This window comes from Eucalyptus grandis, chromosome 11 (genome assembly GCF_016545825.1).
Source record: "Eucalyptus grandis isolate ANBG69807.140 chromosome 11, ASM1654582v1, whole genome shotgun sequence".
Taxonomy (NCBI): domain Eukaryota; kingdom Viridiplantae; phylum Streptophyta; class Magnoliopsida; order Myrtales; family Myrtaceae; genus Eucalyptus; species Eucalyptus grandis.
Genome location: NC_052622.1, coordinates 4,921,963 through 4,983,795, shown reverse-complemented (window position 1 = coordinate 4,983,795; position 61,833 = coordinate 4,921,963). Strand labels below are relative to the sequence as shown.

General features: G+C 38.2%; 3 protein-coding genes, 1 long non-coding RNA gene and 2 pseudogenes across 14 annotated transcripts; all 6 read right to left on the bottom strand.

Moving 5' to 3' along the window:
• Positions 1-14,746: 14,746 nt before the first annotated feature.
• LOC120289421 lies at positions 14,747-18,414 on the bottom strand. Of its 11 annotated transcripts, XR_005547413.1 has the most exons (4): positions 17,632-18,414; positions 16,021-16,073; positions 15,115-15,244; positions 14,747-15,020 (listed from the first exon to the last, which is right to left on the bottom strand). XR_005547413.1 is itself a non-coding variant. In XM_039304289.1 (3 exons), exons 1-3 carry the CDS (start codon positions 17,693-17,695, stop codon positions 14,888-14,890), a joined length of 327 nt encoding a protein of 108 aa, XP_039160223.1. In that variant the 5' UTR covers positions 17,696-18,406; the 3' UTR covers positions 14,747-14,887. The 11 variants fall into 11 exon arrangements, 1 of the variants encoding a protein (XP_039160223.1); XR_005547407.1 differs by having other exon boundaries at positions 15,115-15,759; positions 15,841-18,414; XR_005547403.1 differs by having other exon boundaries at positions 15,115-17,552.
• A 7,045-nt stretch (positions 18,415-25,459) lies between these two features.
• LOC120289599 (rust resistance kinase Lr10-like) lies at positions 25,460-28,387 on the bottom strand. The gene is made up of 2 exons (XM_039304707.1): positions 27,640-28,387; positions 25,460-26,784 (listed from the first exon to the last, which is right to left on the bottom strand). The coding sequence occupies exons 1-2, from the start codon at positions 28,385-28,387 to the stop codon at positions 25,571-25,573; spliced, it is 1,962 nt and encodes a 653-aa protein (XP_039160641.1). The 3' UTR covers positions 25,460-25,570.
• A 5,463-nt stretch (positions 28,388-33,850) lies between these two features.
• Positions 33,851-34,885, bottom strand: LOC120289329. The gene is made up of 2 exons (XR_005547253.1): positions 34,433-34,885; positions 33,851-34,351 (listed from the first exon to the last, which is right to left on the bottom strand). It is a non-coding gene; the product is annotated as an uncharacterized LOC120289329 (long non-coding RNA).
• A 1,498-nt stretch (positions 34,886-36,383) lies between these two features.
• Positions 36,384-38,414, bottom strand: LOC104424557 (annotated as a pseudogene).
• Positions 38,415-52,626: 14,212 nt separating this feature from the next.
• Positions 52,627-53,830, bottom strand: LOC120289598 (annotated as a pseudogene).
• Positions 53,752-55,436, bottom strand: LOC108953864. The gene is made up of 2 exons (XM_018864735.2): positions 54,699-55,436; positions 53,752-53,763 (listed from the first exon to the last, which is right to left on the bottom strand). Exons 1-2 carry the CDS (start codon positions 55,434-55,436, stop codon positions 53,752-53,754), a joined length of 750 nt encoding a protein of 249 aa, XP_018720280.2.
• Between the last annotated feature and the right edge of the window lie 6,397 nt (positions 55,437-61,833).

Below are 61,833 nucleotides of genomic sequence, written 5' to 3'. Positions count from 1 at the left end.
CATTTCAAACTAGTGATAATCTCTTTTGATCTCCTCTTCTATTTAACTCTGGTCGATTGATACAATGAACAAAATCAGCTTTGTGGATCCGGAAGACAACATCGGTTTGACTGTTAAATAAGAATTGATTAGCGGTGGGAAGGTGAGTTATTTTATTGAACTTTGTGCAAAAAAAGGAGTTTTTTTTTTTTTTTTGTTCAAAAGTAATAAAGTGAAAGAATCGACTGACTTCCTTTTAAAAGCCCACGAGCATCATGCTTTTCTCTTTTAATTATAATTAGATAGAAAACTTTTATCTTGTCATATGTAGCCCTTACTTTTAAGCTAAAAAAAAGGGTGTAATATTTGATAGAATCACATTAGTGCGTCCCGACACTCGTTAAGAATGTTGAAAATAACGATTATACTTTATATACGAAATGCAAGCTGTAAATTGAACAGAAAATAGGAATTATATATTCCTATCAGCATGTAACCAAACTTTTACCTTAATCAAATCAATTGTTTTCTAATTCTTGATAGGTAATCAGTAAATCTGAATCAATCTATTTTGAGAAACTTTTTAACAACATTGTTACATGAGACTATACTAATATACTGACTATTTGCCGAAATGGTATATTTTTACCCAAAAGAACGAATCAGTGGGTTTATTCGACAAGTAAATCCTTGCTTCATTCAATTTTTCACCTTCGATAACTAGCGATTAGCAAAGAAACATGCGATTCCATGAAAGCACAATGATGATGCAAATAATGGTAGACATCCTTTGATTCGACAAGACCACAACACGGAGAAGAGTGGGCGTCAGCTGTACACGAATTGTTTTATAGCGAATGGATTTTTGTCATGTCCAGGGATCTCATGTTCTATTACCATGAGAGTGGTACCTGTTCTTTTCCGGAGCCAATGCGAGACTGACAAGATGATGGAGTTGACGTGAATCTTTACCACCCCAGTCACACCCTCTTAAGAGAACACTTAAATAGAATTAGTCTATCACTGGAATTGCTTTAAAACAGAGGTATTGCGTATAGATGTCATCATCAAAGCCTAAATTAAGTCGCAAACTTTATACGTAATTCCAATTTCTTATATGATTGAATCATTTCATGAAATAAATAATTGCTTTAAGAAATGTATCTCATATGACTGATATATCGCACGGGGTCATCGTCGACCTAGTCATGAATGACTACGTGTTTTGTCGAGCGAATCATTATATTTATGTACAAAGAAGTTACATAAGAGATCCTCTCCTATGCTCTGTTGAAAGGTAAAATCATGTACTATAATTGTATTCTTGCAATGCACTTGGCAACAATAACTATAGTGCTTTAGAATAAATTTAAGCTAGTACAGCTATATAAAGATGGGATTTATGTAGGGACAAGTTGAAGCAACAGTGGGTCCTAATGACTTTATTAAAAATTTCATCTCCCTGATTGACGGGGCATGATACTTTCAGTTGCAACCCAAGTCAAGCACGTAACAAATGCATGCAAGTCAAGCAATTAAAGGTGGTGGAAGCAAAACTGAAATTCCATTCCATTATTAGTGGAGTCATGTCCAACCCTTCTCAATTGATGACCCCCTTTATTGACCTATACGTATAGCACGAAGTTTCCACCCATTGAAAATTCAAAAGATTTTGCTTCACATAAGATCTTTCTTTCTCCACGTTTCTTCCACTCTCTCCACGTGAACGTTATTTCCACGTTCCGTCAACGAACAAATCCACCCCTCTCCCCATCAATTCCTTCTGATACCCTATCTTTCTTCTTGTTCTCTTCTTCATGTTTTTTTTTCCTCCTCCCTTCTTCATCTCCGTCTTCTTTCTTCACCCCATGAGTCACGATCATAGGAAAATTGATTTATATTTTCAAGGAACAATATCATGAATAAAATCTAGCTATCCTCAAAACTACTCTTTCTCCATGTCACCACACAAGACATAAATTTTGACGCAGTAGCATGAAACCATGTTATACAGGTCCACTGATCTCCTTTTGGATTGAACAATATTTCCATTGATTGTTTAATAAGTCCAAGGATTTATTCTTGTGTGCAATGATTTCTTATATTTTTTGGACACTCATGATACAATAATTGCAAAACTATACTATCATAGAATGAAATAAAACCAGAATTCATATACAGTTAGAGCAGAAAATAGGCTAGCATAAGGACTCACTAAGGGCGTGTTTGGTAATGATTCTATTCCTCGGAATAATTTTTTATTAGAAATGATTTTCTCTGTTTCTATTCCCAATAATAATTTCTGAGTAAAAGAACACGCTTGAAATTGCACAAAAATTTCTATTCCGGGATAGAAATGTGTTTGGTAAAATTGTATAATTTTGTTGTTTCTTTTAAATTTTTAATTTTTTTATTTTTCTTTTCTTTTCTCTCCTCCTTCCACAACCAGTTGGGCGAGGTTTGGCAAGCTCGCCAAAGCCTCACTCGAGCCAGGGCGAGGGTCAACATGCTCACCAAAGGCTCACCGGTGGCCAAGCGAGCCTCGCCAAGCTACTCCTGGCCACCAGCAAGGCTCTACCTCGCTTAAGTGGCGCAAGGTCAACCTCACCTTGACATGGTGAGGCCAAGCTCACGCCGACCGGCCAGCTCGGCCTCGCCCGCCCACGGCAAGGCTCGGGCCGGCGACCGGCCAAAAGGAAGAATAAGGAAAGGAAAGGGAAGAAGAGAAAAGAGAAGAAAAGAGGAGAAAAGAAGAGAAAAGAAAAAATTGTTCCCGAAAATAAGAAGTTACTTTTTTATACTTCTTGTTTCTGTTCCAAATCTATTCGTGGGAACAAAAATTGTTATCAAAAATAAAAATTTTACCAAAGATGTTTTTATTCTTTTTTTCGTTTCCTAGAACAAAAGAACAGAAATAGTTATTACCGGGAACAGAAATTGTTTCTACCAAACAGGCCTTAAATGGGCATAAAAGGTTTCGCAACCTAGCTGCTATTTGAAAAAATATCAAGAACATTATACGGTTAATTAAGAACTTCTACACATGAGCGGGGCATGATCTTTCGATACTATTTCAAGCTTTGTTTGGGAGAGGGAGGAAAGAGGAAAAAAAAGACGGGGTGAAGAAAAATTTTCCTTTTTCCTCCAACTCACTCTCGCGGAAAATTTAGACATTTCAAAATTAATTATTCTTCATGTCACTACATAGTACATCAGACTTGACATGATACCATAAAAACATGTCAGCATGCATCCAAATAGTTTGTTCTAATTTCTTCTCCAACGACATTTATTTATAGAATGTGAAAATTCCATGTAGGATTACCGAATATATACATAGTGGAAAGATGTTTAATAAATCCTAATCAATACATTCTCATAAACTTCTTAATATTTACTATATGAAACTGTATCTTGCTATTGGCCTAGAAAATAATTATAGGTTATATTATCCTTATATGTCTTGAGCATCTCTTTGATGCTTTCAGGCATGGCACTCCAAGTGGTAAATCCATCTCAAATGTGATAAGGCTGTTATTGTTGTTAGTTTATATTGATTTGCCAACAATAAAAAGATCGATTTTTGGGTATTTATCACTAGAAGAACTATGCCCAGCACACGATAGGTAACCCGTTGAAACTTGAACATTCGACTCAAATACCAGGAACATAATTGATGTTCGATGGGCAATAAAAAGTCAATCCCAAGTCAACCATTTCAATGCATACAATGAAGCAAGCTCTAACTTGACAAAGCCATATTGGACCCAACAAATCCTTAGGTTTAGAACTTGAAAAGAATATTCCAGATTGGGAAGCAGAGACGTTTGAAATTAGCGGAGCTTCCCTATTTTGTTCGAACTTTTACTTTTTTTGAGTTTACTGAGCCCCTTAATCAACAAAAGCTGGCTGACCCCCAATTACATTGTTAATGATCTCTTCCCTTCACCTTTTTGTTTTTGTGTCTTCTTGCTCTCTCTTTCGTCCATTAGATTTTGCTTTGGCACCAAATAAAGGGTCTCCTACATTTGATTGCAACAGGGGAAGGAACACAAAAAAAACTTTTTAGTTGGATTGGATTTTTAAAAGATGACTTTCTGGTGAGTGGCGATGAGGATGTGAACACCATGTTGATGTGGCTCATTGCTATGGTTGGACTCCTAAATCTGTAGCCTATGGGCAGTGCATAACCAAGAAAAATCCCATCCAGCAAGTTTTCAATCTTGAGATTGAAAAAAATATAATGCAAATTCATGCATTACATCGCTTGCAAATAGAACAAGAAAGACTAGCAACACTAGAGGGATATTCATGGAGCTAAGAGTATTAATTACGTCTCCGAATGTCTTTGGGAAAAGAGAAATTGGTAAAGAATTGGTTGGTGTGTGTGGGGGACAAAGGAGGCACAACATTAAATGATTGAAAAGGATTGACGAACCTCGTTAGATTGGAGACTTTGAGTCGCCTCGACTGATAGAAATGCCGAAGTCAGTCAACGTGACAAAAGCATGCAAGTCAAAAAATGAAAAGGGGGGACCCAAACTAAAGTAACATTATTAGTGTAGTCACGTCCAACCCTTGGAAATTTTACACCCATTGAAAATTCAAAAGTTTCTTCCAAACTCTCTTCACGTGATTGTTGGCTCCACATTCCGTCAACAAACAAATCCATCTCTCTCCCCCATCACTTCCTTCTTATACACAATCTTTATTTCTTATAGCGTGTTCCCTCACCATCTTTGAAGAGAATCTTATAGCGTGTTCAACAATTTGGCATAATTAGAAGCCTTCTATTTTATTGAAGTGACACTATATAGAGTGCACATCAATCATCAATAAGTTCGAGAAAATACGAGTTCCAATTCAATAATGTGTTGGAAGATTACAACCCCTCAATACATGGATTGGTGGCGATGTAGAATGGAGAACTAATTGGCTTCAAGGTGTTCACAATGACCAATGGACCATCATGGTCCATTTTGTATGGGTTGTTTAGGTCAATATGGTGCTTGAAGTTATACACCACCCATGAATGACAAGGATGAGAGAAGCAGTAATCCTTTCGCAACCCACCATCGACTAATCTGATTTGGTGGGTGGAGTAATTGATAGACTGCACGAAGTATTGGCCATCACACAGGTATAGAACTGTACGATTATCTTTACAAGCCAGCTCATTCTCTTGTTCACTACACCCCTTCGATTCATTCTTCAATCGAAATCAATAACTTATATTGCAAATGTCACCACAATATAAAGTGATGTACTACGAATTACTTGAAGCGGCATTGCTAGGCATAGCATGCAAAGAATAAGGAGGAGCGGCAACACTACATAGACATCGGTGGAGCTAGGAGCATTAATTAGATCTCTGTTTGTCTTTGGGCAAAGCGAAATTATTAAAGAATTGCTTGGGGTATGTGGAGATGGCATCATATGAAAAGATTGAAAAGAGATTGGATGAACCTTGTTTGATTGGAGACTTTGGAATCACCTTGTCCTATAGAAAAGACTAAGTTAGTCAACAAATCAGGTCAAGAAATTAAAGCCGAAGTTAACATTATTAGTGGAGTAACGGGAACGACCCGGAGGCCAACCCTGATTGCAACCCCCCTAATTACTTTCTAAGCAATAATCTTTACATTTTCTATAAAAAAAAATTAATTAACCTAATGATTGACAGGCACCATACGGAATATTTCTTAGCTAGAATCAAAAGGAACCCATACTTCTAGAATTGTTGACAACAAAAGCAACCACAATCGTGCTTGATGTGGATTGGAGATTTGTGTGTGCAATTGGTGCAATCACTTCAAACTATTGCTATCTCTTTTGATCTCCACTTCTATTTAACTATGACGGATTGATACAAAGAAACAAATTTGTAAAATTTGTAAGCTATATAGGTGCAGAATAAAAAACCCCGATTTGGCTCTTAAGTAAGATTTGATAGGGTTGATTTACTTTGCGCAAAAAAGGGAGTTCAAAATTAAGAAAACAAGAAGAATTGACAGACTTGCTTCTTGGAAGCTCACATGGATCATGCTTTGATGCAAGCCAAGGGTAGGCTTTCTCAAACAGTAGGATCGGGAGAGTGACTCACACACGGGAAACAAGATGAACAGAATTTTCAGCACTGCACAAACTCAGGAGAACAGTCGTATCTTTGTCGATACAGATCGGATCGACCTGATTCCAAAGCCAAATGAACAAAGACTTCTGGATCTACAATTTCTCTGTTTTGGGTTTTCTAAAATAAGCACTGTAGAACGGTCGAATTTGGGTTGGAAATAACGAACAGAACAGGAAAAGATAGAAACTTCGTTGGTTGCTCTTCTAGGCCTTCAAGAAAGTTGAGAGGGAATCGATTCTTCTAGATGGATGACTGCAACCTTTCAAGGATGCAGATTTCGAAAAGCTCCGACTCTTCAACGACGGAGTGAAAACTCTTCTAGGTTTTCAAGGGTATGAACTCTGCAAAGTTCACGATACTTGCTTGAAAGCAAAGTTTTCATTCATCAAAAGTCTTCTGTCTTGTACAAGGAATTGGATGGCTTATATCATCAAAGAAATAAAGACAGAGCATTGAAAGTAGGAAAACCGAGAAACTTGAAAGCATTAAAGAACTCTTGAAACTAGAAAAAAAAATAGTAAAGAGCATAGAAACTAGAAACTAGTAAAAGCATAACGTCTTCGTGGCTCCCATGGTGTCTTCTTTCAAGCTTCCGGGATGGACTCAAGATATCGATATGGCTTCTCGGTTGAATCAACAACTTCATCGAACTTCATCAACAATCGACAACTTCATCAATAAGAGGTTTCGTTGAGCTTGAATGCGGGCCGATCTTCTTGGTCGAGAGAGCTGGTCTTCAATGCGGGCTGCATCATCCTCCCCATCTTTAATAGAATTCGTCCTCAAATTCTCGCCATCATCATCAGAAGAATCTCCCACATAAGGTGTTAAATGCCGAACGTTGAAGACGTCGTGAATCTTCATATGAGAAGGAAGATTTAATCGATACGCATTAGGATTGATGCGCTCAAGAACTTCGAGAGGTCCAAGCTTTCGATCACTAAGCTTGTTATAACTTCCGATGGGATGCTGTTTCGGTGGCAAATAAGCCCAAACAAAATCTCCAGGTTCAAAGATAACTTCACGTCGCTGCTTGTCGATGTTTGTTTTATAGGATTCAGTTTTGTTCTCTAGTCTTTGGCGCACATCTTCATGAATTGTCCTCATTTGAGAAACAATATTGTCGACTTTGCTGCTCGACTTCTCAGCAAAAGGAATTGGTGCAAGATCAAGAGCAGTGTTCGGTTGTCGACCATATACAATCATAAATGGACTCTATCCAGTGCTACGGTTCTCAGCACAATTATATGCAAATTCTACAAGTGACAATCGCGTCTACCAAGAACGAGGATTATTATCGATCAAAGTCCTTAATAGATTTCCCAATGTTCAATTGACAACCTCAGTTTGTCCATCCGTTTGGGGATGAAACACAGTACTATATTGTAGTTTAGTACCGACATTCTTCCACAGTTGTCGCCAAAAATGACTAAGAAATTTTGTATCCCGATCCAAAGTAATGGTCTTCGGAATGCCATGCAACTTATAGACTTCCTTGAAAAATAAGTCGGCAATACGTGAAGCATCCATAGTTTTTTGACATGGAATAAAATGTGCCATTTTTTAAAATCAATCAACAAGAATAAAGATCGAATCCATGCCTTTGTTTGTGCGTGGTAGTCCAAGGACAAAGTCCATAGAGATATCCTCCCATGGGGCATGTGGAATCGGCAAGGGCAAATAAAGGCCAGCATGAATAGCTTGTCCCTTTCCAATTTGGCAACATCGACACCTCATCACATGTCGATGTACATCACGTTTCAAATGAGGCCAAAAGTATTTGGTTGAGACAAGTTGTACAATTTTGTCGCACCAAAAATGTCCTTCACAGTGAACTTCATCGATCACCCTTTGCTGAAGAGAATAGTCTAGCACATATAAACGGTTTCTTTTGAAAAGAAAACCATCACATACAGTAAAATCAGCAAGCTTCTTTTCATGTGCATCAAGAATGATCTTGGAAAAGTAGGGGTCTTCTTGATATAACTCCTGAAAAGAATCGAATCCAAGAACAATAGAATGCATTGTAGAGAGCAAGCTCTTCTTTCGACTAAGGGCATCAGCAAATTGATTCTAAGCTCCAGCCTTATGCTTAATAATGAAAGTGAACTCCTGGATGTATTCAGTCCATTTTGCTCGCTTGGAGTTAAGTTTTTGCTATCCAGAAATATACTTGAGAGCTTCATGATTGGTATATAAAATAAACTCTTGATGAATAAGATATGGCCGCCAATACTCAAGTGTGCGAAATAACGCGTAGAATTCCAAATCATAGGTGTTGTAACAAAGTTTGGCACCATTCAATTTTTCACTAAAGAAGGTGATGGGTCGACCTCCTTGACTTAGAAGTCCTCCTATGACAGTACCTGATGCATCACAATGCACTTCAAAAACAAGATCAAAATTAGGCAATGCAAGTATCGAGGCTATGCTCAATTTTTCTTTGAGTTGTTCAAAACTTTTCTCAGCTGCATTCGTCCATTCGAAAACTCCCTTCTTCATACAAGAAGTGAGTGGGGGCCGCATTGGTGCTAAAATGCGCAATAAACCGTCAATAGAATGAAGCGAGGCCATGAAAACTTCGCACGTCATGCACATTTGTTGGAGTTGGCCATTCTTGAATCATCTTGATCTTAGAATCATCCACTGAAATGTCATTCTTTGAAATATGAAACCCCAAGAAAAGGATTTGTGGTACCATAAAATAGCACTTGTCGAGAGTTGCATACAATTGTTCCTGCCTCAACACACATAATACTTCTTGAAGATGCTGCAAGTGCTCATCAGTAGACTTGCTAAAAATCAAGATATCATCGAAATAAACAACAACAAACTTTCCCAGAAAAGGCTTCAACACATGAGTCATAAACCTCATGAATTTCGATGGTGCATTCGACAATCCGAATGGCATGACTAGCCACTTATATAGCCCATCTTTCGTTTTGAATGTTGTCTTCCATTCATCTCTAGGTTTGATTCTAATTTGATGATATCCACTCTTCAAATCCAGCTTCGAGAATATAATTGCAATAGAAAGTTGATCAAAGAGATCATCAAGACGAGGAATAGGAAATCAATACTTGATGGTGATCTTGTTGATCGCTCTACTGTCGACACACATCCTCCAAGTACCATTTTTCTTAGGCACTAAAAGAGCTGGAACGGCACATGGACTGAGGCTCTCCCTTATAAAACCCTTATTCAATAGCTCCATAACTTGTTGATGCTATTCCTCATGTTCAGTCGGACTCATTCGGTAATGAGCAAGAGTCGGCAAAGAGGTTCCAAGCATCAAGTCGATTTGATGCTAAATATCTCTCATAGGAGGGAGACCATTGGGTAAGTCCATCAGGAAGACATCCTTGAACTCTTCCAAAAGAGATTGAACTCGATGAGGTACGACAAAGGCAACTTCATTCTTCTCACCTGTTTTATTAAGCAAAATATACAATATACGAACTCCTTTCAAAGCATCCTTCATATCCTTCATTGTAAGCAACGTAGGGGAGAAGGAATTCTCACCTACAGGAGTTTTCAAAGGTTCCCTACTAGGTGCCAACGTAATCTTCTTGCCTCCAAATTCAAAGAATATGTATTTCGATAACCATCATGCGTAGTCCTCCTATCGAATTGCCATGGTCGACCAAGAATAATGTGACTAGCATCCATCAGCAGAACATCACACCATATCTTGTCATAATAAACATAACCAATGGACAGATTAACAAGGCATTGTTTTGAAACAGTTACCTCAGCGCATTTCTTCAACCACAACATTTTATAAGGTGTTGGGTGCATTTTTAATTCCAACTTCAACTTGTTTGCCGCTACTTCAGAAATTATATTCTCACAACAACCAGAGTCAATAATTAATTAACACACCTTTCCCATGATTGTGCAAGCAAAATGAAAAATATTGGTACATGACCACCTATCTCCAATTTCATCTTGAGGAGTAAAAAAAAATTTCCTCACCATAAGAAGTTCGCCAGTGTCAACATGCACTATTTGTTCATCATCCACAGCTTCTTCATCATTGTTCAACTCCTCTTCAAGTGGATCCTCAGCATTCTCATCAGAATCATTATCCACCAAGAAGACTTTATCGGCTAGCCGATTCTTATTGATTCGACAATTGCTAGCACCATGACCCAACTCCCCACAAGAATAGCAACGTATATCGAACATAGCAGGTTGCTTTGAAACATGGGGTTGAGTAGAAGGCTTACTAGTAGATTGCGTTGTAGCCTCAGCAACTTTAGCAGTGCTAGTGGTACTCTTGGTGGCCCGACTTGTTATGGTAGTTGATTGCTGTCTCTGAGAACGAGAGCGCTCCATTTTGAGTGCCCGTTGGTGTGCATCTCCTAAGTCCCAAATGTCGAGGACTTCCAAGGCATCTTGAATGTAAAATTGAAGACCGTTCAAGTATTTGTTCACAAGCGCCTCCTTCGGGTCCTGGATATTGTTACGAATCACCAACTCATTGAATTCATTGGTGTATTGGTCCACCGTTCGCGTACCTTGTTTTAGATTTTGGTACCGTTGGTAGAGCTCTCTTATATCCTTTGGGAAGAAAATATTTTTGAATCTTGCCCTCCATCTTTTCCACAAAGTGATTGGTGCTTTGCCAACGGCTTGGCGAGTTTGTTTTTCACGTCTCCACCAAGCAATCGCCTTGCCTTGGAATCTCATAGCAATGATCCCAACTCGACAATTCTCTGGAACATTTCGATGCTCAAACACCTCATTCACAAGTGTCAACCAATCAACAATTTCATTAGGAGACTCAGTACCTGTAAATTCTAGAACATCTTTCTTGACTTCCTTTTCCCAATCTGGCTCACGAATATGTTGTAAACAATGTCGAACATGCCTTCAACCGTGAATAGATTGAACACTCTCCGAAGAGGAAGAGTCACCATGGGAATCTTCAATCCTGGAACGGGGTGGAGAATTATTTGCTTCAGCCCTCAAATGCTGAACTTCTCACGTCAATTTGTCAATTTGTCGTTGCATACGTTGCTGCAAATTCTCAGCGAGTGTGTGCACTTCATCGAGGGGAATGGTTCTACCGCCACGACGTCTAGCTTGTCTTGGAGGCATTGTCCTCTCCTCCAAAGCTCTGATACCAAATGATGCAAGCCAAGTGTAGGCTTTCTCAAACCGTAGGATCGGGAGAGTGACTCGCACACGGGAAACAGGATGAACAGAATTTTCAGCACTGCGCAAGCTCAGGAGAACAGTTGTATCTTTGTCAATACAGATCGGATTGACCTGATTCCAAAGCCAAATGAACAAAGACTTCTTGATCTACAATTTCTCTGTTTCAGGTTTTCTGAAATAAGCACTGTAGGATGGTCAAATTTTGCTTGGAAATAACGAACAGAACAGGAAAAGACAGAAACTCCGTTGATTGCTCTTCTAGGCCTCCAAGGAAGTTGAGAGGGCACCGATTCTTCTAGATCGATGACTGCAACCTTTCAAGGATGCAAATTTCAAAAAAATCTTGACTCTTCAAGGACGGAGTAAAAACTCTTCTAGGTTTTCAAGGGTATGAACTCTGCAAAGTTCACGATACTTGCTTGAAAGCAAAGTTTTCATTCATCAAAAGTCGTCTCTCTTGTACAAGGAATTGGATGGCTTATATCGTCAAAGAAATAAAGACAGGGCACTGAAACTAGAAAAACATTGAAACTAGGAAAACCGAGAAACTTGAAAGCATTAAAGAACTCTTGAAACTAGAAAAAAAAAATAGTAAAGAGCATAGAAACTAGTAAAAGCATAACGTCTTCATGGCTCCCAAGGTGTCTTCTTTCAAGCTTCCATGATGGGCTCAAGATATCGATATGGCTTCTCAGTTGAATCGACGACTTCATTGAACTTCATTGACAATCGACAACTTCATCGATAAGAGGTTTCGTCGAGCTTGAATGCGGGCCGATCTTCTTGGTCGAGAGAGCTAGTCTTCAATGCGGGCTACATCATGCTTTCTCGCTTTTAGATTTAATTAGTCACAACACTTTTGTCGTGTCTTATTTTGTGTTACCTTTGCGCTAAGAAAAAGGTGACATTGAAAGAATCATATAAGTGCGTCCTTCTTAACGCTAGCTGGAAATGTTGAAATAGCAACTATACGTTATGTACAAAGCACATGTTGTAAATTGATCAAAAAATGGGACGTATATATGTTCCTATTGGTTACATAGACCAATCATTTCATGAAATAATTAATTGCTATTAAAATAGTATCTCATATGACAATGATATATTACACGGCCTCATATCCAACCTAGACATGAATGAATACTTAAAAAAATCTTTATCTAGAACTTAAAATGTATAAATTTGCTATACTCTACAGGCATAATAGCTACATAAAATGCACTTTCCTACGGTCCGCTTAAAAGCAAAATCACATATGTCCATACTATAATTGTATTCTTGCAAGGCACGTGCCAAGAATTAGTGGTGTCAAAAACCGAACTGAAAACCAAACCGAACCAAACCGAAAAATTTAGTTTTTTTTTTTTTTTTCGATTTGGTTCTTATTCGTCGGTTCTCATCAAAAACTGAAACTTTTTAACCGGTTCAGTTTTTATCGGTTCGGTTAACCGAACCAAACCGATAAAATCTAATTTTTTTCCTTTTTTATTTTTTATTTTATTTTTAAATTATTTTTTTTTTTTCTTTTCTTTTTTTTTTTTTTTTTCTTCTTCTTCTTCATTGACCGGTCGCTAGCAGTGGCGGCGGCGACCGGCCGATGAAGAAGAAGAAGAAAAATAAATAAAAATAAAAATATTAAAAAATCAAATTTTAAAAAAATGAAAAAAATTTATAGAAAGGGGTGTATGTAGGGAAAAAAACACAAAAAGTAAAAACTAAACCAAACTGAACCAAAAAAATCAGAATTTCGGTTCTGTTGGGTTTGGTTTGGTTCAATAAATTTCTTTATCGGTTCATTCGATTCGGTTCAATTCAATTTTTCAAAAAACCTAACCGAACCGAACCATTTACACTCCTACCAAGAATGACTATAGTTGCTTGAGTATAAATTTTAGCCATGTAGTACGGCTACAAAAAGATGGTATAATACATGTAGGGACAAGTTGAAGCTATACAGGATCTTAATGACTTTCTAAGCAATAGTCCTTACATTTTCTATACGAGCATAATACAGAATATATCTTTCTTAGCTAGAATCAGAAGGGACCCATACTTTTAGAATTATTGACGACAAAAGCAACCACAATCGTGTTTGATGTAGATTGGAGATTTGTGCGTGCAATTGGCGCAATCACTTCAAACTATTGATATCTCTTTTGGTCTCCCCTTCTTTTTAACTATGGTGGATTGATACAATGAAGCAACTTTGTTTCAAAAAGCTATATAGATGCAAAATAAAAAAACCCTAGTTTGGCTATTAAATAAGATTTGATAGGATTGATTTACTTTGCTCAAAAAGGGGGCTTCAAAAGAAAGAAAACAAGAAGAATCGACAGACTTGCTTTTTGGAAGCTCGCGCAAATCATGCTTTCTCGCTTTTAGATTTAAGTAGTCACAAGACTTTTGCCGTGTCTAATGTTGCATTATCTTTGCCCTAGGGAAAAGATGACATTGAAAGAATCATATAAGTGCGTCCTCGACACTCATTAGAAATGTTGAAATAGCAACTATACTTTATGTACAAAGTACATGTTATAAATTGATCAAAAAAAAAGGGGACGTATACATGCTCCTATTAGAACATAACCGAACTATTACCTTATTCAAACGGGCTCATATAATTAATAAATCCTAATCGAAACATTCTGAGAAATTTACCATATGAAATTATACTGATCTATTGGCTATTCACTAAAACAGTAGTTGGAGACTCTTTTGAGTTTTGCGCATCTTTTTTGTTGTTATTTAGGAAAATTAGGATAGTTTTTATATCTCTCAAGATTATGTGAATGTCCTCTATAATTTTACGTATCTTAATTGATATGTTATCTTATTTAATCTTTCATAAAGCCTATAAAAAGGCTGATAATCCTCATTATGAATATATCAAAATATATAGAAAATTCCTTATTTCTCTCTTCCGCATTCTTCTTAACTTTTTTTTATGCTTTGAGGCACGGTGGCCTGGGTGGCAAATCTGTTTCAAGTGTGATAAGTGTATTCTTGTTGGCATTATATTGATTTGCTGAATTTCATCACGAATTATGGGTGTTTATACGATAGACCATTTGCATCTCTAATTACAGTGGCTAAAGCGCTTTGGCAAAATATGGCGAAGGAGCTGCAGACTGAAACAACAGCTTGCGTCGACGCTGATAAGATGGCAAAAAGCGCTGCTATTTACGATAATTACGATAGACCATATGGTTGCAATTGGGGGTGAGCGGTTCCCGGTTCTCTACAGTTCTGTCTAGAACTTGGAACTTACCATCGGGTACAGGATCCTCATTTTTTGGATCCTGGAACCTACCTGTTAGAACCAAGAACTTAGAGCCTACCTTGTCAAAGGTTCTGGGGTCGGTTCCAGATTCCTACAGGTTCTTTTTTTATTTTTTTTTTAGGTCTCATTTTTTTTGTTTCATTTTCAGGGTAAACAATGCAACAATTGCTCAGTCCCATCATTGGGTAAGATCTTAAGGAAAAGCTGTGATGTTATAAGCCAGCATTGTGATATTCCAAACCACTCTTAAGTTTACAAGCAAACTTAGTTTTGCTATATCAAATTAAAAAAAAAAAATACCAACAGCATACCTAAAAAATTCGGATGTCAACTCACATCCATCTCCTCCGGTGAATCCAGTTGCAAGCATTTGGGGACTTCACAGCAGTCCCCACTTCTATTTCGCGATGCCAAGTCCTCCCTTCGCACAACATTGAGCACGAATCCATCAGGAACCCTTTCTGCCTGTAAAAGATCAACAGTGTTCCATCAAGTATGTCATTGGATTCTTCTGCTTCATGGTGCAAAAATTAGAGTAGGGAAAAAGAACACAGCATACCTAAAAAAATTCCAAATCCCACGGTGGATGATTTCCAAGCTAGTAATGATTGCAATCAAGGCCTTTCTTTGTAGGAAAGGAAGCCTAAAATGTTCTGCATCCATGCAAGTCTCAGTGTGACATTCAGTACCTGCAGTTGCACATAAGTCAAGCAGGGTTAATCCATGAGAATGCCCGCCAACAGCAAAACAAGAAAGTCGAGAAGCTTCTAGCATTCAGCCTTCAACTCCTCTAAGTAGACATTACGAAAGTTGCAAAGCACAATGTGCGCATTTGCTTACCATGGCTAGGTCCGGTACTACTAAAAATTGTTACTATTTCTAAGTATTCTTCAAAGAAGACACACCTTATTCAGGTAAAAACCATCAGACAGTACACAAGTGAGTCAAACATCATCATTACTAGACAGACCAGAAAATTCGCTCCAGATGACGCCTTCATGATCCATCATCATGAACGATTAACATCAGTAATATTAAACAGTACATAATATCAAGACTCCAGAACACAAAGTTACCAGCCAAACGTTGCTCCACCGAAGCCCAACATGAGCACGTTCATAATCAGTAAGTTAATAGACCCCAAAGCAAAGGGCGTTGGTGAAAGCAGAGGCGCAATGACTTTGAGAATCCTATATGCATAAATCTGTTGCATGAGTAATGTGGTACTGTGAATTTAATCACAAATAGGATATCCTGAATGAAATATTTTAGCATAGTTACTTACATAGGTACACCTTCATCATTCACCGTGTAATAAGGAAAGAAGGCCCCAAGGAAAGAAAGGGTACCAACTGCAACAGCCGTTTTCGCTCTTGTGAAAAATGCACAAATCATAAATGACAGCATGATTGCACTCAGTCCAAATGAGAAAAAGTACACAAAAACCAAGGATTTGTTACTGTACTTGAAAAGGTTGTCCATTGTACAAACAGTGATAATTCCAGAGGAAATTGCAAACTGCAGAAAATATCAAACTAAGAAAGTGAGGAGCCTGTCAAAATATTTTCCCATAGTAAGTAAGAAGCTAGATAGAATAAATGGGTTCGTGAGTAGTAACACTGAAAGAATACATGAAAATACAAATCAGTAATTGTATGATCCAATTTGAACCGAACAAATGATCAAACAATTAAGAGGCCAGACAGAATACTACCAACTTCTAGAAGAACCTAACAGCCATTTCAAACCCAGCTCTACTGGTACTTCTTGCAGAAATATTCCACTCTTGGTTTATATCACTTCACATGTAAGTGACAATCTGGATTGGTAAAAAAGCATTGTCTCATTCTATACATACTAAGGACAAAGAGTGACAAAATAAATAAGATAAGCTACATTCACCTACAAAGAATATACAATAAACCAAGACAGGTGAAATATCCCATCTTTCAAACCCATCATGTAGAGACCTTCTTTTATCTTCTATTCCTGGAATGGCATCTTACAAATTAAACATTCATCTCAAGCCATGAACCATAACCCACATTGAAGTGAATAGTTCAGTGCCTCAACTAAAAAGAACTCTACATAGCTTTGAGATGGAAATAATAAATTGTGACAGCCTTGCTATAGTCTTCCAGTTTAAGATTTCATATCCACATGGCCAACTAATAACAGACAAAAAGGTAGTGATCCAAAGATCTTCAAAAGAAGGAAAAAGATGACCTTAATATTAAATCATATAAACTCAGAGATCTCTCATAAAATTCCAAACTGATTTCTACTATTACGTCTACGAACATGCAAACTGCCACCAGTCATGGACAGGAACGCTTTGTGATGACCACCCAGAAAGCAAGATAAAACAAGCAATAAAGAGGGAAAAAAGAGATCTTTTCTACCACATGCGATCTGACTGGCACAACAAAAACAGAACCAAATCAGATGGAAACATCACCGCTAGATTGATCTCTCGTCCAAGTAATGCACCAATACAGAGCAGATCAAGATGAAGAGTGCAATAGAGTCAAATTTATCGAGCGAGCAATAGCACTCAATTCAGCATTAAATTTATCAAACATATCTTAGAGACATAAATCTTTCTTGGTCGTTAACCCCACAGAGTGGGCAAAAAAATCATCTTTCTTCAGAATTCTCAGAAAACAGGGAAAGAGAGAGAAGCAAAAGCAAATGATCATTGGATTGCCCAAGCACACGTAGTAAAAAAGGCTCTCACAGAAGCATCTCAAGAACAAACACACACCCAAAATCCTACACAGACAAAATGATCAGCTACCAACCCCACAACTCGACCAACCACAAAGAAATGTTAAAAAGCAGGGAACTTTCATCAAGACTCACAGCTATAAGCTGAAACCAAGCCGTTCCACAAGCTCCACCGAGTTGGGGAATTCCTGAATTCCTTCCTTTCGCAAAGAGAACCCAGAATTCCACCCGAAAATTCAAAAGAAACGGAAAAGCAAAACGGATTGATCGCTAGCGAATTCAAAACAATATTGGGTCACGATGCGATGCATCAAAACTAAGAGACGACAGAGAGTTTCAGCAGAAAGACCTCGCAAGAACGGATTTTGCCGCGGATTGAAGCCGGCCCCCCTACAATATGGGTTGTGGTTCATCGCAGTGAAATATTCACTTTGTAAGGCAACTGGTCTAGGATTGAAGGATCGGCCATGACATAAATCCCTTAGATCGGGGAACCTTTCAAAGGGGAGGCTGGGCGAGCAGCTTCAAGGGAGGCTGGGCGAGCGGCGTCGAGGGCGACTGGGCGAGCGGCTTCGGGGGCGACTGCGCGAGCCACGTCGGGGGCGGCTGGGCAAGCGGCGTCGGGGGCAGCGGGCGGAGAAGCGAGCGGCGTCGGGGGCGGCTGGGCGAGCGGCGAGCGGTGTCGGGGCGGCTGGACGAGCGGCGAGCAGCCTTCACCGGGGGGACGAGTGGCGTCCAGCGGCGGCATCGACGACGAGCGGCTAAGCGGCGAGGCGAGCGAGGGGTGACGGCGTCGAGGAGGCAAGGGCGGGGCGAGCGCGGGCTGACTGGCGTCCAGCGGCGGGACGAGCGGCGTCCGGCGGCGGCGTTGAAGGTGAGGGCGTGTCCGGTGGCAGCGTCGAGGGCAAGCAATGTCCGACGGTGGCGTCGAGGGTGAGTAGCGTCGGCGACGGGTTAAAGGCAGAGAACAGGAGAGGACTCAGAGGAGAATTGAACTGAGGGAGGGTAAACAATTAAAATTGATTTGGGACCTTTTTTTTTTTTTTTAACCCTAACCGGTTCCAATTCTAGTTATGGAACTGCAACCGAAATCAGGAACCGGGAACCAGAGGGTCGGGTTCCTACCCAAGAATCGCTCACCCCTAATTGCAATGAATGTGACAATGTGCTTTGTTATCTTCTTTTTTTTGTTTTTTTCTTTTCTTTTTAAAATACATCATATGTATTACCCTTTATTCTTTTTTTTTCAAATTGGATGTTATGGATGGCTGATATTTTGGAAATTAGAATACTTCCTTATAAAGTGCTGGAGTTGAGCCAGCGCAGAATTTCATAGATACATAAAGAGAAAAAAATTACTAGATTGAAGAGAGTTATCCTTTGAGTGAAACAAACTTGGGGTCCTCGGGTGGTTCGTGAAATTTAATGGTTAACTCTATTTTATGAAAAGTAGCTTTGAAAGGATAAAAAAAGCGACAAAATTGTGCTTGTTTTTACATATATAAGTTGATATTTTATAAATTCTTGGTTCGGATCAATATAGCATTATTGCCCCCATCCGATGCTCTCCCCGGTCGTTTGTAGTAGGGGCGCAATCCCAACAATTTACGAAGAGAACCCATCCGAAAAAGACGATTTCCATCGGAGCTGATTCTAACGCAAATTCTATCCCCCTCGGTTTCCTGCTCTCCTTAGGCAGCAATAGAAAAGGGGAATTATTACGAGACTCGTTTCAGAAAATCCTTAACAAGTTCCAAGAACATGAATATCATCTCAAGATTGTGTTTCCACAAAACGGCACTAAAACTTTGATGCACAACTTAAGAATCACTGAATCAACCAAAACTCTTATGCATGAATCAATCTACATCACGAAATTCAGGGTAAGGCCGGATCAGCCCACTGGTACTCAAATTAGTTCCCATGAGAGGGAATTGAGGATCTCAATTGCACAAGAAGAGTAATATTAGATAGTGAGGGAGGTTTCATCTTATATAGGCGCTCCCCTTAGTGAGTTGTCAAGTCGTGGTTGATGGATTGCAGCTTTGGGTAACGAATGGCAATGTAAATGCACAAACGTCCATTAGTAAAGACACATGGTACTCCGACAATCTATAGTGTTCTCCGGTGGTAAAATTGATTTAAGGATTGATGCACGCTAGACTTTTAGTAAGTGGAGGCACAACTGTGTCTGTTGACTTGACGAGATTTAAGTATGTCTAATCTAAAGATACTTGGTATTTTGAGAATATAGTACCAAGACATTCCATTTTGTAAAAAAAAAATTCTTTTCTCTCTCCTTCTTTTTTCTTTTTTCCTTCCCTTCTTCCTTTAGCTAGTGGCCGAGCCTCAACGACCAGGGTGAGGGCCGATGAGGTCAACTAGCGAGGCCAACTAGCAAGGCCGACCTCACCTAGCCAAATATGGTGAGGTTAACCTCGCCTAGCAACAACGAGGTGGAGCCATGCCAAAGTAGGCAAGGCTCACCTTCACCAATGGCCAACAAAGGCAAGCTTCAAACGGAAAGGTTGATCTCACCAGTCCTTGCCTTTGATCAATTGCCAAGACCCAACGACTGACTAGAGGAAGAAGGAAAGACAAAGAACCAAAAACAAAACGAAAAAAAAATCAAAAAAATATTTAAATATTATTAAAATTATCCACGTTAGCACCGACAAGGACCACCGTGTATATATAATGTTAACTAAAAGTTAGGATTTATTACATGAATAATGATATAAAGAAAGAGATAACTCAATACAACTATCTATTAGGGGTGATCGAGTCCAGAGTTTAGACCTGGACCCTATACCCGACTCTATTATGACCGGTTCTTATTTTTTGGACCCTGTACCCGACCCTATTTGTATTGAACTATGTACCCGACCCATCCTGTTTTTCCGGTCTAGTTTCAAAGTCAACCATATTTCCATTGAAACCTGTTTTGCAATCTCCCGATATCCTATACAATTTCGAATTTTATATTAATACGCGAGAAAATAATGTAATCCTTCTAATTTGTATTGAAACATTAAACACTTGTAATAAATAAACACATGAACTTTTTGACTAAATAAAAAAATTAAGGATCCACAAGGCTAATCATAATAAATAAAATCATAAGGCAAAAAATTAGCAACAAATATGGATCTAATATTAGTCTTATTCCCACAACTACTGCATGAAGTTACTCATTTATGCAAGCATAACTCCTCCTACAAAAGAGAATTAGGCGAGCCAATCCACGTGGTACACAAGAATTTGGCTGCGACGAACACCGTCCGTTCGTCGGACGGTGCGAGAGGGAGCCAATGAGGGAGGGAAGCAAGTGAGGAAGAGGAAAGACAAAAGAGGAGTGCCGTGTGTGTTTGAGAGAGCCAAGAGGAAAAACGCCATGTGATTGCAGGAGTAAGAATAGAAATAAGGGGAAAAAATAGGATTTTGACCTATAATTACAAAACCGTTTCTCAAACAGATTCCAAAGCCGGTCCGGGAACTGATTCCAAAGCTGGTTCGGAAACCGGTTCCTGGGTGGGTAATCAATCGGACCCGGTTCCCGGACCTGTTTAAACCGGTTCCGAATTTTGGGAACCGGTTCTTAAACGGGTTTCAACGGAACCGGTTACTGATCCTGTTTTCCAGGTGGGCCGGTCTGGTTCCCTAGTATACCCGGTCCGGTTGCACACCCCTATTGTCTATACATTTAAGGTAAAGATGAGATTATGCCCTTATTTACATCTTTGCAATTGACATCTTTCCCATTGAATGCATTATATTGGAATTTACCTTAAGCAAACTAACATGGATTTTGATATGCTTTTTTTAAAAGAAAGAGTTGGAGCATGAAACTAAATATGAGATTAAATTCTATAGCAGATATTTGTAATTTATGTTTTTGGAAAATTTCAAATATAGATCTAAAGTGTAAATATTTTCCTTTAAAAGAAAAAAAAGATCTAGATTGAACCTTATTTTAAATAAAGTCATGAAGTAACCAATTTAATCTCAAAAAATTATTTGAACTCCCTGTCTTGTTAAATGTTGGCATGGCAATTGTTTCCAAACACTAAAACAGGGGCAATTTTATATTAAAGAAAATTGATTTTACTCTAGATCGTCATCTTGAAGAACAATTGCTAAACAAATTTTGTCCAAAATTTTCCTGCTCTCAGGTCTGTCCCGCCCATAACGAATCGCTCCTCACCCATTTCAAGTTCTTCCTTGGAAGCTCCATCCTCCTCAGCTGGATGAAGGAGCGTTCGATTACATCTAAGGAACTTAAACAGGCTAGGATTCTTCGACTCTACTTCTGATTCTTCGGGTATGCTCGATTCACTCGATTGGAAATGGGGGGTTGACAGTGTGGGTGGGGAAGTAGCGCAATTTGTTGGCGAGGTACATGTCCAAAAACCGGCGCAAGTGTTTTGATTTGTTAGAATTTCGTGCGCCTTCTTTCTTTGTTGATTGTGGATCCCTTGTGGGAATGATGGCTTCTCTCAAAGAAGTCACGCTTAATGATACTGGAACAGAGGACCTACCTGATTCGGTGCGGTCATTGAGGAAACTTGAATTGTTGAGTCCTATGAAGTGCGTCTCCCTGACTGAACTTCCTGAATTTGTTGGTGACTTAGAATTTCGAGGTGCGTCTCACTACCACGGTCCATTATGATGTCACAGAGCTTCCAGAATTGATAGGAAAATTGGAAAACATCATCTTCATGAGGCTTAACAAATTTAAGGAGCTCGAGTCTCTTCCGCCTCTTCCATTGAGTTTGGTAGAGGTTAATATTGCAGACTGCATGGCAACGGAGACGGTCTCTGATCTGTCTGAATTGGAGAACTTGGAGGAGCTGAACATGGTGAATTGCGAGAAAGCAGGGGATGTTCCAGGACCCCAGTGCTTGAAATCCTTGAGAAGGCTATACCTGACTGGATGCCACTAGCGTTCTTTGGTAGTTAAGATGATAATTTCTAAGGTTATCTCTCTCTCAAACAGAGAACAAAAGAATGCATCCACAGGTCCGAAAACTCTGGAAAAGGAAATTTTTTTGTGTCAAAACCTCATTGCATGAAAAAGTGGCGAATCATGCCATGCGGGTATAGTATAGCAGTCAATTGTAATGCTCGTTTATATAGCAGTCATGACAGTTTGATATTTTGCAGGTTTCTTTGAGGAATTTATGCGTTCCCAGTATGCGAGGGAATGAAATTCGAGATTCACTAAATGAAGAGGAAGTGAGCTATGCAGTCCACGAAAACCCTCTTCACACAGGTGTAGTCTTCTTCATCACCAGCGACTTTCCCAGAATATTTGAGAGATCATATTCTCACAATTGTGGATAATCCAGGCAAAGATACTTAAAATAAACACTCCTATCTCCAGCACTGCTTTGCCCTAGAAGGGAGTTTCGAAAATGGATGAAGATCAGGTTCATTCTTGCCAGTTCTCGGGTTTCTACCCGTTGCTTTCCAAGTTGAAAGAGAAGGGCACAAAATTCAGGTGGCAAAGCAGAACCCACCGTTTATTGCTGGAATTCAGCTGAAGTAACATGGGGCACATTCGATTTTCCAGAGAAACAATGACTTTGATGGAGATAAGCAGCAACGAGATGATGGCTAACGGTCTTTATTAAAAAAGCTTGCCCAGTTTTTAATTCTGTATAGTTGTCGCTTCAATTTGGTTTATAGTAAGCCCCTCGAAATAGAAGCAGAAAACGTTGAAGAGAAGGAACAGGCTTGTGCCTATCAATTGAAATTTGATTCCTGGAAACGAAATCTGAATATACCAGAAGCTCCCTTGTAAACTTGTAATGAGATGAACTAGAGGATCCTGAGCTCTTGTTCAGTTGTTTCCAACTCTGTTATTACCCAGAGAGCTCCATTATATACATATCCACCTTTATTATATTGCAAAGTGTGAGCAGTTATTTCTCAAATGGCTTTTCGTGCTGATGGATGTGTAGAACTCGCTCTTTCTCAATGGTACTATCGAATATTCCCCTTAATACAAGCACAAAGACAGAACTTCGGGAAAGGAGAAATCAAAACCAGGCATAATTTGTTAACTGAACATGTGAGAGCTTGAAAATGCTAACAACAGCATAACTAATGGCTTTCCAACAATTCTAACAGCAAGCATTTGGCCAACAAGAGTATATGAAACATCTATGATCACAGCAAGCATTTGGCCAAGTGATTGTTGATAATCATCATTACCAACTCATCATAAACAGCAAGTAATTGGCCAAGCAAACCATCATCAACTTATCGTTAAACACTTGAATTTCATTAAACTTGAATATTTGCATTAAAAAAAAAAGGAAATGAGTTTACAAAAAAATTAAACCGCCCACTGATTACATCCATTAGTCACTGCTGCAGTTTTTGAATGAGCAGTTACCGAAAGTAGGATTACCAACCATGACTTCCACTACTGCAGTTTTATGCCAAACACCACAAGCAGCTTGAACAGTGCGAAGCCCTTTCAAGGGCTCCACTTCCTTGGGTATTGATACGCTTTTCCGATCTCCATGGCCCAGAACACCGAAGGCGCCATCACTGGAAGCAAGTAACTGGCCAGCAGAAGTGACAACTACAGCGTGCCAAATTCAACAGGAGAGGGATGAGACATATGCACCTTCCAAGGGTCCACTCACTCTTTTTGATACCCAGTGGCTCACTTCATTCCCAAGCCCAAGAAGACCAAAACTATGAGCTCCATCACCCCCGAGTGTATAAATCACCAGAACATGTATGATTCTCGCTTCATATATGTATTGCTGAGAACATCTATTAGCTTTCGATGCAAGACATAAGAGTCCAGCCATGCCCCAGTCTCTCACCTCATCTCTCCCCTAGGAAAAGCTATCTCCTTGCTTGGACTTTAAAGCAGCATGTCATCCACCGCAAGCAATATTCTGGACATCAAGTCCAACTGCAGACTCCAAGTCCTTAGAAAGCGAGGAACCCATTCCTACTCCAACACCAAGAACACCATCACCTGTGCCTCCTCCCCAAACCAAATAGAAACTTCCGCCATAGCAATACCTTCATCCTGACCAGAACAAACACCGGAAACTAAACTCATTCACGATCCCGCACCATCTCACGCCTACACTGTCCACCCTCCAATCCAATCGAGTGAATCGAACAAACCAGAAGAAGCAGAAGTAGAATCGAAAAATCCTAGCCTCTTTAAACTCCTTAGATTTAATCGACGCTCCTGCTCCTCCAGCTGGGGATGGAGCTCGCGGGTTAGAACTTGAAAGGTGTAAGAAACGATTTGTTTTCGGCGGACAGCCTTGTGGTAACGGGGAAATTTTGGACGAAAATTGTTCAGCGATTGTTCTTCAAGGTAACGATCCTCTAGTTCATACACCTGTTCAGCATAAATCTAGAGGTAAAATCATAGAATTTTGGATGAAATTATCCGCCGATTGAAAATTTGGCTGGACATCAGTTCACCCATTTGAAATTACGATGGTTACTCATAGTTCTTATTTAAAACAAACTTCATTCCCCTCATTTTTTTATTAAAAAAAAAAAATGCCCACTTCATATTCGTAATTGAAAATTTTGTTAACTTTTTTGGCGGGTAGAGGGTTGCCTCTCCTTCTCCCCCTTCCCTCCATGGCCAATGTCGGGTATAGATGAATTTTCATTTATTGAAATCACCATAACTGAGTGATCTAAGAGAAAATTGTAATCTTTAGATATTATTACTCATTAATATTCATGTCAACTTTAAAACGGATTATGAGTTCTTTCAAATATAAACTTCATTGAGTTTGTTTCATTTAAGATCAATTTTTTTTTTCCATTTTGATAAAAATTGTTTCTAGCATATATAGATGGTATCCACTTTGCAAAATGTATACATATATGTTTTTTATTTTTATTTTTTATAATGAATTCATAAGTCGAAATTAGTTATTTTCTATATTGAGGAATCATACGGTGGCAATTGAGCATATAGGAGTAAGATCGCGGGTTATTGTTAGTTTTTTCATTGGCATTATCCAAAATCACGTAACGAGGGAAGACAATTCACAATGGCCATCACCTTCCTCCTCTATTTTTGTCTTGGCTTTTTGACAAATTTTTTGTCCTTATGAAGGTGCAAGAGAGTAAAACTATATGTACAATAACACAACATTACTATTAAGAGCCACAAGAAGACAATCTCAAAGTAATTAGGGTCGAGATAAACTAGCTCAACTCCCTCCCAACATAATATTAGATTGTGGGCAAACGTATAAAGCTTTTCCAATGAAACAGCACAAGCTTCTCTAAACAACATTGTTATCTCTAAAAGGAGAACTAGTTGAAATTACTGAAGCACTTGGTGAAGTAGAGAGTGTTTCTAGTTCCATCTCAAATTTGTCATCGTTAACTACCACATCTGGTGGGTAGATAAGCGGTTTTGGAGGCATATGAAGTTTACCAATATCTCCTTCTAGCATTTCTATGACTTTGTTCATTGGAGGGCGGTGATCAGGGTTTAATTGTATGCACCAAAGTGCAACTATTATCATTTTTTTTATCACCTTCCTTTCCTCTTCTGCAACTTCTTCCATTTCAACACTTGTACCTTCACTAACTTGGTCATACACCCACAATGGATAATAAATTTGGCTTGAGCGTTCTGCATTTGCATTTATATTCTTCCTTCTACTTGCCATTTCCATGAGCAACATCCCAAAGCTGTAGACATCCGCTTTATAAGATACGCCACCAATGTTTTTGTAAAACAATTCAGGCGCCATATATCCTAAGGTTCCTCTTGCAGCAGTTAATGAAACTATGCTATGATCCGTGGGATAAAGTTTCGCGAGCCCAAAATCAGAAACTTTCGGGATGAAATTCTTGTCTAAAAGAATGTTATGAGGCTTGATATCAAAGTGTAGTATTTGTATGTCACACCCCCGATGTAAGTATCCAATCCCCCTCGCCACCCCAAGAGTGATCTCAAATATTTTCATGTAGTCAAGAAACTTATTAGCTTCCTCCGCAAAAATGTGCTTATCCAAAGACCCATTTGTCATGAGATCATACACGAGAGCTTGTTTCGAGCCTTCAAAGCAAAAACCGATGAGTTGCACTACATTAACATGGTGAATTCTTCCAATAGTAGCCACTTCACTGATAAAATCTTGGCCATGGGCCTTGGACTGCTTCAAAATCTTGATGGCCACTTCGTTGCCGCTTCTAAGCATTCCTTTGTACACAAAACCATACCCCCCTTCACCTAGTTTGTGCTTAAAGTTTTTGGTGATCTTCTTAATATTAGAGTAAGAGTACCTTATGGGCAAAAAGTTGTTCTGAGCTTGCAAAAATTCTTCAATATTCTTGTCCATTGCTAGGTGCCTTCTTCTATACTTGCAGATCAGAAATATTGTGACAAATGGCATTCCAATTACGAATTTCGCTACACAAAAAAGCACTGAAGAGATTTTTATTGGGTTAGAATATGTTATTTTTATAATTATTGAAAGAACAAATCATTGCGGCTTACCTAGTAGTACTATAAAATTTCCAGTAGTCCAAATTGCAATATTTTCTAGCACACCTGTGGAAGGAATGATTGGTGTGAAAAGGAATTGAAGGAAAAGAAGTTTGGAAAACAAAACTTACAAGGAAATAGAGTAGTAGCCCGTCACTTTGTATAAGTTGACTTTTGTCCAAAAGAATATGAGTAGTGGCACGCGTGAATTGACAAATAAATGAAAAAAAAAAATGAGCTTCATACATAGATGGTAGGCAATACAAAAAACTCATTTCACTTTGTTAGATGTTAACAAGTCTAGAGAAACAGTGATTTCCATGTTTAATTAATAATTTTGTTCCTCCTAGTGGTGCATGACTACAATTTTTTTTAAGGAATGTTAAGGAGCGTCTCCCGGATTATTACTTAAGTGACTAATTAAAGAACTAATTAAGAAATTAAGAAAATGTGTATTCTATGCCAACAAAAGCTAGTCATGTGGTTGCTCGCACAAGCATCTTCTTTCTTTTTTACAGTGGGAGTTCTAGCCCTTCTCTGGAAAGGAATTATAATCTAGACACTTGTACATGTGCAGCTAATCTGAGTCTGTTTGGGGGTGGCTTCTACCGTCACTTTTTCATTTTGTTTCGCGAATCTTGCAACTCCTTCAACCTAGAATTTATAAGTAATACGATCCTCCCAAAAACTTTCAAATACACATAGTTGACGTACACTATCTTGTATATTTATCGTAAGTTTCATGGATATTACATGTTTCTTTCATTTTCCAGTTTTGAAGAGAAAGTGGGAAGTGAAACATTGTACAGAATCATGCAAAATTTTGGTAAAATTCATTGCTGACCAAATACTTACCGCCCTCGTAGTGCTTGGATCCGCAAACTTGACTCCTGTAGGCGATATACATGTCCAATTTACCAGAATAAATGGAGATATAGAGAAGAAAGTAGCTGTACAGATCAAAGTAGCAAAAGAAATTTTTTGCCATCCTGGATGGACCAAAGTAGAGAGTAAATCCATCAGCCATGATGTTATGGATTAGCTCATAGTTGTAGAAGCTACTATTGATCTGCTCATAACTCAAATCTGGTAATATTGTCCAGCTGCTAATGGTGCAAAAGTCCCTAACATCCGATGCCGATGGATTGAGCAAAGCATACAAGTTCCAATTCGATGATGTGTTGAAAGAGTACGAACCCTTAATGCATGGACTCGTAGCAATGTAGATAGGAAAGTTAACTGCTTTCGAGCAATTCACAATGACCAGTATGCCTCCATACATGTAGTATGAATTATTTGGATCGGAATAGTTCTTGAAGTTATAGAATGCCCGTGAATGACGAGGGAGAGATGAGCAGTTATCCTTTTTCAACCCATCATCAACCAATCTGATTTTGAAGCTGGAATAGTTGATAGACTGTACATAAAATCGGCCATCATGGAAATAGAGAACAGTACGATTATCTTCACAGACCAGCTCCTTTTTTGGATCACCACATTCCTTTGGGTCACTCTTCAGTCGAAACGGGTGACTTATATTGCGAATATCACCACAGGATGAAGCAACGCATCGTGGATTACTCGGCCCGGCTTTGCTAGTCATGGCTTGCGATAGAACAAGAATGAGCAGCAACACTAGAGAGATATTCATGGAGCTGAGAGCATGAAACATGTCTCTATTTGTCTTTGGGCAAAGAGAAATTGGTAAGGAATGGCTTGGTCTGCGTGGGGGGAGAGGCGCAATATGAAAAGATTCAGAAGAGATTGGGTGATCCTAATCTGAATGGAGGCTTGCGGTCGCCTGGCCTATAGAGAAGCCCCGGTCAGTTAACGGAAAAAATGCAAGCAAGTCAAGAAGTTAGAGGAGGTGGACCCAAGCTGAAGCTCCATAATTAGTGGATTCATGTCTAACTTTTTCACATCTCTCTCTCCCCGTCACTTCCTTCTGACACATTCTTCGTTTTTTATAATTTATTTTTTCCTCCTCCCTTCTCCTCCACCTTTGATTTTTTTTTTTTTCCCGTTCCTTTACTCTTAGGGTGCACATTATAAAATTTATGTTTTACTACTTCTTTATTTTTCTGTTCCTCGAAACAATTTGAAATATAAATCCGTTTGATAACGCAATTTCATTTTTCTATTTCTGAAAAAAAAAAATTATTCCAAAAAATAAATTTGGTGCATAAATTAGAAGTTAAAATTTTTAACTTTTCTATTTCTGAGCAGAGATAAGAAATCAAAATTTTTCTCATCGTTCACTCTCATCACCGCCCATCGCCCACTTGCCGCCCGTGGTATGCCTGACGCTCGCCACCGACCGCCCGTCGCCAATTGCCGATCGCCGGATGCGAGACGCCACCAATCATTGGCCACTCATCGCCAATCATTGAATACCAAAGGCTCACCACCAACCACCGGGTGTTCGTCGCCGACTATCCGTTGCTCGCCACCAGCCGCCGGATATCGGTTGCCTACCACCCACCGCCGGACTCCGGTCACTAGCCACTCGCCGCCGACCTCCTGTCGTTAGACTTCGAATGTCAAATGTCAAAATTCTGGATGTTGGACGCCAGTTGTCGGTCGTCGGACTCCAGTGTCAGACTCCGGACTTTGGCCGCCTGCCACCGATGCCAAATGCCAAACGTTGGACTTTGGACTTCGGCCACTTGCCGCCGGTCACCGAATGCCGAACACCGGTCACCGAACATCGACTCGGCCACCGAACGCTGGTTGTTGTCACTCCTAGAAATATAAATTTTATTTTGTTATAAAACGAATTTTTATTTCAGAAATAGAAATTTTAAATTGTTATCAAACGCGTTTCTTTACTCAAAAACTCGTCCATGGAATAGAAATTGAAAAATCAATTTCTGGCCAGAAATTTTATCATACACGCCTTAATCACTTGATATTTATTCCATTTTTGCTAAATTAAGTCTCAAAGATTAGTCATCATTCAATTTGTTACATAGTTGATCATTCTTCTTTTAAAAAAGTTATCTTATATGATAATGCGATATTGCACATCGTTGACCCAGCTATGAACGATTACATATTTTATCAAGTAAATTTGAGAAAATCCTTATCTAAAGTTAAAATGTATAAATTTGCAATAGCTTATGTGTGTAGCGTTACATAAAATACCCTCTCCTCCTATATTTCGCCTGAAACCAAAATCATATATCCACCCTATTATTTTCTTATTGCTATGCACGTAGCTAGAATTACTATAGTTGCTTAAGTAAAAATTTAGCTAGCACAGCTGTATAAATAAGGGATCCATGTGGGGACAACTCGAGTCCATAGTGGGTCCTCATGAATTTCTCTATCATATGGTCTTCACATTTTTTTATAGAAAATTTTGTCCCCCTAATAATTGACGGGGCGCGATATAGGGAATATTATTCTTGGCAAGAATCATAAGGGAGACATCTTTCAAGAATTATTGAAGACAAAAGCAAACTCAATAGCCTTTCACGTGGATTGGAGATTGGTCTATATCAATGGGGCAATCACTTCAAACTAGTGACATCTCTCTTTTCACCTCCACTTCTGATTTACTCTGGTCGATTGATACAGCAAACAAATTTTGTTCAAAAAGCCGTATAGATATGGAAGAAGACTTTGGTTTGGCTATTAAAATAAGATTTGATTAGGGGTGTGAGGTTGATGAAGTTACGACGTAAGGAGATTTGTTGTCATGTAGCAAGAGAGTGCAGAAGTAAGAAAACATGAGGAATCTACAGACTTGCTTTTTGAAGCCCACGAGAAACATCCTTTGTCGCGTTCAAATTTAATTAGTTACACTATTTTTGTTGTGTCTTATGTAGCCATTACTTTTAAGCTAAGAAAGGGGCATAACATCGATAGAATCACATTAGTGCGTCCTTCGTGATAGTCGTGAAGAATGCTAATAAATGATAACTACACTTTAGCAAGATATATATAGTTGAAAGATATGTAATAAATCCTAATCAATACATTCTTATAAACTTATTAATATTTACTTATGAGACTGTATAGATAAATTGGATATTCGCCTAAACGATAATTAGAGGTTATATTACCCTTTTGAGTCTTGAGCATCTCTTTGATGCTTTGAGGCATGGCGCTTCAAGTGATAAATCCATTTTAAATGTGATAAGGCTGTTATTATTGTTAGCTTTATATTGATTTTCCAGCAATAAAAAGATCAATTTTTGGGTATTTATCACTAGAAGCACTCACGACAGGTAGCCTGTCAAAACTTGGCCATTCGACCCGAATACCAAGAACATAATTGATGCGGCTTGATGGGCAATACAAGTTCAACGCATACAATGAAGCAAGCTCTGGCCTGACAAAGCCATATTGGACCCAACGGATCTTTAGGTTTAGGAACTTGAAAAAGAATATTACAGATTGGGAAGCAAAGACATTTGAAATTAGGAGAGCTTCCCTCTTTGTTCTAACTTTTACTGGTTGAGTTTATTGAGCCCCTTAATCAACAAAAGCTGGCTGACGCCCATTTACTTTGTTAATGATCAACAAAACTTAAGGGGTCTCCTATGTTTGATTGCAACAAGAGAAGAAATAACAACAACAACAACAACAAAAACAAACTTTTAAGTTGGATTGGATTTTCAGGAGATAACTTTGTGGTGAGTGACGATGAGGATATGAACACCATGTTGATGTGGCTCATTGCTATGGTTGGACCCCTAAATTTTTAGCCTATGGGAGTGCATAACCAAGAAAACATTCCCATCCTGCAAGTTTTGAATCTTCAGATTGAAAAAAAATAATGCAAATTCATGCATTACATCGCTTGCAAATAGAACAAGAAAGACCAGCACTACTAGAGAGATATTCATGGAGCTGAGAGTATTAATTATGTCTCTGATTGTCTTTGGGAAAAAAGAAATTGGTAAAGAATTGGATGGTGTGTGTGGACAAAAGGACGCCCAACATTAAATGAGTGAAAAAGGATTGGACGAACCTCATTAGATTGGAGACTTAGGAGTTGCTTTGACCGATAGAGATGCCCAAGCCAGTCAACATAACAAAAGCATGCAAGTCAAGAAATTAAAAAGAGGGACCCAAACTAAAGTTCCATTATTAGTGGAGTCACATCCAACCCTTGGTAATTTTACACCCATTGAAAATTCAAAAGTTTCCTCCAGAACTCTCTTCACATGATTGTTGGCTCCACATTCCGTCAACAAACAAATCCATCTCTCTCCCCCATCACTTTCTTCTAATACACAATCTTTATTTTCTTATAGCATGTTCCCCCACCATCTTTGAAGAGAATCTTATAGCGTGTTCAACAGTTTGGCATAATTATAAGACCTCTATTTTATTAAAGTGATGCTATATAGTGTGTACATAAGTCATTAATAAGTTCGAAAAAATACAAGTTCCAATTCGATAATGTGTTGGAAGATTACACCCACTCAATACATGGACCGGTGGTGATGTAGAATGGAGAGCTAATTGGCTTCAAGCAGTTCACAATGACCAATAGACCATCACAAGGTTGTTTGGTCAATACAGTGCTTGAAGTTATACACCGCCCATGAATGACAAGGCAAAGACAAGTAGTCGACTAATCTAACTTGGTGGATGGAATAATTGATAGACTGCACGTAGTATCGGTCATCACATAAGTATAAAATTGTGCAATTATCTTCACAAGCCAGCTCATTCTCCTGCTCACTACACCTCTTCGATTCAATCTCCAATTAAAATGAGAACCTTATATTGGGAATCTCACCACAAAATGAAGCGACGTACTACGAATTACTCGGAGCCGCATTGCTAGTCATCGCATGCAACAGAACAAGGAGGAGCGACAACACTGCAAAGACATCGGCAAAGCTGAAAGCATTAATCAGGTCTTTGTTTGTCTTTGGGCAAAGTGAAATTGTTAAAGAACTACTTGGGGTATGTGGAGATGGCACCATATGAAAAGATTGAAAAAAGATTGGATGAACCTTGTTCGATTGGAGACTTTGGAGTCGCCTTGTCCTATAGGAAAGACTAAGTTAGTCAACGGATCAGGTCAAGAAATAAAGCTAAAATTAACATTATTAGTGGAGTAATGGGCACGGCGAGACGACCAACCCTGATTAAAACCCCTCGTAATCACCTACATAAAAATTTCAGAACATCATTTAATACATTTGATTGATTTGTCTTTCTCCAAGTAATTATTGGGTCCACATCCCATCAACAAACAAATCTCTCTCTCTCTCTCTCTCTCTCTCTAGACTCCATCACTCCCATCTTTTTTCTTATTTTCTTCTTCGTTTGTTTCCTTCTCCCTTCTTCTCCAACTTCCCCCTTCACCGCCCAAGTCACAATCATAGGAAAATTGACATATAGTTTCGAGAGACAACATTTGATTGATTTTTCTTCTCCACAAAATTGTTGGGTCCACATCCCATCAACAAACAAATCTCTCTCTCACTACCATCTTTTTCTTATTTTCTTCTTCATTTGTTTCCTTCTCCCTTCTTCTCCGACTCCCTCCTTCACCGCTCGAGTCACAATGATAAGAAAATTGACATATAGTTTCGAGGAACAAGATCAAAAACAAAAACTAGCCTACCTCAAAACAACTTCTTCTCCATGTCATGACATAGCACATCAATTTTGATACAATACCACGAAACCGTGTTACATAGGTCCACTCGTGTGTTCTTTCGAGTGCAACAATAACTCCATTGCTTGTTATATAAGTTCAATGATCTGTTTTTGTCTGCAGTGATTTCTTATGTTTTTTCGACACTTGCAATACAATCATCTGCAAAAATATAACTAGGACAGAGTAAAATAAAATGAGAATTTGTATACAGTTAAAGTAGAAAATAGGTTAGCATAAGGACTCACTGAATGGGCATAAAAGGATTCACACCCCATATGTTATCTGGAAATTTCAAGAAAGTTATCTGGTTAATTTGGCACTTCTACACTTTAGCGGGGCATGATCTTTTGATACTATTTTAATGCTTCGTTTGGGAGAGGCAGGAAAGAGGAAAAGGAGGTGGGTGAAGAAATTTTTCTTTTTTCCTCCAATTCACTCTGGGAGAACATTCAAACTTTTCAAAATTAATTTTTCTTCATGTCAATACATAGTATATCAGTTTTGACGCAACACCACGAGACCATGTCAGCATGTATCAGAATATATTTTTTTTCTTATTTCTTCTCCCAGGACATCCAATTCAGGATTACCAAATATAGGATAATTCTTAACAAATGCAGTAGACTGAGGTCACGCACTAAGAATATCAATGTGCAGAACTGCATATGATGAGTTTGCATAACTCAGTTATCGTTGCAATCTCACTGATACCGGATTTCTTACCTTGCATGGTTATATTCCACCACCAAGCAGTATGGCTACTTCAACTTAAGGCGTCTTTCAATTCGTTAATCCAAAGACTAACCTGTGTTGAAGTCGCATAGGAGAAAGAATGGACTTGCCAATGGTATCTATTATGTATAAATGCCACGCCTTTGAAGATATCTTGAGGATAATTGATTCTCAGTGTTGTTGATGATGATATGTCCAGAGGTAATCCTGAAATCACAGTTGTAACGTTTATGGAAATAATGTAATTTAATCAAATAACAGATCAGAGAGAACTGTATTAACACTTACATATTGTAATTTCTATTGGTAAAATGACTCTCTTGATCATAGATTTCTTTCAATCAAGTTAACTCACTGATTCTGGCCATCCCTGTTCAATAAGTAGGAAGTCTATCCTGAATTGCATAACAAAGGCAACCATGTCTTGACGCCTCATGCACATTGACAAGATTCTCTTCCATTTCGAGTCACATTTTTCAAGATTTCAGGACTAAGAACAGAAAAATGTGAGAACAACCAAAGAAATATTGCCATCAATTAAAAGGTGGATTCCATTAGAATCGACAATTACACAAATACAAAGATGAGCCACTTTTCTTGTTGCTTAACATTCAAATTGAGAATACTCAGTCATTTCTAACAACTGGGTATCAACCATGATGGCTTTGCAAGTTTAGGGATGAAATAATGACTTTCTATCTTCACCTAAGGAAGTCCCAGCCAGAATTTTACCCTGGGAAAATAAAACAGCAAAACCTTGAAATTGTAAAGCTTTGAGAAAATTCAGTACAATTTCCATCACTTTGGCCATGAACTTCTGCGGATGAATCTTACAAAAAAAAAAAAAAAAAAAAAAACTTCTGCGGATGAAACTTAGCAACCTTTTACTTTTTAGGCTTTGTGCGCCAGCTCTTCAAGCTTCTCTGCAAATCTCTCAGACGAAACACGTAGCAGCTTGTTGAGTGACATTCCTTCACCTCACCTATAATCTTCTTCTTCCCCTGGTACCTGTGCTTAATTCCACTGTCGAGTTTGTGATCAAGGAATGCAGGGAAATCTAATTGCTCGTCAAGGCCGTGTCCAATCCACCCTACCAAGTACTGCACTTACTCCTCCAGAGAATCAGGAATGTATTGAAGTATCTGAGGATGCTTCTTACTCATGAGAAACACGTCTTCATAGGAAAACTCATAACTCTAGAAGAGCTCAATCACCTTCTGCATATTCTCACAACTTGTCCTAGTCACAGTGCCATGAGCATAAAAGGATTCACACCCCATCTATTATCCGGAAATTTCAAGTAAGTTATCTGATCAATTTGACACTTTTACACATGAGTGGCTCATGATCTTTTGATACTATTTTAATGCTTTGTTTGGGAGAGGGAGGAAAGAGGAAAAAGGAGGTGGGTGAAGAAAATTTTTCCTTTTTCCTCCAATTCACTCTCACAGACAATTCAAACTTTTCAAAATTAGTTTTTGTTCATATCAGGAAATAATGTATTAGTTTTGACGTGATACCATGAAACCTTGTCAGCATCTATGGGAATAGTTTGTTCATATTTCTTCTCCATTGACATTTATTTATAGAATGTGGAAATTCAATGCAGGATTACCAAACATAGGATAAAACTTAAGAAACGCCATAGAATGAGGCCACATACTAAGAATACCAATGTTCAGACCTGAATATGATGAATTTGCATAACTCAATGATTACTACAATCTCGCAGATATAGGAATTCTTACCTTGCCATGGTTATATTCCACCATCGAAGCAGTATGGCTATTCATCTTAAGGTGTCTTGGAATTCACCATTCCAAAGTGTAACCTCATGTTGCATGGGAGAAAGAATGAAGTTGCCAATGGCACCTATTATGCATAAATGCCACAACTTTGCAGATCTCTTGAGGATAATAGATCCTCGGTTTTGTTGATGATCATAAAGTCCTGTGAGATAATCCTGAACTAACAGTCGTAATAATTTACAGAATGTAATTTAATCAAAGCACGAACAGAGACAACAGAATTAACACTCAATTATTTGTTGCAATTTCTACAGGTCAAATGACTGTCCTCATCAAAGATGCCTTGCAATCAAGTTAACTTATTGATTTTGACAATCCCGATTGGAAATCTATTGCATAACAAGGGCAACCATGTCTTGATGGCTCATGCACATTGACAAGATTATTTTCAATGTCAAATCACGTTGTTAAAGATTTCAAGACTAAGGATAGAAAAAAGTGGGAGCAACCAAAGAAACATTGCTATCAAAAGGGGGATTACTTCGTAAATGACAGTTACACAAATACAAAGATCAGCCACTTTTCTTCTTGCTTTAACCTTAAAATGGAGCATACTCAGTCATTTCATTCAACTGGGTATCGACCATTTTCTTCGAACTTAATAATGGCTTTGCAGGTTTAGGGATGAAATATATGACTTTCTATCTTCACCTAAGGAAGTCAAGCTAGAATTTCGCCTGAAAAAACCAAAAGCCTTCAACTGATGAAGCTTTGAGAATACTCGGTAACTATGCAATTTCCATCAATTTTGCCATGAACTTCTGCTGATGAAATTGAGCAACCCCTAATTTTTAGGCTTTGTGCACCAACTTTTCTACCTTCTTCTTTGCAAATCTCTCAGACGAAACATTAAGTAGCTTGTTGATTGACATCCCTTCACCTATAATCTTCTTCTTCACCTCATACCTATGCTTGATTCTACTGTCGAGTTTGTAACCAAGAAATGCAGGGAAATCCAATAGCTCATCAAGGTCACGTCCCATCTCCCCCACCAAATATTCCACTTTTTCCTCCAGAGAATCAGGATTGTATTGAAGTATCTGAGGATGCTTCTTACTCATGAGAAGCACGTCTTCACAAGAAAACCCATAACTCAAGAAGAGCTCAATCACCTTCTGCATATTCTCACAACTTGTCCTAGTCACAGCGCCTATTGCAACCGCGAATTCCTTCGTTCTGTACTTGTAACCAATCTTCACCAAAAAACCCAGCTTATAAGCAATGTTCCCCTCAAAAGATAGACCCAAAAACAAAGGGGCTTTGGTCAAGAACTTGAAAATCTCATTGGAGTTGAGTCCACATTCTTTGAGAAAACTAATTCTGGGACGCAATTTCCTCTCCCTACTCGCGCTCACAATGTTAGGAAACACAAGAATGATCCTGAATATTTCTTGATCATCTAATCCCGCAAATGACTTCAAGAACTCTACATGGCTTTCCAAGTGTTCCACACGGTATTTCAAAAAGGTAGGCAGTTTGCGCAACACTGCCCCCGTTGCATCCTCATCTCCTCCGCTAAGTTCTAGAAGAAACTCCACTCTCGGAATCAATTGGGTATCCATATCGAAGTTAAGAATGGGGGGATGCCTCACAATCAAATCAACCCCACCATAGCGGCTCAAGAAATTAAGGAGCCTTTCAATCTCTTCAAACGGCTTAAGAGACAAAGCCTTCGTTAAATTCACATTGTCAAGAACATGAACAATCTTTTCTCTAGGAATCCCACTGTCAATCAGCAAATTAACTTTTTCCTCAAATCCAGCCAGGAATAGCGGCTCAGTTGACATAAAGAGACGCTTAAGCTGCATCGGGTCAACCTTTCCATCTCATTGGTCGCGCACGAAGAGTATAAAGGGATCGATTTCACCTGCTGCCAACACAGAAGGGCATTTCGCAACCAAATGGCAGAGCTCAAGGCCACTGATTCCGACCGATTTCAAAGAGGCGACGCGAGCCCGCAACGAACGGATAGACTTCAGCCTCAAATCCGGGTCCCTGGTCAAGAGAGATTCGGTCTCTCTCTCGTTGAGCCCGAGTTCTTGAAATAACACATCCAACGCCCCTGAAAAGTCAAAACTTTTAACGAGGAGTCCGATCAAATATTTCAAATTGCGTTCAAGGATATCAACCGTTTGATGAATTGTCTCCGAGAGCCACTCACCCGGTTCGAACTCGACATTAGGTGACGAGATGACGCGGCGGCATTGCACGTGAAGCGATGGCGCCCTCAATCCGATTCCGGACGGTTCACTCGAAGCCAGCAAAGGGGACGACTTGGGGGAAGAGAACGTGGCGGAGCGCTGCGAGTGGAGAAAGAAAGCGGGAGGCCGAGGGCTCGTCAACATCAGCTCGAGCGAGAGAGAGAGAGAGAGAGAGAGAGAGAGAGAGCAGTCGATTACAGCTCTCTGCACAATGCGATTCCCGGTAGCAGAATGAAGGATGGATGGAGATGATGAGAGGCGTAGAGCTAAATAAAATGACGAAAATAATTATATCCCTTGAAAAGAAAATTTAATAAAAATATTCATTTTTTATAATAATGTATATCTATACATTTTGCAAGGATATAAACAATCATTTTTCAAGAAGATATTTTACAATCATTCATTTTTCACGAAACAAACGAAATCTTAATTTAATTTAATGTATTTTACATGATCAATAACTTATCCATATGAATACTACTTTTGTTTATATAAATGACTAGCTTTATTCATAATTACGATAATGATTTTATTTTTATAATAAATAGTATTTTGCCATCAGAGTAATTGACATAATGATAACAAAGACACTTATCTTTTACGAGGTTATAATCGCAATTCTGGCTGTAGGCAAACCTCTAAACGAGTGAAATTTTTTAACTACTAGCATCTTAGTGAGACTGCAGTGACAGGTTTGTCAACCGTACACTTTCAGGCCAAGTGGTGCAAAATAACCATGCCTCTAAATCGAACACTCCATAGTGGACATGGAAACTGTTATAGTAATGTTTAGAGGGAGTCACTACATTGATCACTCATTTTCTCTTGACTGTTTAAGCATAGGAGTGAGGCGCTAATACTTCCTAAACTTTTACATAATGTCAACCAGATGTTGCATTTGCATGTACTTGGTAATTACAAATGTTAAAAAATACGTATCACAAGATAAATATTTTTAAGATATCAATAAAAGCAAATGTTATGAAACCACATAAACAAAGAGAGAGTGGCGAGAAAAAGATGCTTACTAATCCTACTTTGTCGAGACTCAGCACATGATGACCATTTGCAAAAGCAACGTAAGAAAGTATGAACATTGGTGAACACAGAGGCTAAAATCCCAACACATTACCTCACCCAATTCACTAACCTCAGAACCCGAAACCTTGAGTTTCTTCTCCCCACCCACAATCCTCCTCAATTCCACCCCCTAATTTCCTCTTCTTCCTCCCAATGCTGCTCCTCACCTGCGCCTTCCTGTTCCCGACCTTCCACGCATTCTGAAAATAAGGACTATACTTTATATACAAAATGCATTATGTGAATTGAACAGAAAAAAGGACTTTATATATATGTTCCTATTAGAATGTAACCAAAATATTACCTTAATCAAATAGGCTATTTCCTCATTTATGTAAGATAATTAGTAAATCATTATCAATCCATTCTTATAAACTTTTCAAAAACATTTACTATATTAGGGTATACTAATACATTGACTATTCAGCAAAACGATAGTTAGAGGCTATCTTACCCTTTTAAGTCTTAAGCATATCTTTGATACTTTGAGGCATGGTGGCTCAAGCGGTAAATCCGTCGCAAATTTGATAAGTGTGTTTATCACTAGAAGCATCGTGCCTGGGACACGGTAGACAATGTGCTAAAGCTCAGCCATTAGATAACCAATGCGGTTAGAGGGGTGACACAAGTCAATCCCAAGTCAACCATTTCAATTCTTACAATCGAGCAATTTTGGCTTGACAAAGCCATACTGGATCCAACAAATCTTCAGGTTCAGGATCTTGAAAAGGATATTATAGACTGGGAAGCAGAGACATTTAAAATTAGGGAAGTCTCCCCGTTTTTTTTTTTTTGTTGCTCTTGAGACTTTTTGCGTTTACCGGGCCCTTGATCAACAAAAGCTGGTTGACCCCATTTACTTTATTAATGATCCCTCATCTTCTCTTCTTCTTTTTTTCAACTTTTTTTTTCTCTCTCTTTAGTCCATTAGATTTTGCTTTGAGACCAAATAAAAGGTCTCCTATGTTTGATTGCAACAGGGGAATAAATACAATATAGTTTGATTGAATTTTGAGGAGATGACTTTGTGGTGAGTAGTGATGAGGATATGAAAAACACGTTGATGTGCTCTTCATCTTTAGCCCTGTGGGGCAGCTCATAATTTGCTATGGTTAGCCTCTCAGATCTTTAGTCAACAGACAGTGCAAAACCAAAAAAGATACCTGCGCATTCAATGAGTCCTTATGCTAGCCTATATTCTACTCTAGTTGTACATGAATTCTCATGGTATTTCAGTCTGTGATAATTACATTTCTATAGATTATTGCATTATGATTTTAATCTATTTGAGCGTCGCAGAAATATAAGCAATCATTGCAGACAAGAAGGAGAAATTTTTTCCATTCTCGACATTTGTTTATACCCATGAAGAACAAATCAGTGGATTTATTCAACAAGCAACGAAATTATTGCTCCTTTCTATTTTTCACCTTCAAGAACTTGCAAGTAGCAAAGAACACGCAATTCCGCGAAAGCGCATGATGACGCAAACAATTGCAGACATCCTTTGATTCGACCAAGAGCACGACACTGAGAAGAGAGGACATCACCTGTACACGAATTGTTTTGTAGCCGATGAATTTTTGCCATGTCCAAGGATCTCATATCCTATTGCCTTAGAATGGTAACTGTTCTTTTCCAAAGCCAATGCATGACTGACAAGATGAAATTGAAGTTTAAATCCGCGTCACTAGGAGTTATCATCACCAGTCACGCCCTCTTAAGTGAACACTTAAAAAAGAAAAAATCTCTTAATGATTAGAATTGTATTAAAACATAGGTATTGTGTATAGATATCATCAATAAATAGCAACACTCTATTCCTTGCTAATTCTGATGGCATTTTGAACAGGCAATGTCCCAATTTATTTGAAAGATCTCTATCTCTAAAAGGAAATGAAACTCAATATCGAGTATAAACTTAAGATTTTATGATTTGTATCCAGTGACATAGCATTGTTACAGCAGATAATTTGGAGACATGTTTCAGCTGTCTTTCAATTAAGGTTTATGCTGCACATGATATCATACACAAACCACTGAGAAGGTTAGTTTGTAACCTTTATTCATCATTTTGCTGAGCATATTGTTCCATCATCTTCAGATAAATTCTAAAGTGGCCTTTGTGAAAGAATGTATTCCTCACAGCTCACTGACAAACTAAAAATTTTAATCGATATGAGTAACAGTCAGGCAGAGAAATGAGCTTAAAAAGTACAAGCACTCCCTAATATTCCCATAACTTATCAGTCCTTGTGAAAGTTCTTCGTCTGTTACTGTGCTAACCGTTGAACATGTTGAATTAACATCAATTAACCTTGCCTTTACTCAAACAACTGCAGAACTATGTAAGAAAACACAAAGAACAAAAAAAGAATCCCAAAGCTCTAGACATTATATGACCAGGAAAATCCAGGGAGAACAGGTTTGTCCACAGAGCAGAAAATTGTTGCAAAATTAAAGAATAAGCAGAGATACTTCATATCTAGCATTGTAGCTTGTTCAATATAAGGAAAAACAAAGAGATCTTGCATAGAATTTGTACCTGTATTTACATCATTGTGATGGAGAAAGTTCAAGATGATGGGGAGCGATCTGTGCCACATGACCTCAAATTAAGTTCATCGCTGTGTCAATATGCAGTTCTTCAGTAAGCAGGATCCGCAATTTATGCCCAAATTGTCCCTTACACACCTTTTAATTGGGGACATTTTTCCATGAATCTCTTCTTGCTCCTGGATCCTCTTCCATGATAATGATCAGTTTCATATTGTTAAGACAACTCAAAGAGATCTCACAACCATGCTTAAAACTTGGTGGATATGATGTAAATGACTAAGGATATAAGAGATCTTTAGCCCCTAAATTGAAGAGTCTCATATCGAGGACTGAAATTAATCTTTCCAAGGCGCTTTTATAGTAATAGATTTATAGAGCAACTGGGATAAGATTTTTGATGGAATGTTCAGAAAGATTCATCTCTAATGACAGAAATATTTTCTTGCATCATGTTCTAGTGAAGAACTGATATACTTTAGAAGTCGGTGTCTATCAGAGATGCTCCACTTATGTCAGTAGCTTCCCTAAAAGAATGATTGTTGCATTACAATCTACACAATCCTCAGTGGCAACATTTCTATTTTCTTCTTCTATATCAGAATTGACGTCCTTGCTAAGATGAAGAGTACCATATGGTCAGAGCAGTCAAAGGCCAGTCCTTTTTAGGACAGCTGATAAGAAACAGATGCTTCCAGGCAGAACACCCAGGATGATACCAAATTGAACTAGTCACAGGTCGTATGTTATCAACTGCTATTTCTTGCATGGACTGGGTGTGCCACTTTTCATTTTTGCAACTTAATATCAAAACAACAGTTTTTCTCCATGTTACCACATAGTACATTAGTTTTGGCATAGCATCATGAAACCATGTTAGCATGCATCAGAATTCTGTTCTTACTTCTTCTCCTATGACATATATTTACAGAATGTAGAGATGCAAGGCTGGGTCACTAAACATAGGGTTATACTCAAGAAATGTTATATAATGAGGCCACGCACTAAGAATATCAATGTCCAGACCTTACTACAATGAGTTTTCATAACTCAATGATCACTGCAATCTCGCAGAGCATTTATTAGCTTGCGGTGGTTATTTTCCACCATCAAAGCATTATGTGCTACTCCATCTTAAGGTGTCTTGCAACACGCCTTTCCAAAGCCTAACCTGTGTCAAGTCATTAAGAGAAAGAATGAAGTTGCCAATGGCACCTGTTATGCATACATGCCTTATGCAGATCCCTTGATGATAATCAATCTTCAGTATTTTTTTACAATGGATATGTCCTTTGTGGTTATCCTAATCATAACATTTGTGGAAATGATGTAATTCAATCAAAGAACGAACCAAAGAGAGCTGAATCTCAGTTATTATGTGTTGTGTTTTCTATTGGTGAAATGATTTTCTTGACCAGTTAATTCACTGATTCTGGCCATTCCTGTTCAATAAGTAGGAAATCATCTTGATTTGCACAACGGGCAATAAGGTCTTCATGCCTTATGGACATTGACAGGATTATTTTCTGAGATTTCAGGTCAAAGAACAGAAAAATACGAGAGCAACCGAAGAAACTTTGCCATTGATTCAAGGTGGATTCCTTTGTAATCAAGTCATACAGATGCATAAAGATATGAGCCACTTTTCTTGTTGCTTTAACATTGAAGCGGGGAATACTCGGTCATTTCATTCAACTGGGTGTCGACCATTTCCTTCAAACTTCAAGCTAAGGGATAGAACAAAATGACTTTGTCTCTTCACTTAAGGAAGCCGGCGCCAGAATCCCTCCTGTAAAAGGGCATACCTTGAACTCATAAAGCTTAGGGAAGACGCTTTCATGGCAGGTGCCGTGCCGCTGCAGCCCAGCCAAGGCCCCTCACTGGGCTTAGCAAGCGCAATGGGACCCAGCTAATTGCCCAAGCGTTGGGCTTGGCTAGCGTAACGTGTCTCTGGGTCCTGGTGCGCCATAAAAGCCTTGACAGGAGCACTCTGCAGGGAAGCTTTTGGGCACGTGGCCCACTCCAAATAGGAGGTCCGTCGGCTCAACGCCTTGCTGACAGTTGCAAGCGCTTTAGCAGAAGACGGCGAAGGAGCTACACGCTGAAACGGCAGCTCGCGTCAACGCTTCTAAGAAGGCAACAAGCGCCGTTGAGGAATTCAGCCGGCAGGCTCGTTTTCAAGAACTCTTCTGAGTTTTTTTTTCTGACAAAGCCGCAGACCAGATGATTGCAATGACGGCGAAGATGTGCTTTTTGTTGTCTTCTTTTTCTGTTTTTCTTTTCTTTTTAAGATACATCATCTGTATTGCCCTTCATTCTTTTCTTTTCAAATTGGGTGTTACGGATGGCTAATAGTTTGGAATTTAGAATACTTCTCTATTACGTGCTGGAGTTGAGCCAGCACAGAATGTCATAGATATGTAAAAAATAAAATATTAGATAGAAGAGAATTATCCTTTTTGTGTGCAGCAAACCTCGGGGTGCTCGGGTGGTTCATGAAATTTAATGGTTAACACTATTTTACGAAAAGTATTTTCGAAGGATTAAAAAATGTGAAGAAATCGTGCTTGTTTTTTCATGTATAAGTTGATATTTTATAAATTCTTGGTTCAGATCAATGTAGCACTATTGCCCCCGTCCCATGCTCTCCCCGGTCGATTGTAGTAAGGGCGCAATTCCAACAATTTACGAAGAGAACCCATCCGAAAAAGACGATTTCCATCGAGCTGATTCTAATGCAAATTCTATCCCCCTCAGTTTCCGGCTCTCCTTAGGCAGCAATAGAAAAGGGGAATTGTTACAAGAACCGTTTCAGAAAATCCTTAGCAAGTTCCAAGAACATAAGTATCATCTCAAGATTGTCTTTCCACAAAATGGCATCAAAACTTTGATGCACAACTTAAGAATCACCGAATCAGCCAAAACTCTGCTGCGTGAGTCAATCTGCATCACGGAATTCAGGTTAAGGCTGGATCAACCCACTAGTACTCGAATTAGTTCCCACGAGAGGGAATTGAGGATCTCAATTGCACAAGAAGAGTAAGATTAAATAGTGAGGGAGCGTCTCATCTTATATAGGCGCTCCCTTTAGTGAGTTGTCAAGTCGTGGTTGATAGATTGCAGCTTTGGATGACGAATGGCAATGTAGACGCACAAAAGTCATTTAGTAAGGACACTTGGTACTCCAACAATAAATAGTGTTCTCCAATGGTAAAACTGATTGAAGGATTGATGCACGCTAGACTTTTAGTGAGTGGAGGCACAACTGTGTTTGTTGACTAGACGAGATTTAAGTATGTCTAATCTAAAGACACTTGGTATTTCGACAATATAGTATCGAAGCACCACTATGTTTGTTTTCCATTTTTTTTAATTTTCTTTTCTTTTCTTTCTCTTTCTTTTTTTTTTTCCTTCACTTCTTCCTTTAGTTGGTTGTCGGGCCTCAACAACTAGCTAAAGGCGAGGACTGACGAGGTCAACTAGCAAGGCCAACTAGCAAGGTCGACCACACCTAGCCAAATCGCGAGGTTAACCTCACCCGAAACAACAAGGTGGAGCCACGCCAGAGTGAGCAAAGCTCACCTTCACTAGTGGCCATCAAAGGCGAGCTTCGCCAGAGGTGGAAAGGTTGATCTCGCCAATCCTTGCCTTTGGTCAATTGCCAAGGCTCGACAACTGGCTAGAGGAAGAAAAGAAGACAAAGAAAAGAAAAGAAAAAATTAATATTATTAAAATTTTCCATGTTAGTACCGATCATGCCACTTACGATAGCCAATATATATATAGTATTAACTAAAAGTCAAAATTTATTACATGAATAATAATACGAAGAAAGAGATAACTCAATACAACTATCTATACATTTAATGTGAAGAGGAGATTATTTCTTTGTTTACATCTTTGCAATTGACATCTTTCCCATTGAATGCATTATATTGGAATTTACCTTAAGCAAATTGACATGGATTTTGATATGCTTTTTTCTAAAGAAAAAGTTTTAGCATGAAACTAAATATGAGATTAAATTCTCTATAGTAGATATTTGTAATTTTTATTTTTGTGGGAAAACTTCAAATATAGATCTAAAGTATAAATATTTTCTTTTAAAAAAGATATTGATTGAACCTTATTTTAAATAAAGTCATGAAGTAACCAATTTAATCTCAAATAATGATTTGAACTCATTGTCTTGTTAAATGTTGGCATGGCAACAGTTTCCAAAGACTAAAAAAGGGGCAATTATATATACATACATATATATATTTTATTTTAAATTGACTTTACTCTAGATCGTCATCTAGAAGAACTGTTGCTAAACAAATTTCGTCCAAAATTTTCCCGCCCTCAGGTCTGTCCCGCCTATAACGAATCTCTTCTCACCCCTTTCAAGTTCTTCCTCGGAAGCTCCATCCTCCTGAGCTGGATGAAGGAGCGTTTGATTACATCTAAGGAGCTTAAAGAGGCTACGATTCTTCGACTCTACTTCTGATTCTTCGGGTTTGCTCGATTCACTCGATTGGAAATGGAGGGTCGACGGTGTAGGTGTAAAAGTAGGGCAATTTATTGGCGAGGTAGTTTTCATACATGTCCAAAAACCGGCGCAAGTTTTCTGATTTGTTAGAATTTCGTGCGCCTTCTTTCTTTGCTGATTGTGGATCCCTTGTGGGAATGATGGCTTCTCTCAAAGAACTCACACTTAATGATACTAGAACAGAGGACCTACCTGATTCGGTGCGGTCATTGAGGAAACTTGAATTGTTGAGTACTATGAAGTGCGTCTCCTGACTGAACTTCCTAAATTTGTTGGGTGACTTAGAATTTCGAGGTGCGTCTCACTACCATGGTCCATTATGATATCGCAGAGCTTCCAGAATCGATAGGAAAATTGGAAAACATCGTTGTTGTGAGGGTTAAATTTAAGGAGCTCGAGTCTCTTCTGCCTCTTCCATCGAGTCTGGTAGAGGTTAATATTGCAGACTGCATGGCAACAGAGACGGTCTTTGATCTGTCTGAATTGGAGAACTTGGAGAAGATGAACATGGTGAATTGCGAGAAAGCGGGGGATGTTCCAGGACTTCAGTGCTCGAAATCCTTGAGAAGGCTATACCTGACTGGATGCCACGTGTGTTCTTCAGTAATTCAGAAGATAATTTCTAAGGTTCTCTATCTCTCTCTTAAAAAGAGAAAAAAAGAATGCATCTACAAGTCCGAGAACTCTGGAAAAGGAAAATTTTATGCACAAAACCTCATTGCACGAAAAAGTGGTGAATCATGCCATGCGGGTATAGCAGTCACTTGTAATGCACGTTTATATAGTAGTCATGACAATTTGATATTTTGCAGGTTTCTTTGAGGAACTATGCGTTCTCATTCTCAGTAAGCGAGGGAGTGAAATTTCAGATTCGCTAAATGAAGAGGAAGTGAGCTATGCGGTCCATGAAAACCCTGTTTGCATAGGTGAAGTCATCTTCATCGCCACTGACTTTCCCAAAATATTTGAGAGATTATACTTCCACAGTTGTGGATAATCCAGGCAAAGGTACCTAAAATGAACATGCCTATCTCCAGCACTGCTTTGCCCTTGAAGGGAGTTCCGAAATTGGATGATCAGGTTCAATTATGCCGGTTCTAGGATTTTCACCCGTTGATTTCCATGCTGAAAGAAGGGCACAAAATTCAGGTGGCAAAGCAGAACATACTCTTCATTCCCCGAATTTAGCTGAAGAAATGCAGGGCACGTCTCATTTTCAAGAAAGACAATGCCTTTAATAGAGATGAGCAAGTCTTTATCCAAAAGCTTGCCTGGTTTTTAACTCTGCGTAGTTGTCGCTTCAGTTCGGCTCATAGTAAGCCTCAGGAAAATAGAAGCGGAAAGGATTGAAGAGAAGGGAACAGGCTTGTGCCTATCAATTGAAATTTCATTCTTGAAATGGAATCTGAATATACCAGAAGCTCCCTTGTAAACTTGTAATGAAGATGAACTAGAGGATCCTTATCTCTTGTTCAGTTGTTTTGAACTCTTTTCTTTTTTACCTAGAGTGCTCCATTATAGCTTTTATACTAATGGATGTGTAGAACTCGCTCTTTCTCAATGGTACTATCGATTATTCCCCTTAATACAAGCTCAGAAAGAACTCCGGAGAGGAGAAATCAAAACTCAGGCATATTTTGTTAACTGAACACGTGATGAAGAGAAGAAGAGCCAAACGATGATTGAAAATTCTAACAACAGTATAACTAATGGCTTTCCAACAATTCTAACAGCAAGAATTAGTATATGAAACATCTATTGATCACAGCAAGCGTTTGGCCAAGTAACTGTTAATAACCATCATCACCAACTCATCATTAAAACAGCAAGTATTTGGCCAAGCAACCATCATCAACTTATCGTTAAACACTTGAATATTTTTATTAGGAAAAAAATGAGTTTACAAAAAATTAAACCGCCCACTGATCACGTCCATTACTCACTACTGCAGTTTTCGAATGAGTAGTTACCGAAACTAGGATTACCAACCATGATTTCCACTACTGTAGTTGTATGCCAAACACCCAAAGCAGCTCGAACAGTGCGAAGCCCTTTAAAGGGCTCCACTTCCTTGGGTATGGATGCACTTTTTCGATCTCCATGGCCCAGAACACCAAAGGTGCCACCACCGAAAGCAAGTAACTAACCAGCAGAAGTGACAACTACAGTGTGCCAAAGTCAACAGGAGAGGGATGAGGCATATACCTTCCAAGGGTCCATTCGCTCTTTTGGTACCCAGTGGCTCACTTCATTCCCATGCCCAAGAAGACCAAAACTATAAGCTCCATCACCCCCAAGTGTATAAATCTCCAGAAAGACTTACCGCGCATGTATGATACTCGCTGCATATATGTGTTGCTGAGAGCATCTATTAGCTTTGGATGCAAAACATAACAGTCCAGCCATGCCCAAGTCTCTCGCCCCATCTCCCCTGGGAAAAGATCTCTCCTTGCTTGGTCATTAAAGCAGCACGTCATCCACCAGAAGCAATATTCTGGCCATCAAGTACAACTGCAGACTCTAAGGCCCTAGAAAGCGAGGAACCCATGCCTACTCCAACATTAGTTCGCAGTCCATGAAGTCAACCACCAAGAGCACCATCACCCTTGCCTACTCCCCAAATAGAAACGTCCACATAGCATCACCTTCATCATGATTCATGACCAGAACATGTTGGAAGTTTGTTTGTAAAAACAAATCAAGTGCATGTTTCCTTGTCCCACATAAGAGAAATGAGAGAAATTGGGCCAATTAATAAGTGCGGGGTTTCTTTTGTGTTCTAAAGGAATGATTGGGTGTGGGCTAGACCCCACCATACCTGTGTGCGGGTGTGCGATTATTTAGCGCACTTAGCATGCCTGGGCGCCCACGGTTTAATTAGCACTAATTCATTTGTTATTTTTTTTATGGTTATGTTATTAATTTTAATCAATTCAAAGGTTGCTTCTTCTTTTTTGAAAAATTTCGGAAATTATTTTTAAAAAAAATCGAAATTTAATTTAAAAAAATTATTATTCCAAATTTTTGTTTATGTCTTTTCAAGACAATTTTTGGAAAAGATACTCGTTCAATTTGCAACTTTACCGGAGGGTTGCATTTGTTCGCTTTTCAACTTCTTCTAAATAAACGCCTTTGTTCAATTGGACAATTTTTGAAAGGATACGTTTGTTCATTTTTTTCAATTTTTCACGAAGAGTTGCCTGTGTTTTAAGAGTGTTTTATATATATACATATCAGTATTCGGAAGAACGAGAGTGATCATTTTTGTCTTTTCGAGCATTCTTTCTTAAAACTACAGCCATCCTTTCAATTGTTTCCTAGAGAGACTCTGAAGAAATACTAGAATTACTATATAATATTCTCATTTTTTGAGACTTTGTTGTATTATTAAGGATATTTGCCGGTAATTATTAGCAACATCGTGGGACAAATAAATCCTTAAAGAAAGTGATATCATGCCTCAAAGTCCGACTTAATCACTCTAAAGATCTAACTTCATTGCTCTACCCAATTCGAAGCCATATTTTCCCAACAGAACAAACTCCGGAAACTCAACTCATTCACGGTAACGCACCATCGCCCTCCCTCCGCACCTACGCTGTCGAACCCGAACAAACCAGAAAAACCAGAGGTAGAATCGAAGAATCCTAGCCTCTTTAAACTCCTTGGATGTAATCGACGCTCCTTCTCCTCCAGCTGGGGAAGGATCTCGGGAGGAAGAACTTGAAAGGTGTAAGGAGAGATTTGTTGTGGGCGGACAGAGCTGAGGTAACGGGAAAATTTGGGACGAAAATTGTTCAGCAATTGTTCTTCAAGTCAACGATCCTCTAGTTCATACAGTTGTTCAGCATAAATATAGAGGTAAAATCAGAAAATTTTGGACGAAATTATCCGCCGATTGGAAATTTGGCCGGACAACGGTTCACTCATCTAAAATTATGTCGGCTATTCCGGGCTCTAATCTAAAACAAACTTCATTCTAGGCATTTTGAAAAATTTCCCCCAATTTAAGTCCGCAATTTAAAATGTTCTTAATTTTTTTGGCAGGTAGGGGGTTGCCACTCCTTCTCCCCCTTCCCTCCATGGCCGATATCCGGTATATAAGTCAAGTTGATGAATTTTCATTAAAGTGCCTTGAAATTCTAAAAACCCGTTAATTGAAGTCACTATAGTGGATGATATAAGAGAAAATTGTAATATTTCGATATCATGTCAACTTTAAAGCGGATTATGAGTTATTTCATATATAAACTTCATCGAATTGTTTCATCTGAATTTTTGTTTCCATTTTGATAAAAATTGTTTCTAACAAAGATAGATGGTGTCCACTTCAGTAAAACGTATAAATATATGTTTTCTTTGATGATGAATTCATAAGTCAAAATCAATTGTTTTTTTATATCGAGAAATCATATGGTGGCAGTGGTGCACATAGGAGCGAGATCACAGGTTATCATTAGTTTTTTCATTAGCATTATCCAAAATCACGTAACAAGGTAGGACAATTCACAATAGCGGTCACCTTCCTCCTCTATTTTTGTACTTGCTTTTGGACCAATTATTTGTCCTTTTAAAGGTGCAAGAGAGTAAAACTATATGAAGTATGATAACACAACATTAATATAAGAGCCACAAGAAGACAATCTCAAAGTAATTAGGGTCGAGATAAACTAGCTCACGTCCCTCCCAACATAGTATTAGATTGTGGGTAAATATACAAAGCTTGTCCAATCAAATAGTGCATGGTTCTCTAAACAACATTGCTATCACTAAAAGGAAAATTAGATGAAACTACTGAAGCATTTGATGAAGTTGAGAGTGTTTCTAGTTCCATCTCGGATTTGTCCTTGTTAACTAACACATCGAGGGGGTAAATAAGCACTTTTGGAAGCATATATAGTTTACCAATATCTCCTTCCAGCATTTCTAGGACTTTGTTCATTAGAAGGCGATGGTCAAGGTTTAATTGTACGTACAAAAGTGCAACTATTATCATTTTTTTATCACCTTCCTTTCCTCTTCTACAACTTCTTCCATTTCAACACTTGTACCTTCACTGACTTGGTCATACACCCATAATGGAAAATAAATTTGGCTCGAGTGTCTTGCATTTACATTTATATTCTTCATTCTACTTGCCATTTCCATGAGCAACATCCCAAAGCTATAGACATCCACTTTATAAGATACACCACCTATGTTTTTGTAGAACTTAGACGCCATGTATCCCAAGGTTCCTCTTGCAATAGTTAATGAAACTATGCTATGATCCGTGGGATAAAGTTTCGCGAGTCCAAAGTCAGAAATTTCTGGAGTGAAATTCTTGTCTAAAAGAATGTTATGAGACTTGATATCAAAGTGTGGTAGTTGCATGTCACACCCCCAATGTAAGTATTCAATCCCCCTCACCATCCCAACAACGATCTCATATATTTTTATGTAATCAAGAAACTTATCACCTTCTTGAGCAAAAAAGTGCTTATCCAAAGATCCATGTGTTATAAGATCATACACAAGAGCTTGTTTCGAGCCTTCAAAGTAAAAACCGATGAGTTGCACTACATTATCACGGTGAATCCTTCCAATAGTAGCCACTTCACCAATAAAATCTTAGCTATTGGCCATGGACTACTTTAAAATCTCGATGGCCACTTCATTGTTGCTTCTAAGTACTCCTTTGTACACAAAACCATACCCCTTCACCTAGTTTGTGTTTCAAGTTTTTGGTGATCTTCTTAATATTAGAGTAAGAAAGTTGTTGTGAGCTTGCAAAAATTCTTCAATATTCTTATCCATTGCTAGGTGCCTTCTTGTATACTTGCAGATTATAAATATCGTGATAGATAGCACCTGATTACAAATTTCGCTATCCAAAAAAGCATTGAAGAAATTGTTATTGGCTTAGAATAAGTTATTTTTATAAGGAATGAATTTATAAGTCAAAATCAGTTGTTTATTATATCAAGAAGTCATATGCAGGTAGTAGCACCTTAAGGAGCAAGATCACGAGTTATTGTTGGGAATATCCAAAACCACACAAATGAGGAATTAAAAGTCACAATGTCCATCACCTTCCTCCTCTATTCGATTCTTGCTATCTAACCAATTCTTTTTATTATTAAGGAGGATGAAAGAGAGTAAAACTATACGAAATACAGTAATGCAACATTAAGCTAAGGACCACAAGAAGACCATATCAAAAGTAATTAGTGTCGAGCTAAACTAGCTCAAGTCCCTCCCAACATAATACTAGAATGTGGACAAATACACAAAACTTTTACAATCAAACTATGCATGGTTTCTCTAAACATCATTACTATCTCTAAAAAGGAAACCAGCTGAAATTACTGGAGAGCTCGATGACATTGAGAATGTTTCTAGTTCCATCTCGGTTTTGTCATTATTAATTGGCACATCGGGTGGGTAAATAAGCGGTTTTGGAGGCATTTGAAATTCACTAATATCTCCTTCGAGCATTTCTAGGACTTTACTCATTGGTGGCCGATGGTCAGGATTTAATTGTATGCACCAAAGTGCTACTATTATCATCTTTTTATGACCTTCCTTTCCTCTTCTACAAATTCTTCCATTTCAACATTGGTACCTTTAGTGACTTGGTCGTACACCCATAAGGGAAAATAAATTTGGCTTGAGTGTTCTGCTTTGCCTTTATATTCTTCCTTCTGCTTGCCATTTCCATGAGCAACATCCCGAAGCTGTAAACATCCACTTTATAAGACACCCCACCAATGTTTTTGTAGAACAACTCAGGCGCCATATATCCTAGTGTTCCTCTTGCAACAGTCAATGAAACTATGCTATGATCCAAAGGATAGAGTCTCGCAAGTCCAAAATCAGAAATTTTCGGAGTGAAATTCTTGTCTAAAAGAATATTATGGGGCTTGATATCAAAGTGTAGTATTTGCATATCACACCCCCGATGTAAATATTCAATCCCTCTCGCCACCCCAAGAGCGATCTCATACAATTTCATGTAATCAAGAAACTTATTACCTTCCTCAGGAAAAATGTGTTTATCCAAAGATCCATTTATCATGAGATCATACACAAGAGCTTGTTTTGAGCCTTCAAAGCAAAAACCGATGAGTTGCACTACATTAACATGGTGAATTCTTCCAATTGTAACCACTTCACTAATAAAATCTTCGCCATGGGACTTAGACTTCTTCAAAATCTTGATGGCCACTTCATTGCCGCTTCTGAGCATTCCTTTGTACACAGAACCATACCCCCCTTCACCTAGTTTGTATTTGAAGTTTCCAGAGATCTTCTTAATATTCAAGTAAGAGTACCTTATGGGCAAAAAGTTATTATGAGCTTGCAAAAATTCTTCAACGTTCTTGTCCATTGCTAAATGTCTCCTTTTGTACGTGTAGATTAGAAATATCGCGACAAATGGCATCCCGATTACGAATTTCCCTGCACAAAAAAACACTAAAGAAAATTTTGATAGATTAACATATATATTTTTCAATTATTGTAAGAATAAATCATTGCGGCTTACCTAGTAGTACTATAAAATCTGCAGTTGTCCATATTGCAATATCATCATGGACATCTGTGGAAGGAATGAATTGTGTGAAAAGGAATTGAAGGAAAGAAGTTTGGAACATAAAACTCATGAGGAAACAGAATAGTAGTAGTAACCTACTTTGTCCAGGAGAATAGAAGAAGTGGGATGTGTGCATTTGCAAATCGATGAAACTAATAAGTTTCGTTTCACATAAATGATAGACGATAGAAGAAACTCCTTTCGCTTTGTTAGTGGTCAACAAATATAAAGAAAAAATGATTTAATTAATAATTTTGTTCCTCCTATGGATGCATGAATACAATTTATTATGGAATGTTAACGAGTGTCTCTCGTATTATTAGTTAAGTGACTAATTAAGAAAAAAACGTAAACTCTAGGACAGCAATAAACTAGTCATTGAATTGCTGGCACAATAATCTCTTTTATTTTATTTTATTTTATAATATAATTGGAGTTCCGACCACCTTTTGTGAAAGGAATTATAATCTAGATGCATGTACATGTGCAGCCGATGTGGGTCTGTTTTGGGGTGGCTTTCTATTATCACTTCTTCTTTTTCCTTCTCTCTTTCCACAAACCCTGCAACTTCTTTAATTTGATATTAATAAGTAATACCAACTTCCCAAAACCTTTAAAATACACAAAGTTGATGTACACTATCTTGTATGTTTTGTCATAATTTTCTTGGATAATAAATATTCCTTTCATTTTCCGTTTTGAAAGAAAGTAGCAAGCGAAAATGTGCAGAATCATGCAAAGTTATGGTAAAATTCTCCGGCAATTGGTGCTTACCGTGGAAGTAAAGCTTGGATCTGCAAACCTGACCTCCGTATAAGCTGTAAAGATGAAATCTATCGGAATGAAAGTAGTTACGGAGGTGAAAGTAGCCATAGAAATCAAAGTAGCAATAGGAAGTTTTCTTCGGTATACGACTAAAGGAGAGAGTGAATCCATCGGCCATGATGTTATGAATTAGCTCATAGTTGTAGGAGCTCACATTAATCTGCTTGTAAGGCTCAAAGTCATGTGATACCCACGTCCAACCGCTAATAATGCAAAAATCCCTAACATCCAAAGCTTTTGGACTCACCAAAACATACAAGTTCCAATTCGATGTCGTGTTGGATGAGGATGACCCCTTAATACGCGAACTGGTATCAATGTAAAACAGAGAACTAACCGGCTTGGAGCAATTCACCATGACCAATGCAGCACCATCGATGAAGTAGTATGACCCGCCTTTAATCGTGCGGGACGAGATCTGACCGGAGTTTATGATCTCCCACACAAATGAATGACGGGGGAGAGATGAGCTGTTATCCTTTTGTAGCCCGTCATCGACCAATCTAATTTCACTAACGGAATAATCGATAGACTGCACATAGTATCGGCCATCATGGATGTATAGAAAAGTGCGATTATCTTCACAAGTCAGCTCGTAATTTGAAATGCCACATCCCTTTGGATCACTCTTCAGTCGAAACGGATAGTTTATATTGCGAATATCACCACAAGATGAAGTGCACCGTCGATTGCTTGGCCTAGCATTGCTAGTCATCACTTGCAGTAGAAGAAGAATAAATAGCGAGACTTGATAGATATTCATGGAGCTGAGAGCATTATTCATGTCTCTGTTTTCTTTGGGCAAAGGAATTGGAAAAGAATTGCTTGGTGTATGTGGAGAGGCACCCTATGAGAAGAATGAAAAGAGTTTGGATGAACCTTGTTTGATTGAAGACTTGGAGTCACCTTGTCCTATAGAAAAGCTCAAGTCAGCCAACGGAATAATTGCAATCAGGTCAATAAATCAAAGAGGTTGGCCCAACCCAAAGTCAGTCTTGGGCATGGCGTGGCGGCTAACCTTGATTGACACCCCCCAACCACCCAAGACAAAGTCCCATTTAATCTTTCTTCCTCCACATAATTGTTGGGTCCACACCCTTCAACAAACAAGTCAACTAGAAAAGGCAGCACAAGTATCATAAATTTCATACGACGTTCACTTGAGAATTATAAATTTTTTGATTGCTTAAGTGTCATAAAACGTTAACCACAAGTGCTTCGGATTTTTAGCACTTTGGTGAACTATTTTTAAAAAAAAAATGGTCATTAATGATCTATTAAAAGTTATGGCACTCAAATAAATATTTTTTTAAAATTATAATACTTAAGTGATTGAAAAAAAAAATTACCACCCTTAAATGAGTGACATACAAAATTTCTAACACTTGTGTTGTTTCTCCTCCCCTCTTCTTTGTTTGTTATCTCCCCTTATTCTTCCCCGACTCCTTCTTCACCACACGAGTCACGATCATGGGAAAATTGATGCGTTGTTTTGAGGAACAAGATCAAAACAAAACTAGCTTGCCTCATAACAACTTGTCCCCATGCCACGGTATAGTACATCAATTTTGACACAATAACTTGAAACCATGTTATATAAGTCCGCTAATCTATTCTTTTGAGGACAACGATAAGTCCATTGCTTGTTAGATAAGTCCAACAATCTGTTCTTATCTACAATGATTTATTATGTTTTTTCAACACTTATATAGATTAGAATGGCAATGTGATAATATGCAGAAACATAACCATCACAGACTGAAATGCAATGAGAATTCATATGCAATTAGATTGGAAAATAGGCTATAATAAGGACTCACTAAATGGGCATCAGAGGATTCCCGCCCCATCTGTTATTGGGAAATATCAAGAAAGTTATACGGTTAATTTGAGACTTTTACGCATGTGCAGGGCATACTACCTCAATGCTTTGTTTGGGAGAGGCAGAAGAGAGGAAAAAGGAGGTAGGTGAAGAAATTTTTTTCTTTTTTCCTCCTATTCACTCTCATGGAATATTCAAAATTAGTTTTTTATGTCACGACAATAATTTTCATTTTTAATTATTTATATTTTTTATAGCACATTGATATGGCGTAGTACGATGAACCCATCTTAGCATACATCGAAATATTTTATTCTTATCTCTTCTCCAATGACATTTATTTATAGAATGTAATAATGCAATGCGGGATTCCCAAACTTAAGATAATACTTAAACAAGAGGTTGTACACTAAGAATATCTATTAGGATACATGTGCGAGTTGTATTAGAGAAAATCTCATAGGAAAATTTGTATAGTGTAAAGTACTTAATATATTTTAGTTGGCTCATAATTCATTAGCTTAAACTCTTAAAGGAAGATTGATCCAATTGGATATGCTAACTTGCTCGAATTTGAGCTCCTCTTATCTATCTCCCTAAGTGAAAGGTATTGAATTTTTACTACATATACCCTCAACAATATCAATGTCTAGAGGATAATTGATCCTCGGTTTTGTTGACAATGAATATATCCTAAGAGGTGACAACTGACAATGTGCATGGGATAGATGTCCATTATTGAAGACATTTGCAGTCCGACGGTATGTAGTGATCTACAATGATAAAATTGATATGAGGAATACATGCTAGACTTTTCAGTTAGTGGAGGCATAGCTGTGGCCATCAATTAAACGAGGTTTAAATAATGTCTAATTTAGATTTGATACCGTCAACATTAGGAATGTTCAGCTTCGCGATGGTTTGATCATGAAAATCTTTTGAATTTTCAAGGGTCTAAATTTTCAAGATGTGCTATATAAATAGGTGAAGTTTGGGTCCACCCATTGAAAATTCAAATTCCACCTACTAAAATTGAGTTTTTAATGGGTGGATTCAAACTTCACCTACTTACGTAAATTTGAATTTTCAATGGGTGGACCCAAACTTCACCTACTTATACAACGCATCTTGAAAATTTGAAAATTTACACCCATTGAAAATTCAAAAGATTAAGGTTAAAAACTCAAATTTAGTAGGCGATGTTTGAGTTCACCCGTAGATTTGAATTTTCAAAGGATGGACCCAAACTCCACCTACTTATACAACGCATCTTGAAAATTTACACACATTGAAAATTCAAAAAAAAAAATTGTTTCGTATGAGATCTTTCTCCTCTTTCACCGGGTCCTTCCGCTCTCTCCCCGCGATTGTTGGTTCCACATCCCATCACCAAATAAATCAGTCTCGCTTCCACTCCCCCCATCACTTCCTTCTCATACACTATCCTTTTTTCTTATTTTCTTCTTCATTTTTTTCCCTCCTCCCTTCTTCTACATTTGCTTTCTTCACTGCACGAGTCACGATCATAGCATGATTGATGTACAGTTTGGAGGAACGAGATCAAAAATATATATAAATGGGAAATGCCCTACCTTTGAGTGCGTTTGAACTATTGATTGCCCTTCTCCGACTCTTACTGCTCAACCTAAGAGCGGACAGCTAATGTCAGGAGATAGTATATCAGTTTTGACGCAATGACCATGAAATCATGTCATATACCTCCAGTCATCTGCTCTTTTGAATGCAACAATAATTTTGTTGCTTGTTAGACAAGTCCAACAATTTGTTCTAGTCTGCAATAATTTATTATGTCTTTTTCATAAGACTAAATCTAAATAAAAAATGATGATCCCGATTTATAAATCCGTACAAAATTTGGTGTTGATTTTTGGAAATATAAAGATTGACATATCTCCAACCATTGATGAAAATCTCCAAATACAGAAAAATCCTAAAACCTAAAACAAATGCATGAAGCGTGATCGATCTACAAAAATGGAAACACCAGATTTATACGTCATGTTCCATTAATCAATACTCCTCAAATGTAATAGTGTGTTTTTTCTATAATAATAAGATTTGGACTAAATGACTGACGTTTTATTTCGTTTCTTATACTACCAATGTTTTCCATCAAGACCATTATGGTAACATATTAACAGCTAATTATCACGTAATAAACGTGGGTAATAAATTGGGTAATAAATCGAAATCAATTGGAAAAAAAAATTTGGATCACATTGAGAATAATAAAATATATTATAACATTCTCCTACTTAATCTCAATATTCCATCAAATGAAATATTAACCTAAACTCACTTAAAATTCATGCCGAAATAAAACACATGAATCACGACGATGAGTCCTCTTAAAGCAAATATTAGCTTCCGTGTATCACAATGCATTTCACCAACTCATATGTGATAACATAACTTAATGAATAAACATTATGTTTACTATTTTTATTTTATTTTTAAATGTTTTAAATAAGTTTAGTTTTAAATTTAATTAAATTAAATTTTTATGTTAATTTTTACAACGTCAGCACCAAAACGACATTGTTTTTGTAATGTTTAGCTACATCATCGTACAAAATAGCATCGTTTTGCACTTTCTTCGCCGGAAAATCGCAACATCGACATTTTGGATAGATTTTGGCTGGAGTGGCACTTAAGTGATCAATTTTGCTCTGATTTTGGCATTTAAGTGCTGCTTTTTAAACTTTTGGCACTTAAGTATCCCTCCATATCAAGTTTTGACATTCTAGGTGTCCGTACCTCCATCTTTTTTATCACCTTCTTTTCCTGTTTTGCAACTTCTTCCATTTCAACAGTTTTTCCTTCATTGACTGGTTCCACAACAGAAAATAAATTTGGCTTGAGTGTTCCACAATGGCATTTACGTTTTTCCCTGTACCTTTCATTTCCATGAGCAACATCCCAAACCTATAGACATTTGATTTATAAAATACATGACCAATGTTTTTGTGGAACAACGTGAGCACCATCTATCCCAAGGTTCCTCTTGCAACAATCAATGCTACTATGCTATTAGAAGTGGAGTAAAGTTTTGCGAATCCAAAGTCAGAGACTTTTAGAGCTAAATTCTTGTCTTAAAGATTATTGTGAGGCTTGATATAAAAGTGTAGTATTTGTATGTCACACCCTTGACGTGGATATTTAATCCCCCCCGCCACCCCAAGAGCAATCTCGTATATTTTCATGTAATCAAGAAATCTCATATATTTTCATGTTATCAAGAAACTTATCACCTTCCTTAGTGAAAATTCATTTGACATGAGATCATACACAAGAACCTATTTCGAGCCTTCATTCACTACATTAAGATGGTGCATTCTTCCAACGGTAACCACTTCACTGATAAAATCTTGACCATGGACCTTGGACTATTTTAAAATCTGGATGGTGATTTCATTGCCGCTTCCAAACATTCCTTTGTACATAGAACCATACCTCCCTTCACCTAGTTTGTCCTCAAAATTTCTAGTGATCTTCATGAATTTGAGTAAGAGTACCTTATGGGCAAAGAGTTGTTATGAATGTGTAGAAATTCTTCAATGTTATTGGTCATTACTAAGTGCCTTCTTCAGTTGTTGAAGATTAGAAATATCACAACAAATGGTGTCTTGAATATGAACTTTGCAATATAAAAAAACATTGAGGAAAACTTTGATAGCTTGGAATAGCTTCTTCTTCTTTTTAAAGTTATTCTTAGAACAAATCATTTCTGCATACCTACTATAAATACCAAATCTGAAATTGTCCAAAATGCAATATCATGTAGGTAGGACACCTGCGGAAGGGATGAAAGATGTGGAAAAAGAAAAGACGAAAAGAAATATGGAAAACAAAACTCACGAGGAAACGGAGTAGTAAAAACCACATTGCACAAGTTTTGTCCAAAAGAATATGAGTGCATGCGTGCATTTGCAAATAAACGGAAATAATAAACTCGTTTACATAGATGATAGACAATATAAGAAACTCCCTTTGCTTTGTCAGTAGTCAACAAATATAGAGAAACAGTAATTTTCATTATGAATTAATAATTTCGTTCCTACTGTCGTGACCCTCCAGCGAAATCTCAGTCATTTGGCGTGACGATTCAGTGGCAGCGTCCGTGGGGCAACCAGCATGTTACACCTCGGCAGTAAAAGATGGTTCAGCAATAGCAGCGATCGTGCATGATGAGGATTGAATGAAGGCGGTGAGAAGGGGATGACTACATCTTCAAGGGGGCAAGCGAACACCAGCAGAAGCATGAATGCCACCGTAGCTCTTATCTAATGTGGAATAGACAAACTGAATCCATCTTCTGTTGAACTGTACAATTAGAGAAACAAACTACTTAAACCCTTAGAAGACATCACCACATAACATGCTTGCTCTCTTGTAAAGCAACGACTTACAAACTCGGCAAACCTATGAGCTCAAGCGGCCACCCGCCAGACAAATTCTACTTGCTCAAACCAAGAGCAGTTAGCTTGAAAAAGATCACTCCAACCAACTGGAATTGGCTCCAAGAATCTATTTTCACTGAAGTCCAGAATGATCAAGATGCTCATCTCCACTGTTTGCTCCAGCAAATTACCGATGAAGTAATTGCTTCTTACAATTCAAAGCTTCAAGTCCCCATGAGATTACTGATACTTGCAGGAACTAAACTGGAGAAAATATTACCTCCAAGAGACAAAAATTCTCAAACCTCTGAATTCACCTAAGAATTAAGAAACCTTCCTGGTAATTCCATTCACTTCGAGAGAAAGCATTTGCAAAGCACTGCAGTTTCGCATCTCAGCAGGAATGGGCTTCACTCAAAGAGTTATTCCTCATACTCAGGTCCTTCAGTCTGTGTGTGTTCCGAGCGAAGCTATTCCTTTGAGGTATATCATCAAACAGTCACCGTGCAGTATGCATGTGGCCTCATTGGATCAATAGCAAAGAAAGCTTCCTCATACCTCATAAGAGAGAGAACAAAAAACAATGTCTTCCGCTGAAGGAGGCATTAGATTCCTATTACTCGTGGTACATAGACGTATCCTGATTCGATCCGTAAGTAGTTTCGACTTCGTTGATGAAAGATCCTTTTCGTTTTGGTTGTGTGCGATGAGCGTGAGCCGTGGATCACCAATTCCTAGTATTGAGCTAGAGAGCTTCGTCTATGGAGGTTGAGCTTGCTGAGAAGAAGGTGAATCCGTCAGAAAGGAAATTTTCAGTCCTGTAACTAAAATCCAGCGATGGAGAGAGAGCTTGAGTTGGAGATGGCGGT

Coding starts and splice junctions, on each gene's coding strand:
- LOC120289421 (XM_039304289.1), bottom strand. CDS start 17,695: ATGAACCACAACCCATATTGTAGGGGGGCCGGCTTCAATCCGCGGCAA. Junction 15,245..17,631: donor GCAAAATCCGTTCTTGCGAG/GTCTTTCTGCTG, acceptor GTGCAACTGCAG/GTACTGAATGTCACACTGAG. Junction 15,021..15,114: donor GGGATTTGGAATTTTTTTAG/GTATGCTGTGTT, acceptor GATCTTTTACAG/GCAGAAAGGGTTCCTGATGG.
- LOC120289599 (XM_039304707.1), bottom strand. CDS start 28,387: ATGACTAGCAAAGCCGGGCCGAGTAATCCACGATGCGTTGCTTCATCC. Junction 26,785..27,639: donor ATCCAAGCACTACGAGGGCG/GTAAGTATTTGG, acceptor GTAAGCCGCAAT/GATTTGTTCTTTCAATAATT.
- LOC108953864 (XM_018864735.2), bottom strand. CDS start 55,436: ATGACTAGCAATGCTAGGCCAAGCAATCGACGGTGCACTTCATCTTGT.